Source organism: Semicossyphus pulcher, unplaced genomic scaffold (genome assembly GCF_022749685.1).
Source record: "Semicossyphus pulcher isolate SPU_LCO1_2020_fin unplaced genomic scaffold, fSemPul1.0.p SCAF_13, whole genome shotgun sequence".
NCBI classification, from domain to species: domain Eukaryota; kingdom Metazoa; phylum Chordata; class Actinopteri; order Labriformes; family Labridae; genus Semicossyphus; species Semicossyphus pulcher.
The window spans coordinates 21,601,855-21,658,172 of record NW_027211637.1 but is presented as its reverse complement, the minus strand read 5'-3'; the positions used below and the strand labels follow the sequence as shown (position 1 = coordinate 21,658,172).

At 40.6% G+C, this 56,318-nt stretch overlaps 3 protein-coding genes across 3 annotated transcripts; 2 read left to right on the top strand and 1 right to left on the bottom strand.

The window, feature by feature from the left end:
- Positions 1-1,357: 1,357 nt before the first annotated feature.
- Positions 1,358-12,432, top strand: LOC138589801 (rho-related GTP-binding protein Rho6-like). The gene is made up of 5 exons (XM_069660256.1): positions 1,358-1,579; positions 2,233-2,320; positions 9,607-9,716; positions 9,809-9,943; positions 10,065-12,432. Exons 1-5 carry the CDS (start codon positions 1,460-1,462, stop codon positions 10,308-10,310), a joined length of 699 nt encoding a protein of 232 aa, XP_069516357.1. The 5' UTR covers positions 1,358-1,459; the 3' UTR covers positions 10,311-12,432.
- Positions 12,433-23,167: 10,735 nt separating this feature from the next.
- On the top strand, positions 23,168-29,708 carry ddx23 (DEAD (Asp-Glu-Ala-Asp) box polypeptide 23). The gene is made up of 17 exons (XM_069660388.1): positions 23,168-23,246; positions 23,779-23,936; positions 24,054-24,173; positions 24,345-24,432; positions 24,522-24,587; positions 24,683-24,821; positions 24,912-25,045; positions 25,152-25,264; positions 25,380-25,523; positions 25,698-25,923; positions 26,080-26,225; positions 26,343-26,520; positions 26,816-27,058; positions 27,144-27,295; positions 27,389-27,497; positions 27,595-27,769; positions 27,868-29,708. Exons 2-17 carry the CDS (start codon positions 23,779-23,781, stop codon positions 28,089-28,091), a joined length of 2,415 nt encoding a protein of 804 aa, XP_069516489.1. The 5' UTR covers positions 23,168-23,246; the 3' UTR covers positions 28,092-29,708.
- Positions 29,709-29,734: 26 nt separating this feature from the next.
- On the bottom strand, positions 29,735-55,831 carry cacnb3a (calcium channel, voltage-dependent, beta 3a). The gene is made up of 14 exons (XM_069660389.1): positions 55,501-55,831; positions 54,611-54,703; positions 43,990-44,109; positions 41,493-41,615; positions 41,280-41,395; positions 41,124-41,203; positions 41,005-41,024; positions 39,389-39,466; positions 39,108-39,166; positions 38,908-39,008; positions 38,672-38,823; positions 38,490-38,585; positions 36,360-36,530; positions 29,735-32,866 (listed from the first exon to the last, which is right to left on the bottom strand). The coding sequence occupies exons 1-14, from the start codon at positions 55,579-55,581 to the stop codon at positions 32,423-32,425; spliced, it is 1,734 nt and encodes a 577-aa protein (XP_069516490.1). The 5' UTR covers positions 55,582-55,831; the 3' UTR covers positions 29,735-32,422.
- Positions 55,832-56,318: the final 487 nt, after the last annotated feature.

Sequence of the window (56,318 nt, the reverse complement as noted above, 5' to 3'; positions counted from 1 at the left end):
GTCTGTGACAGTCGAGCAGTTGTGTTCATTTATGTGCTGCACAACTTGCCATGCTCCACTTCCTCTCCAAATGGCTCACACCCTCCAATTCTGTCTCATAGCTCAGATTGATGAAGCCATCTGTCATTTTTGGGGGGGTTGGCAGCACTCAGCATGTGCTACAAGCTATGTGTTATAAAAACATATGTACACAGACTGTCATTCATATGTTGCATATTCCAAAAAATATTCAATGCGTCCTCACAAGGCTGTGTCATGCAGTGGATTGACGCATACTAAAAGAGACATTATATGAACCCAACATTTGCAGCATATTCTGCTCAGCTGGGTCTGTGTTTGATGTCCTTTGACCCTCATGCTGTCATTTTTAACCATTTTACCATTCAGCTTAGATGACATGTCGCTGAGGCTCTGACCTCTGACCTCCAACTGAGTTTCTGCTAGCACACACAACCGGCTGTACTACGGACACAAGTCAGATCTAGATGAGATGCTCTCCAGCCATGTGAATCAATGCAGGCTATATTATGCAAACACAAATAGAGAGGAACATAATGCTTATAACATTTTGTCAATCAGGTTGTCCTGTGAGGTTGAAAATATATCTACCTTTATACCTTCACAATGCTTGATTTGACCAACCAACAGTCTGAACCTCAAAATTATATAAAAAATGAATTATATAAAGAAATGTAAAATAAAAAGGGAAAGCAGCAAAACCTCTTATTTGGGAAGCTGGACACATGAAACGTTCGAGCGTTGAGAATAACAAAATAATTATCAAAATACTGAATTGCAAATCAATATTTGGTCGTTTGATTGCTTGATTAATCAACTAATCGTTGCAGCTGTACTGTAACTGTTGATTATTGTGTTATTTGTTTATCTACTGTTTTTTTAGTAGGGGTAACGTACAATACACTTTTATATCATGTACAGTTGCAAAAACTATCTTTAACGGTTGTGGGCTACCAGTAATGCTCAGGTTACACAGTGTGAAAAACTAACAAACAAAGAAAAATAAACAAACCAAAAAAAAATCGTATTTTTATAAACTCTAAAATGTAACTAAGCTGTCAAATAGCCAAATATTAATACATAAAAAATAACTTTGTTTCTAAGTTCAGTTCCTGAGTAAATGTCATTAGTTACATTTCACCTCTGGACATCAATATTTGTCGTAGTCCTGCAGCTCGCCATCCACCATTACCAACAGATAACAAGATGCGGTCTCGTGCACCGCCCTCCTCTTCCTTCTCCTCTCGCTCGCGCACTGCGCAGAGCTCATTGGTTGGCGCGACAATATAAAGTTCCGCAGTGATTCCCTCATTGACTACTGCTCTGCCTCACTCATCACTCACACGCTGACTGAGCAGCAACACAGCCGGGCTCAGAGAGGATTTACAAAACTTTATCGTCCTTTTCTCACTCCTGTTACTGTCCGCTTGTTTAATTCAGCATGAAGGAAAGGAGACTCACGCAGCCGTGTGTCGCGAGGTGTAAACTCGTGCTGGTCGGGGACGTCCAATGCGGTAAAACAGCGATGTTACAAGTCTTAGCCAAAGACTGCTACCCAGAGGTAAGAAGTTTATGTACAATTATAATTTGTAATGATGTTACTCTAATTTATTCTGAAAAATTCTAATGATTTAAATTAAAACTCGATTAATTTCCCCAAAGAGGAAAAATAAATATTACTTAAATGCTCACATATAAGTTTTTCCTGTCTATGTTATCAAATACTTATAAGTTTGAGAGCCATATAACGTTAATACACCAGTGGTAGCCTTCTTCATTTAAAATATATTTTCTTAGAGGCCTTACATGGTGACATATCAGCTCATAGTATTACTGTATTGAAATACAGTAATCGATATTAGGCTATACTATAAGCTATTTATTTCCAAGTGTAGGATTTACACATTGTACTTCACTAACACCAATGTAAGATTATTGCTGTGCAGTAATATGATGGAGCACTGCTGAACCTATGAACTGATTCATTTACAAAAGATATTGATTGTGTGATTCGTTTAGGAATAACACTGCTTCAGATATAGGAAGATTTTGTATTTAATCTTATATAACTATACTGAATACTTTTTACTGTTCACTCAGTGGGCTCGTCACTTGTAACATTTACCACTTATAGCTTGATTTAATTATTATATTTCCATGTAAATTTCAGTCACAAATGCTCTCTAAGCCCTCTCCTTTATTGTTGATTTCCAGACGTACGTTCCCACGGTGTTTGAGAACTACACGGCCTGTCTGGAGCTTGAAGACCAGCGTGTGGAGCTCAGCCTTTGGGACACATCAGGTAAGAATGACATATAATCTTTAAACCTACCCAAAGTGTAATAAAACTGACTGTTTCACAAAGGATGTGATCTCCTCTCCACCGATTTAAAATTCTTCCCAACCTTTCCCAGTCAATGTTTGCGTTTGAGCAACGGTTTCAGTTCAGTATTCATGAGTTCATCTGTGGAACTTGTTTACCCTCCCTACAACACAGCCAGCCCGGAGTCGGGTAACATCTGTAAATGTAGCTCCCTCTCACTCATTGTTTAACAAAAACAGGGTTGTTGCTGTTTACCCAAACGCCACTATCTGCCAATCCTGTTTTGATGCAGTTAAGCAGCTTTTCACTGCTGTGAAATCTGTTGAGAGATCTTCTTTGGTGGATCGTTGTAGGCAATTACAACCAGCCTGTCGGGATTATCCACTGGACAACTGGTGCCTCAAATCTACAGTTTCACATCAATTATTCAAAATATTTATTATTAGATAATACATACATTTGAGAAATACAACCTAGTGTAAGCAGCAATTCAAAATCCCTGAAGCTACAAAATTACCTATACAGTATGCTAACTACTCACTTCATGCTAGCTGAAATAAATATTTTAATTATTGATTAATCAACCAATTATTTGATTGATTCAATAATTTATTATCTTGTTTTTATATTACTAGACTAGCATTAGAAACCTTTAAGGCGTTATCAACAGGGGGAGACAGAGTGCCTCTGGACTATACAGCAAATCAAAGCGACTAAACGTGTGACGAAGCAAAAGGCTGCTAAGCTAAGGGTAGCTAGCTCCAACATCCAATCAGCATGGCTTCTAGTTTAACATAAAACACAGAAGTCTGGCATGACATGATTTTGTGGCCAACACCTAGCATGTCACATGACCGTGTGTGTTTATTTAGGATACAATAGCAGATTAAAAATGTTTCACTTCGGAGGCAGCTACCTTAGTTGTTAATAACAATGCCTCAATGTTGCTGGACCCTATATCAGATCAACGTTAGTGATTGGCCCGACCTAAATTAGGTTAGAGTAAAATCTGTCTGAAAGGGAGGCGGGATCAGGAAAATCTGCCAGAGAAAATAAAACATAAGCTTGCAGACTCATCTTGTTTTGAGGCTACAAGATGTCAGAATATGCTAGAAGATCATTTCTGAAAGCCGACTGTGATATAAAAATACATGTTTAAAATGTTTTACAGAGACATGAAACTGAGTAAAGCGGCCAATCAAAAAGCACATTTCATTACTGTTTAATGGACTAATTGGATCAATCAACTATATTGCAACTCTGCATAGAATGATCTTTATAATAAGCATAACATGCTTAGGGTCGAGCTGAAACAGCATTTCGAGAGTATCTAGCTTCTGTATCGTGACGTATTTCCGAGTGAAACAGGACGTGCACTTGGGACATATCATTAGAGGGATTTGATTTTATCGTTGAGAAGTGGCCGTAGACAGACGTACTCCACAGCGCAGTAGCTAGCTAACTGACCGAGCGTTCTTGGTGCTCTGCTGCTAAATGTTGCAGATTGATTGGTTGAAATTGGTTGGTTCTAGCCTATGTAAGCACACGGGATATATTTTTTTTAACAGGAAGAAAAAATGATCGGATTTTGATATAAGAATACGAAGAAATGGATTTTCTGTATTTTTTTTGGCCTATATTGTCAAATAGATGCACAAAATTACCGGGGATGTGATCTAAAAGGATTAAAATGACATTTTTCATTTCACCTCGACTTTAAGGAGTCTAGAAAGTTTCTTTGTGTTGTGTGCTTGTACACCTGAAAGAAAAGGCGGTTAGTGTATTTAGTCCGTAAACAGTAATTATGACAAGTTTGAATCAATCTTTTGGTCATGAAATGTCTCTGACCTTTGACCTCTAATTAGAAGAAGGCAAGCAATCAAGGATGACTAAAGAGATCAATATATTGTATCCCATAAAGTTGGTTTTAAAACTAAACGTTCACTTACTTTCCAGTAGAAGTATCACAAATTTGCCGGCTCCAGCTCCTTTAAGAGGATTTGATGCTTTTCTTAGTTTTCTATCTTTGTTAAGTGAATATTTTAAAGTTTTGTCTGTAGAACAAAACATGATATTTAAAGACGTCACTTTGATCTTTGAGGAGACTTAAGATCAACATTTTCCACAAATAATTTTATAAGCAAATAACTCATTGATTAATGGAGAAAATAATCTGCAAATTAATCTACAATAATTATAGTGCTACATAGTGACACCATCCCTTGGACATGAGGTGAACACTCATGTCGCTGTAATGATAATGTTCTGTGGGGCGTGTTTATAGGTTAAATGCAGCGGCCTGCTGACATAATGACCTTACATCTATAGAGATATAACTTAAACAGGATCAATATGAAAAGCCATCCGCTCTGGTATAGATTTATTTCATAACACTGCTGGCTGAGGCTTTGTGCTCGGAGGAAGTCGGGCAGTGCCAGTTGGCCTGCAGAGGGGCTGTTTCACAGGGGAGAGGGGGAAGCCTCGTCCATGCAGGGGGTGGAAGTCTCTGCAAGTGTGGGCAATTGTGTGTGTTACTATGTTTGCAGTGTGTGTGTGTGCGTGTGCACAGTCGCAGTGAACAGAAGGCACCAGAGAGGGATACTGAGCACAGAGATATGCATGACCTCCTCACTGCCTTATGGTGTGTGTGCCGCCTAAAAAAAAAAAGGTCTTATGTAACAGAAACCAGCAGTGAACTAATGTAGGTTTGTGTGTTTATCTCCCACGGAGTAAAAACTTTCTGGACAGTCACCCTTTCCAGAGGAAACATTGCATAAGACCTATTTACATTTGCAACACACACAAACAGACGGTTCCCGTCATTCTTTATGTTTGTTTCCAAGCTCTGTGTGTGTCATCTTCATTAAAACATTAAAGCTGCGGCTAACGATTATTTATTGTGATTAGTATGAACGTTTTCTTGATGAGTGGACTAATCCTTGTAAACAGTTCCTGAATTATCTAACATGTTGTTTGTCTGACCAGTAGTCTAAAACCCAAATATCTTCAGTTTATTATCACATAAGACATTATGAAAGATGAGAAGCTGAAACTGCAGAATATTTAGCTCTTTTGCTTGAAAATTACATGAAACTATTTTTGAATAACCTTTGGTGGTAGTGTTTCCTGAGCCTTTTCTGTATTTCTCATTATATAAAAAAAAAAAACACTATCATGTGCCTAAAGACTGTAAATTAACAAAATGTCTGTATCTCAAAACTACAATTAGAACATTAAAGTATTATCCATCTATGATCTTATATCAAGTTGAATATCAGAAATATGCACACTAATGCAGTTTAAAGATATAATCTGGAAGATTGCGGGAGCACACTTCCCAGATATCCAAACAGTGTTGCATGTGTGACGTCCACAGCTGGCTCCGGTTGTAACTCTTGATTTTCCTCGCTGACGGTCGCTTTCCTTTTCAGACTGTTTGCCTTCATCTGAGCGCAGAATTTGTTTCTTTTTCTTTGGATTTTCACTTATTTTTGAAGTTGTATCTGTTGTCATCGATCTTTTCTTTGTTTGTTCAGCCATAGTAGATTACTGTTTACTCGCAACACTTGCAGAAACCGGAAAAGCAGCCGCTTAGCTCCGCCTACCCTCTCTGGCAGACCAACCACTGCTTGCTGATGGAAAACGCGTCGCTAACGGGGCGCCGCTTGTAATGTTTTCTGCAAATGTCGCCACAGACGCCCAGTCCATAATCCTGTAAATGCAAAGGCTTTCATCAGCGGGCCATAGGCTCAATCACCATTGTATTGCCTCATGTGGTGATAGATACGGACTTAAGAGACATTTATTTAAATTGTCACTTTAAAAGAAAGATATTAAATATACACATTACACATGTTTTCTCTCATTTCACAATAATGACTGTCGTCAAACGCATGATTTGTCACATGATCCTATAATTGTTGTACTGGTAGAGACGCCCTAAATATGTCTGACCAGGTTCTCAGACTTTAAACGAATCAGAACAAATGTTGTCACAATGTTCCTTCACAAACTAAATGTAGTTGGTAGTCATTAATTAATTTTAAAAAAGATTGTTTTTTGGGCCTTTTATGTCGTTATTTATAGAGAGGACAGTGGATTGTGTTGGAAACAGGGGAAGAGAGAAGGGGGGGGTGACATGCGTCAAAGGGCAGAGGGTGGGAGTCGATCACGGCTGACACCCCTGGCGATCTAATTTAATAAAGGACAAACTGTTCATCCTAAACAACGTTGCTCCAGGTGTCTAACTCTGAGACATGTGAGAAGACGATAATGTTTGGCATCATGTGCACCACAAGATTTCTCACAAGTGTATGTTACATACTCGTATTGTTTTTGGAGGAAGTAAGTCCAACTTCTTCTTCTTGCTTTTTTTCTCTGAGTGAAAAGAGGGCCGTTTCAAGGCACAAACTAATATTTGCTCAACTGAAAAGGATTTTGTATGTTTGTGTTTGTGCGTCCAAGCAGGGGGCAGCTAATGTGTGGGAGGCGGTGGGTGCTAGAAGTTGTGTCCTCTTTCTTCTCTCTGCCTCCTCTTTCTCAAGCCTTACATCACCCTGGAAAGTTATGTGACGGCTGCTTTGATTCCCACTAAAATAAAATGTTATTGATAGAATGTAGTTGTGTAAGGAGCCTGGCTCTACTTTTCAGATTTAAGACGCAGATTCTGACACGATCAGTAAACCAGGAGGGCTTTGAATTGCTGAGCTTCTTGGTGGTGTATTATAGTTAAAATTATTTTCATAATCATCTCAGGAGACTGCCAATTTCATCAACACAACACGATTGTTGGTTAGTTCCGGTGGAGGTTTATTAGAAGTATCTATTCCTGATATAATTATACCCTCTTATATTTGCAAGGAAATCCTCTGATGCGGATTTGGCCCCTGAGGACAGGAGAAGGAAATTAAATCTTGGTGTTGCTGTGTGGGGAGTGATTAGATGGCAGAGGGAAGACAATGGAGAGCGGACATCCTGTCAGTCTGTTTTTAGCACAGGGGCCTTCCTGAGAGTTAAAAAAGAATGCTCTACATACAGCTGTGCTGTTTATGGAAAGGTGAGGAACAAATACGTTTCCTCACACCATGATTCACATTCTTATAAGTGAGGTGACGTATTTATGAGACAGCAGCCAGGATGGGCTGTCGGAGAGAGAGGTGATGAATTATTTTGAAAACATTAGAAAAGAAAAGTTATTGCAGGCTAATAAAGGTATTAACTCCAGAGACAGAAATGTGTGGGAATCTTAGAAAATATGCCTTCAATAATACTTAATATGTACAGATATATAAATGGACCCTTTAGCAACATTTGTGACATACTGATAAATTAATAAAAAAGAGTTAGGTTCATTCTTGTCTTTGCTCTGAGCTGTACAAACTCTCAATTTCAACATGTAGTTGCAACCTAAATTATATGAACTGTGCAAGATAAACAAATAATCATGATAATACTAAATATAATGGCAGAGGTGGAGACAGTAATAGAAATATAGACGGACTTCAAATTAGCATAAATTAAAGTTAGTTATTTTGCAAAGGTTTACTTGAAATGTTCAATAATTCATCCTTGCACAATTCTGTAAAATTATCCAACAAAATTTGGATTTTGGCAAAAAATCAAGACTTCAATAAGCCATTTAGCTTTTAGGGCGCGTTCCCGGTAAGTGCACGAGTGCTTAGTGCTGTCCCACTGTCAGATCAGCAAGTGTGCGAGGGCTCTGATGCGGACTTCTCAATGCCAAATTTCGGACTTTCCATGATTCCGCATATCTGCAGACTTCACGCAGACTTTCCTGTGGGACTTACCCAGGGTTCATAGCGAACTTGGTGACGTATACAAACATGATTGTCCAGCCCCCCACTTAATGTAAAGAGATGTTCGTACACTGAAGTAGTATTCAATAATATTTGACCAAAAAATAATAATAAATGTAAACAATGCGAGCATTGACGGTGACGGAAACCGCAAATACGTTTATCTGCAAGTTTAATATTCACCACTGATTAACATTAATGCCTTATTGACTTTTGATAGTTTGTTAAATAAAGCTTATCTTAAAATAGGCCTATGTAAACACTGTAAGACACACAAATACATCCTGCAGGTCGGCTTTTTTAATTATTAGATTTAATGGTCCATCTGGTTTCCAGGCAACGTGTGATGCCCTGATAGTGCATCCCATTCCTCATTTATATGCACTTCTCAAACCCTCACGCAGCGCACGCCTGACGCCATTAAAGTCTGTGAGTGTTCAGTGCTTAGGCTTTAGGGTAGAGTTTGGGATTGGGCCTAAGGATACAGTGGAGTGAATGGCCACTAGAGGGCGATGTAATTGCCATTCAAATGTTTGGTTTTGCTGTAATTCTTTAACCAATAACTCGTACTTTCCCCAGAAAGTGCCCATTCTAGTTCTACTTAACTTCTGTTTATAGGAAATCACTATGTAGTAAAAAAGCCTTTAACATTTTTAGATGTGGTGATTGACACCATTCTCATGAGCATCTGTTAATTGTAAGGCTATAGCCGCATACAGCTAGCAGCATGTTAGCATGCTTAGCTTAACTAAAAGACTGCTAAAAGCTAGCCTGGCTCTGTCCATCTGTAACAAAATCTCACCGCGTCTTTGTTCCATCCTTACAGAAAACCAAAGTGTAAAGAAGTTACTGGCTAAGAAATAGTCAGAAAATATAAAAATAGAGTAAAGTAAAGAAATAAAAATAAGCAATTGTTTCACAAAATGACTTCAAGAGGAGGATGTTGTTTATGCAGCCTACATGATAAAAATAAAATAGCCTAATTGTGCTTTATCTGCTGCTGAACATCCAAGCCAAACTAAATATTATGTAAAGATAAAGTCATGATGATGACTTGGCTTCACAGGACATCTGGTAGTTAATTTTAGCCTAAAATAAAGTTTGGTTAATAAAGTTTTGCTCTTGACTAATAATGGAAGGATGCCTTGCCTGTGATTCAGTGAGTTAGTTTGCTTTGCTGGAAAGATTCCCGTCAGTGGGAGGGCGTCGAGCTAATTGTTTGCTCTCTTATCAGTTTGGCAGAGGTGTGTGTGAGTGTTTGTGTTTGTACAGTGTGAAAGTGAGGAGGACAATTGTGTAAGGACATTATAAAAGAGTCAGCGGGATTTGGACTAAAGACAGAGATTGCTGACGAGGTGAAAACTTATCTAAAGATTCTTATTTCCGAAGATGTTTAAAGCCAAGTGAACCACCTTTCTGTTGCTATAACTGTATGTTGTTGTCCCTCAGGTTCTCCATACTACGACAACGTCAGACCCCTCTGCTACAGTGACTCAGACGCAGTGCTCTTATGTTTTGACATCAGCCGACCAGACATAGTAGACGGCGCGCTGAAGAAGGTATTAACACTATTTGCTGCACGACAGCCTGACAACACCACAATCTCACAACTTCATTTTACTCATTTGCTTCATGTTTTCTGTTCTTGCAGTGGAAAGCAGAGATCCAGGACTTCTGTCCCAGCACACGGATCCTACTAATAGGCTGCAAGACAGACCTGCGCACAGACGTATGCACCCGCATGGAGCTGTCCAATCAGAAACAGACACCCATCTCCCATGAACAGGTTTGTTCCAGCACTACTTTTTTTCTCTCCCTGTGTCTATTTAGGTTTCTGTTTCCTGTCTAGCTTTGGGACTTGTAGAAATGCCAGTATGTTTAGCTCACATTTTTCCTTCACATTCTAGGGTTCGTCCCTGGCAAAGCAGCTCGGAGCAGAGACCTACCTGGAGTGCTCAGCCTTCACATCAGAGAAAAGCATCCACAGCGTTTTCCGTACTGCGGCTCAGGCCTGCATGAACAAACTCCAGCCTGCCAACAAACCCAGCCCTGTCCGCCGCCTCTCCAAGAGACTCCTACACCTGCCAAGCAAGACGGAGCTCCTCTCCTCCACCTTCAGCAAGGACAAGTCCAAGAGCTGCTCCATCATGTGAATACTGCTGAGTTCATGCTGGAGGAAGAAAATACAATAAGAACGCAAGGACAAATTTACTGCAGACGGTTCAGCCGGGGTCCAGGGTGCGCAAGGGAAAGAGAACAACGATGTGGATTCTCTCTCCTTTGCAGCATCCTCCCCAAACTCCCCGTGGACCACCTCAAAGTTCTCTATAATTCTCCCTATAATCAACTCTGACACTGAACTTTTGATCACGACTTGTCACCAGCAAACAGTGCAGAGACAGATGTTTGATGTTAAATATTTCTGATCTGTTAAATCCACCTGTACAAAAGGGGCATAAGAGGCACTTTAAGGTATAGACTCCTCACTTAAAGGTCGCTGTGAGAGAAGAGAGGTCAATATTCATCCTTTCCTCAGGGGGGGAAAGTGGTCGTAAACATAACGTTTGACTGCATTACCCCGATGAGACCGATTTGAAATTCTTATAGCGGCGCCCCTTTCCCATCCATCTCTTTAACTGAATGTCTCCTTAAGGTCACGATACGAGCTGAGTGACGAGATGAAATGCAAAATCCGACGGTGACAGGAAAGTGGTATCCACAGAAATGCGGCTTGGTGGAATTCAAAACAGTGGCCCTTGAAGATATTATCCCTCGCTGACCCCTCGCAGTATTTCATTTGGAAATTAAAGCTGACAGTGGAGAAAAAAAGGGGGGGGGGGGAGAAAGGAGGGATTTGGCAAGCAGGAGCATTCATTTTGCAAAGGCAGTGGGAGGACGAACCCAGAGCGCATCTTAAAGCATCGCAATGTGACTCAGCACTCACATGAGCCACTAAAACTAGTCTAGGGTGGACACAAACGCCTGGGACATTCAAGACTGTCTTAGCATGTTTCTGACAGGTCCCTGTGTTATAAACCATAAGGCTTTGATTTGTTAGCTCACTGCTCTCTGCAACAGTAATATTTTCCTCCAAAAAAAGAAGTTCTATTTCCTTTTTTTAACACAATCTGAACTGGATAGATTTAATCTAATGTACCAAAAAGAATCACAGAATCTTTGTTTTTGAATCCTCTGCCTCAAAAATCTTCAATTCTGAACTTAGACTGTAAATGTGTCACCTTGCGTTAGGCCCCAGGTGCTGAATTAAGCTCAACTTTTTTTATTTGTTAACAGTTATTTAAGATGCACCTGTTGCCATTTCCAGCTTGGCTAGCTGCATTAACACCAAATGTCCCGGGGAGCATAGGTGGGAAGGTTGGATTGAATCACACAAACAGGCTGGTCCTGTGTGGAGAGAGATTTTTTTCTTCCTCTTTTTATGCATTAAAATATCTTATTTTATTTTTTTGCAACTTCCCAGAAAAGTATTCTCAACATTTTCCATTTCTTAAATAGCGTTTATCTTTTTCTGGATGTTTCTACTTGCCTGTGGATGTCTTTGGTGTTTTTTTGTAGCTGTTGTTCTTATATTCTCTTGAGTCTTCTGGCGTTAGCGGCTGTTGACAGCTCAGCTAATAGAGGACGTGATGATTAGTGGGTCTGCACCGAGGAGCCCCGAGTCCTCTGGATGTACACAACACTGGAATTTAACGGGTTGCCTAGCAACAGTGTGAGCCGGGCCTGAGGTTCACGCCTCACGAAGAGCGAGGGGAGGGATGGCTCTCGGAGAGGACGCCTCACCTTTTTATTTGTAGCATGAGAGGGAAGCCACCGCTAAGGTGACGGGCTGGACGTTTCAGGGAGCAGCGGACTGCTCGTGATCTCTGCGTGGTTTTAAAGACCCCGCGCTGGCAGCAGCCACGAGTGGGTTGTTGGAAACAGCATCTAAACATGCCTTTGTAGCTCTGCTTCAGTCATTATTTCTCACTTCTCATTCCTGTCTGGTGCATTGTGCTTTCCTAAACGAGCTTCTTTTGGTTCAATAAGCAGCCGTCATTTCAAAGTTTCTCTCTTGCTCGTTTCCTTGACAGACAGACTTTGTTTTTTGTACATATCTTCCCCCATAAAACTGTTTATTATAACGAATGTTACTGAAGCAAAACACAATGCCTGTGTCAAGTTGCCTTTGATGGCTTAAATTATGGAGTGAATTCTGTATTTGTTATTGTCATACTCTACTTTCTTTAAACCTTTTATTTAAATAAATATGTTTGAAAATCATTAACAAGTCAGTGTTTAATTCAGTGTTGAATCCATCAAAATTAGACCGCTGATGGATGAATTGAAGAAATTCTAAAGAGTATAAAAAAAAGTATTGGACAGTTACATAGTTATTGCACAATCTCTGGGAGGACAGCTTGGTCAATACTCTTTATGATCATGTACATCATTTAGCTTTATTCACCTCTAACAAGCAGCCCATTTCACGATGAGTAGTTGCAGGAGCCATATCAAATTAGAACAAAGGATTATTTGGGTAATTTGATCAAATTCAAGGCTCCTCGAGACAAAGAGACTGATATCTCTGCAGCACATTGTATATTTTGTCTTAAAAAGACTGATAACATACACGTATTTCCCGGCTCAAGGGCACAATAGTTCACACAGTGATTCTACTGTATGTTTTAATGAAAGGCTAACTGATTTAACTGTGTATTCTGGTGGTTATTTATGGTAGATCTTTAAAGTAAAACAAATAGCACCAGCTTAATAGTGTAAAATGAGCTACAGCAACATTTTGCTTTAATTTAAAGACCTATTTTGTGCAGCCCATATAAGGCGAGTGTAGACAACAATTAGGCGATGGCTGCAGCTCCACAGTATGGTGTCACAACAAGCCTGTGGATGTTATACCACTGAAGCGTGACTACAGCCTTAAGGGATAAACCCCCACCCCAAACATACACAAACATACACATGTCCATTGCCACATGCATACAACATGTCACATACATGATAAGTTTTGAAAACTTGCCACTTTCTGTTTTTTTTCAAGAAGATGATTTGTTGTTATGAGCATGTCGTCCTATTTAAACAGCCTGGGACTTGTTAATGCCATTTAGACATAACTTAAGGTCACCAGAACCTCTACAAGCTAGGCAAACAAGTGATTTATTAAACCTTGAGAATCAATAATTGAATATAATTAATAGTTTCAATCCAAAACAAAAAACTGAATAAACTCCCAGTTCAACCAACTACGACAGTAAAAACCTTCTTTATCATTAATGCATACTTTAACTCAAGTAAATGACCTGAAAACTGACTCAGCGAGATTCAACATTATTTGTGGTTAACATTTACTTAGAGGTATAGGCCAATGTGCTTTTTTGAAATGTAATTTAAGCTCTAAACAGTATAATTTTCAGCAATATTTCGATCAAGTTCCATGAAGTGTTGACCAGTCTCACCTCTTTAAATTGTCCATCTGAACTGGTTAACTAAGGTTAGCTTAGCAGCAAGCTAAACTTAGATTTGTTTCTTTACTATTTAAGTTTCCTAACAGTATGTAAGAGTTACACCTAAGATACAGTGTTGAAACTATGTCTGTCTGGTTCGTGCGGTGCAGCCTCTAATGTAGTGATGTTAATCGACATTTTAGCCAACCCACGTTGGGTCTGTTACCTATTTCAGTCAGCTAACAGTATGTAACAGTTGTACCCTGAATTAACTAAGCTTTTTAGGAAACAACTATGCTCTCCCTATAATTTGTTGTAACCTGTATTTTAGTAATCGACATGTTAGCCTTGCAACAAGCTAATGTTAGTTCTGTCAGTTAGCCTAGCTAGTTCAGTAGCACTACAGTTGCACCCTGATATACCTGAGCGTAGCTATTTTTAGAAAAGTCTATTCTCCTGGTATTAAGTAATAAGAATGTTAGCCTAGCAACAAGCTAACATTAGACCTGTCAGTTAGCTTAATCAGTTAGCTGACCTTACTTAAGAGTTACATAGGCTATGTGAGGTAGGCCAACTGATTGCAGATATTAAATTACAATCTATCTAGTTAATCTGTTTTAACCCATAATTTAGCCATGTTAATCTTAATTTAGTTAACCCTTGAGTAATGGACTGTCTAATTGGAACGGGCAGCAGAATAACCCACATGGTGCTTACTGTAGTTCTTTCTGTTCTAAAAAATGTAGTCTCCAATACGACTGCTTCCTTTGCAGTTTCTTTTTCCTTATGTAACCAGCCATCCTCCCTGACCTCCATTACTATGTTTGCTTAGTCTTTCACTCGTCTGATATCGGCTCTTATCAGGATCTCCTTGGCTACGTCCTGCTGTCACACTAAGCGCACTGATGACACGACGTGGATGAAGTAGCTGAATGTTTGCCATTCCTGAACTATCACACACAGGATACAGCAGGGACTCACGACCGCCTTATCTGTTACCTTTGCACAATATAAATGACATGACAAGGAAATTGTGGGAATATTCTCTGCAGCACTGGTCTCAGGTAAATTTAATCTCTTGTCTGCTCCAACATTGATTTTCTACAGATGGAAATGGACAAGTGGTTGGATGTTTTTTTTGGATAAACAGGGCTCCCTGCCTGTCTGTCTATGACCCAGCTCTCTCTTATCTTTTCCTACAGTTTCCCTGTCTCCCTGCCTGTCTCTCTCACACAGATACATACACTCATTTATCAAAAAATTGGCTCATGTACACAACATGTCTCTGTAAATCAGATACAACTCTGACAAAGGCATATTGAGGCTGTCATCCATGGCAGGTTGCTCCGAGGCATGATTATAATGCATGCCCAGAGTGGATGTGGAGTCCAAGCTGTGTGGTGGTGCTATGACAAAGAACGCACATTTTTGGATGAAGCTTTCTAGCTTATTTTGTGCTGCTGACTTTGTATAAAAGGACATTTACAAAATGCTTGAATTGTCTTTCTTGAAGAGAGTTTAACGAGAAGATTGATAGCATGACTCATGTCTGTATTTGAATAGGAAGTTAAAGCCGGTAGCTGTTTAGCTAAGCGTGAAGAAAAAAAGTCTTAACCAAGAACAGGGCAAGGTTAGCTGTTTCCCCTAAGCTAAGCTAAACAGCTGCTGGCTGTATTACTGAATTACATCAAACTCTAAGACAGAAAAATAAATGTGAATTTCTAAAATGTTCAACATTTTCCTTTAAGTAGCTTTTTGGCATTATGAACTGCACTATAATGGCTATTGTATCTTTATTTTTGATAGCCAAAAATGTCAAACTACACTTAGCTATTCCTTTAAATCAAGTTCACTGAACTTCCCTCTATATGTTACATTAACACTGAATTGGTAACAGGAGGCTGCGTTTAGCAATAAGATGGACTGTTCTTTTTGTTGCTTTAGTTTTTTCATTAGACTTTATTTAACTATGTCTTTGTTTTTATAATCTTTGTATTTTTTTCCCCTTTTAAGTAGGTATGGTATAAAAAAAATCACACAAAGGAAACGGGTCCACTGCACTACTGATAACATTTCTTCCCTGTCCAGAAAAATTTCAGAAATCAGTCCATACTTGAAAATAGATTTGTAAAGGCCTACAGTGACACATGTGCGGCCCTGACATATCTGATGTAAACTAATGAACAGGTCAGCAGCAAGTGATCTGTATAGTCTCGACATTTTCCCTTCCTTCCTGGATGGATAGGTGCCTGCAGCGGAGACGGTGGTGAGCCTGTTGAGGATCAGGATCAGGATGCAGAGGGATGATTTAGGGAAGAGTGCAGCCATCCGAAACCCTCTCGGGAAGTCTGACAAAATGGTTGCAGTACGGTGTGGCTCATTACCACATAAGCACATCATCTATCAGACATGGCAGCGCACAGACAACACATTAAAAACACACACATGATGCAGTCTCACACATTCACATAATCAACCTATCAGACCTCTGCAGCACCGCAGCAGCAGAGAGGGAAGCAAAGGGGCTGGTGTGAGGAGGGGGGGTTGCAGAGATATGCTGCCTGGTTACTGATGAGCTATCTGCAGACTGACATATAGGTTACATTCCCCTATAAGCCTGCGCACAGTGAGCTTTGCCACAGCTGCTCTAAAAGAGTCATAGCTCCTGTCTCTGGAAAGAAAATTGGGTTGTATGTCAAAGGCTCAGCTGGGTCAGGAGCGACATTCTCCAGTGTCCCATATTGCCATCTGCCTCTCTTTAGTTCAGTCCAGCAGACATGGCCACTAAAATGTCTTTCAATGTATTGTTTTTGCATAATTCCTACTGTATGTCTTTAGAATACACTTACTTGTTTGACATAATGGAAAAAAATTGCATCCTTGAAGAGAGATAGATGATCTCCGGCCAGGAAAATCAAATGCTGCTATCAAAAGGATAATGCTATGTATTCAGTTGCTAATCATATAAACATAAGGAATATGTAAGAGGTCCTTATTTAAAGGTAAAACAGCATGAGATAACCCATTAGCTACCTTGCTAAAAGCAAATGTTAGCATTCAACCTAGTACTTGTTAACAGTAGCCTATTGTTTGATAGTAGGGACTTTTAGCTTCGACGGCCGAGGGACGGCTACAGCGTCCATGAAACCTTACAACAGGTTGATGTAGGGGTAGAAATCGAATGTCACTAAGCAACGATTAGTAACAACGGCTACTTCTGCTTGTTGCAATGGTAAATGGACTGTACTCATATACACGCTTTTTCTAGTCTTTGCAACCACTCAAAGCTGGTTTTACACTACATATCACATTCACCCATTCACACACTGATGGCAGAGGCTGCTATGTGTGCCAAGTGCCCAACTGTCAATCAGATATCACATTCATACCCGTTGGCTATGCCACCGGGAGCAATTTGGGGTTCAGATAGGGGTAAGAGCACTTGTCATATGCTTTATATAAAAAAAAGGTATAATTACTGCTTACACTCTAACGTTGTACTGACTACGGCAAACCAGTCTTTCTCCTGCAGTAGACAGCTGGGTGCACAACGTGGAACTTTTTTTTTCCCGAATGCCATAGCCGTCCCTTCAACTGTCGTTGCTTAAAGTCTCTATTGTGATACATATGGATAGGAAAGGCGCACATTCCTAGTTAAAGTTAATGTTAGCTAGTAAGCCTAAGTGGTTGAATGCTAACGTTAGCTGTTGTCATGGTTTTAGCTGTTTTACCTAGAAATTTGGCACAATGTCCCTCTCTGTTTTCACTATTGTGTGACTTTAGTTGCTGTGCAATAAAGAAGCGGTGAACTGATGATTCCTAAAGTTTATTCGACTTCTAACTGGAACATTGCAATACGACATTAAAGCAGCATTGGAGCTTTCCATCCTGAGGAAAGCGGCCAAAGCAAAATGGCCACTTTTTGAATTACCACACTCAACTCTTGCAATAGCACTGGAAACAAGGGGAACCAGCTAGCCTGCCTCTGTTGGAGGGTAAAAAATCCCCCGACTAGCTCCTCAAGAATAAACACATTATGTCTCCTTTGTTTAATCCCATGTACAAGTGTGAAAAACTCATATTGAGCATAGCAATGGTTGAGCTTCAGAAGTGCTTGTAGGCAGACTTGGTTACCCTAAAGAGAGCTAGCTAGTTTTTTTTCCCACTGTTTGTTATGCTAAGCTAATATGACCAGCTGCTAGCTGTAGTCCTATTTTTACTGAACAGATACAAGAGTGGTATTAATCTTCTCGTCTTACGCTTGGCAAAAAAAACATACAGCATATTTCCCAAAATGTGAAGCTATTCCTTTAAACAGCATAATTAATTGTTATTGTATTTTCAAATTAAAATAATGTAGATTTTTTTCAATTTCTCTGTCATCTCTTTTCTATAACAGACTAAAAACCAGACCAAAAACAAAGCTCTGGCCGTACCAGACTAAATGAAGTGAAGTTTTTTTCTATAAATCCGTCCCTCTCTGTCTGATTGCTCAGTCCAAAGCTGTTCTGATGTGACAGGTTCAGGCTCTGTAGCCTGTGTACGTCTGTGTGCTTTGGGCCATACTCAATGAGGCAAACAGATATCACCAGACAGCATACCCACAGCCTTTCTGTAGCCTCCAACCACAGGGACTGATTTACATTCATATTTAGCATCTTAAACAGAATTAGCATACAGTGCATACCATCCTGAAAATAAATATAAGGCTTCATCTCTGACTGTTAGAAAATGTATCTATATATTACTGCTTGTCTCATTTCTTTGTTACTCTCAAGCCAATGCAGACCAATTATCTGTTCATGTGTGTCTGTGAGTACTGTATTTGCAACTTAAGGCATCCATGCGTGCTGATGTACATGTGAATTGGTGTATGAATGTGTGTCAGTGTGTGCTGTGTATACTAAACAGTTTATCTCGTCTGCTGTGCATATTGTCTCGTTCCCAAGTGCAGCGAGGTGAGCCAGGTTCACGCACACCGCAGCTCAAGCTCAGGTCTGCTGGAATGATAAGACCCCTTGTGTCCCTGCGAGAGAGAATAGCCTCCCCCTGGTGCATCTGATCCCTCACACCTCCTCATCCACTGTATGATGACATCCCCAGAAACCTCCATTTACACACACTGTTCACCTTCCTCAAATCTAACCCCCTCTTCATGCCCACGTGCCCTGTATGGCACACCCTGAGGGCATGTCAAGAGCCTGTGCTCTTCTAGCGCTTTAATTAGGCAACCACGCCTGGCATCGGGGGAATATGGGGGGAAGGGAGCCAAGACTGGGGCACATGAGTTGCTTGGGATGGGGGTCGACAGTTGTTAGGAGTTGGGGGAGAGGGTTAGCCTACTGTTGGAGATGTGATGTGTACATCTGGATAACAGCAGTCACATCTGTGCCAACCAATCGAGCGACCCCAGCTTAAGTCTGTTTCTAGGGCTTGAAAACGAGTAAATATTTGCAGAGCAATCATATCCATGTTCTATCTTTAAATCGAAAGTGTTTTGAGGGCAACAGTTGACTTTTTATCGATCTCTTTGCTTGCACAAAGCCTATCTTTAACTGTAATCACTAGTCAGCTGTCAGTGATCACAATTAGGTAATCATCACCATTACACAACGCTGGCTGAAAGCAGGTCAGACCTTCCAGACCTAAAGGATCATTAACTGGCAACGACGCAAACAAAAAAGTAGAGTCATTGGCATTTGTGGTGAAAGAAAAGTAGATCAGGGTACTTTTTTTAAAATTCTTTCATTTGCCTGTTTTTAGAATTAAACATTGTCAATTGCTTTTTATGCTAAATATTTCCCTCAGGCACATAAATAAAAGATAAATATGAAAGTACTTGAATTGAGTTCTGTGGGGGGAAATTTGGTCCGCATTTATGTAGTGTTTTGCCATTTCCTGCCTTTTGTTACTGTAGCAAAATATTGACTGTGGACCAAAAAATAACATATACAGGCTGAGTAATGATAATAATCTTATTTCGGAGATCCAACTGGTGAACCAAATAATCACAATGCATGACTCTCAAGAGCATAACTCTCTTTTTGCAGATTTATTTCTGCCCCTATGGCTGCTAACTTAGGGGCTCGCTGATGTTCCATATCTGACCACAGTTTTACATGGTTAATTGTGGGGCGCTGTGGTGTTCCTGTGAGCAGAGATCCAACGCCAAGATCCGAGTCAGCTGGTCAAGATGGTGCTATCGAAGCAGTGGCATTCAGATGAAAGAAAATGCTGAAAAAGATGGTCGAATGACTATTTTGTCACATGTTTAACTTTTTTTTTTTTTTACAATAGATTTTATTGATTTTTATCGAAACCTAAAAATAAACAGCATACAAGTGCTCTCTGTATTTACAAAGATGTCAAAACAGGAAGAAAAATAAACCATCCAAACCAAAATGACTTCAGGTAGCTCAGGACTATCCTCACCCCAAAAGATAAAAAAAAAAGATACAAGTACACAAGAAGATAACAGGGTGGATGATGTTAATAAAAATAAATAAGTAAGCGAAATAAAAACAGATAAACAATAAATTTAAATTTAAAATACCCAAATAAATTAAATAAAGCCATCAATACAACAAAATTATATATACAATTAAATATTCAGGTAAAACCAAAGCAAAAGCAGAGAAGGGGAGATCCAGGGACTGGCAGTAACATATAATAACACAAGTCATCCAGTGGAAGTATTCCAGTCTAAAGCATATCTCCCTTTATTTACAGTGTTCCGGAGGGGCGGGGGTAAGTACCTCAAAAAGGCCGACTATGTTCCCTCAAACAAACTATCATCCCCTTTCATTCGTGCAGTAAGTCTTTCTAAGGGTAAAACTTTATACGTTTCTTGGTACCATTGTGTGACAGTTGGAGGTTTGTCACTTATCCACTGCTTTAAAATACATCTCCTAGCCAGAAACAGAAGTTTGTCACAAAGTTTGAAATCTGTTCTACTCAGAGATAGTGTTTTGGAAGGCAAGCTTAATATGAAGAGGCCAGAACATGTTTAACTTTTTAACTTTGTAAATGTTTAAAGTGTCAGTCAAATTTCCATGCTTGATGACAAAGTTGGACAATACAGCTGTTTGTTTTCCAAAGATATTTTATCATCTCTGCAAATTAATAAAATAACTGTTGAGCAGAAATGACTGTTAAGAGGCAAGTAGACGCTTTCCTACACCTCTGCTCTAGAGGCAAGTAGACACTTCCCTACACCACTTCTCTAGAGGCAAGTAGACACTTCCCTACACCACTTCTCTAGAGGCAAGTAGACACTTTCCTACACCACTTCTCTAGAGGCAAGTAGACACTTTCCTACACCTCTGCTTGAGCGGCAAGTAGACACTTCCCTACACCTCTGCTTGAGAGGCAAGTAGACACTTCCCTACACCTCTGCTTGAGCGGCAAGTAGACACTACCCTACACCACTTCTCTAGAGGCAAGTAGACACTTTCCTACACCACTTCTCTAGAGGCAAGTAGACACTTTGCTACACCTCTGCTTGAGAGGCAAGTAGACACTTCCCTACACCTCTGCTTGAGAGGCAAGTAGACACTTCCCTACACCTCTGCTCTAGAGGCAAGTAGACACTTTCCTACACCACTTCTCTAGAGGCAAGTAGACACTTTCCTACACCACTTCTCTAGAGGCAAGTAGACACTTTGCTACACCTCTGCTTGAGAGGCAAGTAGACACTTCCCTACACCTCTGCTTGAGAGGCAAGTAGACACTACCCTACACCACTTCTCTAGAGGCAAGTAGACACTTTCCTACACCACTTCTCTAGAGGCAAATAGACACTTTCCTACACCTCTGTTTGAGAGGCAAGTAGTTTCATTTCGATTTTGGCAACTTCTAGTTACTCCAGACCTGCCATTCTGCATAACCATCAGTTGTCTGCACAATATTTTCCCATCCACTCATCAACTGACTGAACTACCTGCATCATTACTACATTAATGCTAGTATGTATGCACTAATTTGTGAGACACTTCTTGCAGACTGCCTGTAATGCCTATGTGGTCCAGTCTCAGCTCTGTTCTGGTTGCATTGACTCAAGAAGACATTTTTACACATCACATGATACGCACAGATGTAAATACAAAGATCAATAAAGGCTGAATTACATTTAGCTGCATTATTTTCAGGCCCTTAGCATTGTGCATGTTGACTTAATGGCACACTGTGGGGACAATCAAATAAAACAGAACCATTGTTAATGTAATTAGTGACACCTGTGCTCTTCCTCCTATGAGTCAAATGTCTCCTGTGGAAAAGTTCAACGAGAGTAACCCTGATACAGATTCCTTTACTTTAAAGAACATAATAGGTCCTTGCACATTAGTAGTCACTGTATGAGACATTCATTCATTTCATGTGCAGCTTTCATCCTCAGGCTTAATCAAACTTGTTTAGAAGTCATGAATAAAAGCTTATCAGGGCAAACAGAAATATGCTAATGATCTCAGTATATGAGATACAACCCTGACTTTGAGTGTGCATGCGCTCTATTGTTTTCTTCAACTGTATCTTTCCCCTTTGTGAGTATTTTTTTTCACCATCAACTTTGATCTGTTCCTTCTGAAACTGTTTCACCTTCAGAAGAGCTCCATAAATCTCTCTTGATCTCCCGGTGGATAAAAAGGCAGGTCCAGAATATGAATCAGCATCTAGCCAATCCGAACTGTAGTCAAGCACAGCAGCATCTAAAATGTCTTTTATCTGTCTGCAAGAGCCTGAACACAGACATTCACACCAGAGGATGGTTAAGATTACAGGGGAAAATATAGCATTGTCTCTGCACTAGTAGCACTTCTTGAATGTTAATCTGCTGCAGAGGATAGTGTGTTTTTAAGTGGTACTTAGCAGACCCACCTATTTTACCATGGCAGCAGGATAGTCAGTGGCAAACGATAGACCGATAAATATGGCTTGCAGACCTGTTAATTAATTTTCGTTCTTTCTTTTTTAATTTTACAATTCCTATGTTGTTTTTAAGTTTTCTCATTTCTGTAAAGCTTCCAGATAAGTAATAATAATAATTTCCTTCTTATTATGACAGATAGATGAACTAGAGCTTAAGACGTAGACTTAATGTATAAAAAAAACATTATAAAGCATGACTTGACTTCATCCATATTTAACACAGTATGTATTATAAGCTGTAAAATGCCCCAAAGCACTGATTTAGTGCAATGACCACCGAAAACACGAAGAATAAGCTGTGTAAACCGACGGTTATTTTGTTGCTTTTTGAAAGTAGTCTTTAAATCTACCATGTAGTCATTAATAACGGTAAAATGTAACAGAAGGCTATTAAAAATCAGTATCGTGCTTACTTGGAACACGGTTGCCACCTTGTGCCCAAAACGGACAACAGATAGTCAGACTGAATACGTTATTTTTTGGGTCAGGCATAAAGGTGTTCATGTACCAAACAATCGGGGTCCATGACAAAATATATCCGCTTTGCTGGTAAGTGTAGTTTTATAAGCCGTCTACTCCACTCTGTATGGAACGCTCTGTACTCCAACTCCCACAAACCCTTGCATGCTTCAGCTCGTGTCGGGCGTTATGGCGTCTTCTTGAAGCGCAAGTAAATCGTAACAGTTTTGTTGACAACTGATTAAGGTGAGCGTAAAGTGTTGCAACTTCACATTATATAGCTGTGAACTATAATTTGTAAACGTTTGGCTTCAATGTTTGCTCAGTTTTGCATGTTTGGGCATTTTTTCAAGACAAATAGACCTTTTGCTAAGTTGTTAGCTAACGTAAGGAGCTAGCTTGTTCACACTTCTCAATACATTCATTCTACAGAGGTTGAGTTACTTAACTTTCTCTCCTTATTCGCGTCCTTTCTGACAAGATATGCTTCCTTACCAGGGATATCTGATTTGCAGCTTTTACCGTAACTTATGTTTTATATTGTGCTTTATGTATAAGAGCTGCCATACATCTGTCCGTAACCGCGGAGTCATAAGCTATTATGATTGGGCCGACCTACGATGCCATGGTCTATCGTTAAAGGCTGTCAGTTAACTTGGGGGGCTTTCTACTAATCGTATCAACGTGTTTTAAAAGCCTATACACAATTGGCTTTTACAATAAGTAAAAGTTTCAAGTTAACTACATAACTACTCACACACACTCTTTGTGTTTGCAGATGGCAGCCGACTCCGCCGACAAGAAGGAAGCTGAATCCTCAGGGACCAAAGACAGAGAGAGGAAACGCAGCCGATCAAGAGAGCGGAATCGTAAAGCCTCACCTTTACGCAAACGCCATCATTCCCGAGAAAGAAATCGCTCTAAATCTGCAGAACGGTAACTAGAATGCAAGGTCACTGTATTTAATAATAAGTGTTCCATACGGTTGGTTGTCTGATGTTACAGAAAGATTAAAAAATTAAACATTGTATCTGATGTGTTTTATAATGCCAGTGACAGACGCCTGAAAGACAAGGACAGAGACAAGGAACGAGACAGAGATAAGGACAGAGAGAGGGGCCGTAAGGACAGAGACAGCCATCGACGTGATAAAGATCGCAGCAAGAGGTCCAGGTACGTGAATACCGAAGCACACAGCTCTGTGAGATGGAGAAGGATCACATGATGTCATAACAGTTATTATTGTCACTTGTTTCCAACTTGTAAACAACATTCACGCCAACGTCCAAGTTTTTGTTGCTGTTGAGGTTGATTACACCTGTTTTAATTTACATCTCTTTATAGAAGTCTCTCGCCCAAGTCGAAGGAAGCCAAGTTGAAGAGAGAGAAGGATATAAAGACAGAAGAGGAGGATGAAAAAAAGAAAGAGAAGGTCAGAATCTGGTCTGGGTGAAACTTCAATAGGATGATCTTTTTTTTAAGTTGTTTTTTGAATCTTTGATCTTTGTTGATTCCTTTCAGGTCCAACCTTTGTCTTTGGAAGAGCTTCTGGCCAAGAAGAAGGCAGAGGAGGAAGCAGAGGCAAAGGTGAGAACTTTCCTGAAGTCCACATTGTTTCTTCTTTTCAGAAACTTGAAAAAAATATTCTTTATTTTACTTGTTTTTCTTTTTGTCCTTTTCAGCCTAAGTTCCTCTCCAAGGCCGAGCGAGAAGCTGAGGCTCTGAAACGGAGGGAGCAACAGACGGAAGAGAGGAGGAGGCTGTTGGAAGATGAGAGGAAGAAGAGGAGGATGTTCCAGGACATGGGGAGAAAAATGCTGGGTGTGTTATCAGCATGTGGTTCATTCAGTTTTATATTACAGCATGTATTTGTAGAAGTGTGATGCTGATAAATGAAAATGTGCGTTGCAGAGGATCCCCAGGAAAGGGAGAGACGAGAGCGAAGAGAGAGAATGGAGCGAGAGAACAACGGGAATGAAGACGACGATGGACGACAAAAGCTCAGAGAGGAGAAGGATAAAAGCAAAGAGCTACACGCCATTAAGGTTAGTCTTGAGAAAATGAAATATAAACATTCTAAAACATAGTAATGCATTAAAATCCAACTCTTACATAATGTGATTTGCTACATTAAATGTCTGATATTTGCAGGAGCGTTACCTGGGAGGGCTCAAGAAACGCAGAAGAACTCGTCACCTGAATGACAGGAAGTTTGTGTTTGAGTGGGATGCTTCTGAAGACACTTCAGTCGACTACAACCCCATGTGAGTCAACATAAACGCTTTGTATCTCTAGAACATGTAGCTATTGAATCAAAGCAGGTCTTAGTTTTGATGTGTGCCTGTCTTAACAGTATGATGTTTCCGATCTGTCCCCCAGTTACAAAGAAAAGCATCATGTGCAGCTTTACGGACGAGGCTTCATCGCTGGCATCGACTTGAAGCAGCAGAAAAGAGAGCAGTCACGCTTTTACGGTGATCTGATGGAAAAGAGGCGAACGCTGGAAGAGAAGGAGCAGGAAGAGTGAGTAAAACAGAGACATGGTCGCCTTAGTTTGTGGTTTTCAAAAACAACCTCAAGTTATTAACTACATGCAAAAATTAAAGCTGACTGGAGGAAGGGTCAGAATAATTACAGTCCCCTCGTCAGCTGTTCAATCTCACCATAATCAAATCATTTCTTCCCTGCTCCTCTCAGGACAAGGCTGAAGAAGATGCGTAAGAAGGAAGCCAAGCAGCGCTGGGACGACAGGCACTGGTCCCAGAAGAAGCTGGACGAGATGACCGACAGGGACTGGAGAATCTTCAGAGAGGACTACAGCATCACCACCAAGGGAGGAAAGATCCCGAACCCCATCAGGAACTGGAAGGAGTATTCCCTGCCCGCTCACATCCTGGAAGTCATCGACAAATGTGGCTACAAGGTCAGCTCACTGAGACTCCATGTTGAAGCTGTCATGTCAAGTTTAGTAAAAGGCTTCAATCGTTAAAATACAGTTACTTTTTCTTTGTTTCTACGGACTGATATAATCGTTTGTACATTTAAGCACCAACAGTAACTTTTTTCTTTTAAAATCCAGGATCCCACGCCTATTCAGAGGCAGGCCATTCCTATTGGTTTGCAGAACCGTGACATCATTGGTGTGGCTGAGACGGGTAGCGGTAAAACAGCTGCTTTCCTGATTCCACTGCTTGTATGGATCACCACCCTGCCTAAAATTGACAGGTAACACAGACAAAGCCTCAAGTAATCTCAAATAAACCCACAAATTTTGTCCCAATCTGTTTTCCATCGGCCAGCAGCACATTTTATTTACTACTCTTTGATTGGCTGTTTGTGCAGGATTGAAGACTCAGACCAGGGTCCTTATGCTGTGATCCTGGCCCCGACTCGTGAGTTGGCGCAGCAGATTGAAGAGGAGACCATAAAGTTTGGTAAACCGCTCGGCATCCGCACGGTGGCTGTGATTGGAGGAATCTCCAGAGAGGACCAGGGCTTCCGTCTCAGGATGGGCTGTGAGGTAAGACATGAAGTGAAACTGCTGAAAGTCCGTAAATACAAGGAGAGAGAAACGGGCAAAAAAGGCAGAAAGGGTTTAATTATTTTCCGGACGAGAAGAATTAAGTCGGTAAAAGCTCTTTGCTGTTGTCTCCTCAGCTTATCAGACCTTAGTAGTTAAAAGAAAAACATCATTTTATATACTGTTAAGAAACATCCTTTGTACTGCAGCCCTTTCCAGTACATACATAAGGTGGCATTGCTGCATATGCAAAACAAACACACTCACCAACTGTTTGTTTTCCCCATCATAACAGATTGTAATCGCCACCCCCGGTCGTCTGATCGACGTGCTTGAGAACCGGTACCTGGTCCTGGGCCGCTGCACATACGTGGTCCTTGATGAGGCCGATCGTATGATTGACATGGGCTTCGAGCCCGACGTCCAGAAGATTCTGGAGTACATCCCAGTGACCAATCAGAAACCAGACACAGAGGAGGCTGAGGACCCCGAGAAGATGATGATGAACTTTGAGTCTGGAAAACATAAATACAGACAAGTATGTTTATCTGTCAGAAGTTTGCACACTTCAGTTTATAAACAAGACTGTGCTCTCACTGTAAATGTTTTTGTGCACCTTGCAGACGGTCATGTTCACAGCTACGATGCCTCCAGCTGTGGAGAGACTGGCCAGGAGCTACCTGAGGCGTCCTGCTGTGGTGTACATCGGGTCTGCCGGCAAACCTCACGAGAGAGTCGAACAGAAGGTCCTGCTTATGTCAGAGGGAGAGAAGAGGTGAGACACACAAACGTGGCTGTTAACTTCCAACATCCTGTTTATATATGTTGGTGTCATGCTGAGTGTTTTTTTTTCTTTTCTGTAATGCAGGAAGAAGCTGCTGGAGGTGTTGTCACATGGCTTCGAGCCTCCGATCATCATCTTCGTCAACCAGAAGAAGGGTTGCGACGTGTTGGCTAAGTCTCTGGAGAAGATGGGGGTAAGTTACTGTGAACTAGAGCAGTGGTTCTTTATAACATGACAAGACTGCATACATCAAATACAAAATTGAACTTTAATTGTTTCTGCTCCTGCAGTACAATGCTTGCACGCTTCACGGTGGCAAAGGCCAGGAACAGAGAGAGTTTGCGCTCTCCAACCTCAAAGCTGGAGCCAAAGATATCCTGGTGGCCACAGACGTTGCTGGTCGAGGTATCGATATCCAGGACGTGTCCATGGTTCTTAACTACGACATGGCGAAGAACATTGAAGGTACGATTTCTTTCATCACTTTCAACTTATTTTTTGTGGGGGAAAAAAGAGTATTCAAAGCCTCGTGTCATTGTGTTCTCCTTCTCCTCGTCCTGCAGACTACATCCATCGTATCGGTCGTACTGGCCGTGCTGGTAAGAGCGGTGTTGCCATGACTTTCCTCACTAAAGAGGACTCTGCTGTGTTCTACGACCTGAAGCAGGCCATCTTGGAGAGCCCGGTCTCCACCTGCCCGCCAGAGCTGGCCAACCACCCCGACGCTCAGCACAAACCTGGAACCATCCTGACCAAGAAGAGACGCGAGGAGACCATCTTTGCCTGATTAACTCCTCGACACACAAATATTTCAGACTGTTTTATCAAGTTGAATCTCTGCAGACGGGCATTTCTCTGTTTTACACACAGAATTCGGTGTCCAATTTATACACATCTCATTTATTTTGATCCGTTTGCACCCTGCTTCTGATTCTTATGTGTTTTTGTCTTTTCAACCCGTCTGTTGGTAGAAACGAACAGATTCTCTGGTGCATAACATCTTCACTGCACAAGTTTGGGGATATTAAGACTCAGTTTAAAGTTGTGTAAATGTGGACTCGGTGGAAGAGACGTTTGTTTTTGCTTCAGGATGTGCTCTGTATAAATACTTCTCCTCAGTTATAAAATGTGATAAATACCAGCCAGGAGTGTAGATGAGTAGTAAGTGCTTTGTTTTATACACTTTCCCAATAATTAGATTTTCCTGACTGTTTTCGAGACCAGTGTCACAAGTGAAGTCCACACACGCTTGCTTTATTGTAATTCATTGTTTTAAATATAAACATTTGTATGAAGTGAATACAGCAAATTTGAGTGATGACGTTTCATAACCGTCTTAATATGTTTGTCAAAGACTTTCTGTAGCAAAGTCCAAAACAATGAGGGTGTGCTCAATAGGAAAACCTTAGGTAACAATTCAGGTTTAAAATAGGGATGCACGATATTGGATTTTTTGCCGATATCCGATATGCCGATATTTTACAACTCATTTAGCCGATTACCGATACCGATATTTTTTTCCTGCACACCTAATTGCAGATATCATCAACTCTCTTCTGTATTGGAATTAGCATAAAGTATAATGGTGATACTCTTATCACATTTGTCACAACGGTTGGGGTGACGGGTCTTGAGATGGTTGATCAAGTTTGTAGTGTTGAAAGACTTTGCCTTGGCTCCTCCTCGCGTCACCGAAGCTGAGCAGTCATTGCAAATAGCAGTTTTGCTCTATTTCGGACACTTTGAAAAACTTCCACACCACGGACATTTTGGCTTCTAACTCTCTCATGCTGCAGGTAGACGCACGTGACGTCATCACGCTGTGCCGCGCAGGTCTTCTTCGCGCCGGGGACATTGCGCCGAGGTCGGGCATTTAATCAAGTATGCAGCAGCCCATTATTTTATTGGTTAATTATATCGGCGGATATTGGCGTGTTGGCCGATATCCGGTAGTTCATTTTTAAGCCAATATCGGCCGATAATATCGTGCATCCCTAGTTTAAAATTTTGATTGTAGGAGCAGTAATGTGGATATCAATCCATCCATCCATTGTCCTGTTCAGGGTGGCAGGGTAATGTGGCTACATTGATTTAAAATCCTTTATTTGCTTGTGATCAAGTTTAACATTATTCAGAACAGAGACTCCAAAAATTCAAAAGTGTAAACGTGATAACTGAAATTACAAAACACTGTACCTGTTATCCATGCACTGTATGTTTCAATCAGCATCTATGAACATTCATACCTGATACTATGCCTTCGGGAGCAATGTGGGGTTCAGTGTCTTGCCCAAAGAAACTTCGACACGTGACCGTAGCAGTCAGGGATCGAACCCTCAACCTTTTGATTGAGAGACGACCGGTTCTACCGCTGAGCCACAGCCGCCCCTCATGATGTAACCGATGTAACACAAAAAACGAGCCACACAATTAAAAGTACATAAAATGTCATGTTTATTTTGTTTTAATCATATTTGACTTAGCATTGTAAATCTATTTTCAAATAGAAAGCATTCTATACAGCATCAGGCAGGAAATGTCTCACTTTTTACACATTTGCTGTCTCTTTTGATAAATAGAGGGAAGAGGCGTGTTGGGTCACGCTAGCACGCTGTGGTAGTCTGGTGGATACACGGTTATATTTAGTGCAGTTATTGCATTACAAAGCAACCATCCCAAAAAAAAGTAGTGCAATTTTTTTGTTTTTTAATTCTCTACTCACACAAAAAAGAGGAAGTCCAGATGGTCTAAGGCGTTTAAAGTTTTTCAATGTTCGGCTTAGTATTGCATACAGAATAAGACAGAGGAAACTAAATTATAACTCTTGTAAAAATTGTGCTTCATAAATTGAAAAACCTCAACTGCTTTATCAGTTGCTAAATTGGTCCGCTTTGAAAATCATACTCTGCCAAAATATAATGAAAATAGCTAATTGGTGAACTAAGACATGCAGGGCGTTAATAATTCACTCATTCCTTTTTTGTTACAAATTAAAAAATCTTGATCAGGGGCTGAAAAGATTTTTTAGCAGGTGACTTTTAAAAGTGCGTCAACGAGTGTCCAAACCAATACTGTGGAAAAAATGTCCCCATTCTAAATGGATAAATAAAGTGATCTTTAGTAATAGTGTGGTTAGTGGTGTGAGGAGTGAGTAGCCCCAAAGACATGACTATCACTACAATACAACGAGGAGAATCAGAATTGATGCATTACTAAAATACTTAACCGTAAAAAGAAACAATCAGATTTTCATGCAACACTTGCATAGATTTTTTTTCTTTTGTTTTTTATCTCAATCATGCTGATTTTTTTTTTCTCTTCAAAATATACAGAACACTAGATAGGGAGATACCTGTGAGACATGGAAGCAGTAAACTCCTAAAAACTTGTTAACGGTTATCGATACTCCGTCGGCATCGCGTCCAAACTCAAATCATCGGCTCACGGACTAATAATGGTGCAGGAACAGAATGAATGAATCGTGTCAACGGGTGCTACGAGTCCTTCTTCAGGAGCACGACACATTCGTTTTGGTGGAGCGCGATGAGTGTGTACACCTGAGGATCTGCCTTAACTGTAAACCTGCAGTACACCACTGTTAATGCAATGTTTGGCAAAGACGTACGAAGGGGGGAGATTATAAACCGTGGATGCTACAATCAATAACGTGCTACAATCGAAATTACAGGGTGATCGGTTGGGGTGGGGGGGTTTGGAGACACCGGGTGGTGCTTGGAGGTGCAAAAGGCATGCGAGCTTACATTCTCTGAAGCCTGGATCTGAAGAGGAGCTGCAGCTGTGCAGCATGTGCTTGATATATATGTGAATGATTCGATGTAAACAAGCAGTTTGGCAAATAATTCATCCTTTTCAAGATAACATTCCCTTTCTCAGTTGTGTTTACATTCTGTGTGCCCGTTTTTATTTTTATTTTAGAGGTGATTGTGCAACAGCAGAGACAAGCGAAGCCCAGAACACACTGTACAGTACTGCAGCTTTGTACTGACATATAGAGCCCGACCAATATAGGCTGATACTGATATTTACCGATATAGCAGCCGATATTTTTGCACTGGAACGCAAATAGATATGTTCTTGGTGGATTGTTTCCCGTTTGTTGCAGCGATATGATAAAGTGAAGGGCTGCTTTCTAAAACAAATCACTATTATATAAAACAAACTAACAAACTATAGCGTCTGATCGCACTCTGCTGGACAAACCATGTGATGACATTTCTTATTAACCCAAAGCATTGTTTTCTACTTTATATGTTCTGTAAAGAAGTTGTACTACAGAGCCTATTTATGTATTTGTAAAAGGCCAAGATCGGACGATAATATCGGCCTTCTCATATATCAGTCGGGCTCTACTTAACTTCATAAACATTCAGAGATGCAGTCTGACTGTGTCTGTCTCCCCTGCCACTCGCCGTCTCAGAGTACAAACTGACTGATGGATGGCGAACATTTTCTCTGAAACAACAAACAAGTCCATATCATCAAAATCAAACAAATATAGTAGCAATGAAACAAAACCAGGTGCCCATTCAGTATTTACATTGTAATCAAATGCATCACTATTTCCCATAAATGGATTCAACAGTAGACATTCCTACGTTAGTTTATCAGTTAAGATCATTCAGTTCCTGTTCTGACGTTAATGTGCAAATAGTCTTAAAATAATTATACTCATACATGCAATAGTAAAGATAGTTAAAAGTCTTTTAAGGAAGTTTAAGGCCAGTATATGAGACATCCTACAATAGAGAGACTTTAGGCAAAGCAGTTTGAGTTTCGTACAGCTGGTAGCCTGAAACCTTTCCAGTAGCCCTGTTGACTTCTATCTGACTGACATGACCCTGGAGAGGTCGTTTAATACCTCGGTTTAGATATCTGCGACTTTAGAAGTGTGTGACTGAAAATACTTTAAAAATACTTTTAAATAAAGTTGTCTACTTTATAAACTGGGCAGCTGTTTCTGTTTATGTCTGATTAAAGTCTGGAGCAGATTTTGGGGCAATATTTTGATCTCTAAAGTGTGAACATACGACATCGGTTGGAGGGCTGGGGGTGATCTCCGTGCTGATCTGGAGGCCGGGGGAGGAGGGCTCTTCTTCCTCAGTAGGTGTCTCGGGGCCAGGGGCGGCTGCGCTGGCGGTTGTTCCTCTGGTTGTGACCTTGCTGAGCTTCGCGTTGGAGCAGCCTGTCCTGTGACTCGTGCCCGTTGGCACTGTGGGCGCTGCCTGTGTGCCCGCGGTGAGGGGGGTACATGTCCCTGTATGTGCGAGCATGGACGGGGGAGGCATACTCATCCTCCTCCTCTTCCTCCTCCTCCTCTTCTTCTTCTTCTTCTTCTTCTTCCTCCTCCTCCTCGTCCTCCTCACCCCCCCTGTGGCACGGGCTCCCCCTCCGGCCGCGAGACAGGGAGTCGCTGGCCTCGTCAGAAGGCATAAGACTGTCCTGCTCCAAGGGGGAGTGGGCCTCCTCGCCTGCCTCCTCCTCCTCCTCGTCACCCTCCAGGCCGACCGCCTCGCGAGGCTGCGGCTGGTTCTTGTTCTGGTTCTGGAGGATTTGAGTTGTCAAGGAGGAAGTAAAACAGAGAGAGTGAAAGGAACGCTCTGGAAACAAGGACGACTTCTCAAAGAAGCTTCACACTTTGTGGTAACTTACTTTCTAAACGCACAGACAGTTTTCATATAGAGCAAACACACAGAACAAAAAAATGCAAACACGACATCAAGAAGGACTTTGAAGGGAAATCTATCATAACACGACACTCACATGCTCGTGAGTGCATTAAAACAGTTGCTGATATTCTTCTTCCTGTGCACACTGGCAGCACAGAAATCCCTTTCTTATAGTGTTTGCAGTGTATGACACGCGTGAAGTCCACAAATGTCCTTATGTGATTCAAAGTTCAGCTGAAGCTGTTACAAGATTACAGCAGACTTTAGTAGTAAAATGAGGTGTGTGTCTTACAGGCTGTTTGTTAAGAATGAGCTGCAGTGTAGTAATGTGCACACATGCATTTCATTCTTTCATTCATTCTTACAATATTTACAGTGACACTGGTTAAGAAAGGAATCTCTTTACACCCAGTACAACTGAAAGAACAATGACAGCAACACCTTTCAACCTACATACGAGCATGTCAGTGTTGTTTGAGAAGGTAACACTCATGGTGCTAATTTAGCAGCCTGCTGGTTACATAATACATATCAGATCTGACAATTAGCACATGTAAGAGATAATACCACACAATAGGAATCACGCCTTCCTTTAATTTTATTATCAATGTTTTGAAACATTGATAATAAAAAGGTGCTGATTGTAGAATCTGATTTATAGCTTGAAAATGCTGCTAATTGGCATCATAAATGCTGTGTTTTTTTTAGCTGTGCTAATAAATGTTTTGTCAACAATTTAAAATCCGTTTGCCTGTGATTCCATATCTGTAAGGTAGGTACAGTACATCTAGTTAATGATAAGCTATTGTGATATTTGATCCATTTTATATACAGTACTATACTGACATAAATGAGATAAGATTGTGGTGGTGTTTGATGACACATTTGAATAACTTGTTCATCCAGCTATTATTGTTGAGACATTTTACTACTTAAAGTGGTAATCTCGAAGATCTCAGTTTCGTTCTCTTTGGCAGCACTGATGGTGATAAACGGTAATTGTGGGAGCACACTCCCCAGATATCCAGACAGTGTTGCAGGTGTGACGTCCACTGTTGGCTCCGTTGTAATCTCTATTTACAGATTCTACATAGTAGAATCCGTACGCAGGGACGTGGACTTCCGGGAAGGCAAGTGTTTTGGTTACGTTTGAACTACATTTATAGTCCAAGTAATATTGACCAATCACGTATCAGCAGGCTGCGGAATGTAATCCGTCGTGCTGTCATCCCGGCTCCCATCAGTGTGATCTGACGACGATTTAGCTTCTTATTAATATCTATAAACAGACATCTGCTTGTAAGTTCAGCGGCTTGATCTAAAATTTAACTTGAGATTAATTCCCTTGATGCTGTGACTTCCTCGAATGCATCAGATCGATCCGACCTCCGTTCAACAAACCAGCATTTTAAACGTTTTCTTCTCCTATTGATGACAGACCTGACAAAGCTTGAATTTTTACTTCTTACTAATCTGCATCATGATGTTGAAATTTTTGGCAAAGGTAAGACCCGTTAATACCAAGAAAATCACAAGAAAACGGTTTCTCTTTCTGTAACAATGTAGCACGTGGAAAAGGCTCCGGTTGTAACTCGCTGACAGTCGCTTTCCTTTTTAGACTGTTTGCCTTCATCTGAGCTTCGAATGTGTTTCTTTTTCTTTGGAGTTTCACTTATTTTTGAAGTTGTTTCTGTAGTCAACGATCTTCAACACTTGCAGAGACCGGAAAAACAGCCGCTTTACATTGAGTTAGATCCGCCTACCCTCTCTGGCAGACCAACCACTGCTGGGTGATGGAAAACGCGTCACTAACTGGGCGCTGCATGTGATTTTTTCCGCACAGACACCCAGCCCATAATAATACTATATACTGCAAAGGCTTTCATCAGTGGGCCATAGGCTCAATCACCATTGTGTTACCTCATTCAGCGATAGATAGTGACTTAACAGACATCTTTGAGATTATCACTTTAATGGAAATGTCTACCTGAAGGAGGCGCTAGAGGAAATGAATTCTGTGGCGACTGTGAATGTTGCTGACAATCAATTAATCTGCTCATCATTACAGCTGTAGGAGGCGTACAGCTTATATCTGCAGAGGAGGTCAATAGAGAAGTATTTATATGTTTATATTTACAAAGAGTACGGTCCAGACCTGCTCTTTCTGTAAAGTGTCTTGAGATAACTTTGGTTATAATTTGGCGCTATACAAATAAAATTTGATTTGATTTGTCTTGTCTCCATTTATGTTGTTCAAAGCCACTAAAAGAGCAACAAAAGGAGCCAAAACTGAAGGTTCACTTTCCAAAGAAATTATTTTAAAATAAACGTTTCAAAAAATATGGAAAACTGTGACAGTTTTATTCTAAAGAGTCACAATAAGCTGCATGTAAGTACCAGGATGAACCAGAACCAGAGACAGAACAACATGTAAAGTATGTAGGGGGGTGATGAGTCTTATCAAAGTCCTTTTTGGTTACGTGCTGACAGTGTTTCGTCTGTGTGTTTACAGATTAATACTACAGACACCCAACAAAAGAAATGTCAGTGGAACAGTTGAATGGATGATCAGGAGGTTACTCTTGGACATGAAATGTTAATATACAGATGTTTTAGTTTACTGTTGGGTGAAATATGCATTAAAATCAGGTGAATACATTATTTAGACACCGATCGTGTCTTTAATTTGAGTCGTTATTCAAGACAGCTTTGTGTGCTGCTGTGAGAGGGGGGCGATACATTCACAAAGCATGCTCAGAATAAACTGACAATAGATGGTCAGATTTTGACATTTCATTCATTTTCAAACATGACATTTATAGTGGTGGTATGAAAGTAAAGCCGCTTTGTGAATTTTTTTTCCCAGAAAGCTTGCGGAGCAGTGATTCACCTGAGACCGTCAACGTAAGGAAAAGGAGGCAGGATGCAATGAAAGAAAAACATCTTTTCTGTGGTGAGATCTGAATGAATAAAGTGCTCTTCATTCACTGTCTCAGCCGCTGTGTCGTGTTCAGGTGTAGAGAGGTGTGTGAGGGGGGGATTGTTGGGGTTTAGAGTGCAAATATACAGCATATATATTTTTATATAAACCCTACTACTCACCGAGTTTTGTAAGCGATCATTCAATTAATTCCTGTGTTTCAGAAAACTGCAAAAATGTTAAGCATGAATGAGTGAGAGGACAGACAAGACAACTGGAAACAAACAAAAACAAAAGGAGTGAGAATCTGAGATGGGAAGAGCCGGTAAAAGACAGTGACAACATACAACATGTTCAAAACAGGATTCCTACTTAAGAGTCTGAAGACAAGATAAAAACTGTATTTCCATGCTCTCTTGTGTTTTTAAAGGGACGAGGACAGACTCACCTGTAGGCTAGAGATGGCAGAAGGCGGGGTCATCAGACTCTGCTCCAATAAGGGGTTAAGTGGGGTGTTGCCTGGGAGGTGAGTGGCACGCCAGTAGACCTCCAGATATTCAGCCAAATGCTCACATGCGTCTTCCAGCTGGTTCTCATCCAAAATGACATCAAACATATCCTGCAAGTCAAAAAACAACAAACAACAACAACAAGCATGAAATCAATTAATATTTAATATGTGTGTAGAAAAAGGACAATAATATCAAACACTATCTGACCAGCTGGACAGGGTGATATCATTGGTCTCCCTGAGCCTCCAGCGGATATACAGTCTGTGTGTGTGTATATACTGCATATACATCTCATCTACCTCCTTAAAAGGAACTCTGACGCAGCTCATAAATCTCAGCTCATAGCTCCAGTTTTTGTTGACAATGTCTGAAAGGACACAATTTTACTGTAATGTGGTGTTGAACTGGGCTGCATGAGAGGTGTCCTCTCCCTTCTTTGAGCAATTATTCCCTTCCCTTACTGACAGTCAAATACAACATGAGTCGACTTCAGTGCAGAGCTGTTGTGGCCACCGACTGCTGTTCAAACACCTTGTTTCTATGATTAGAAAAAGACTAGTAGTCCGAATGCTATAGAGAAAAAAAAATTAAGTGGTTGATTGATTAGTTGACTTCGATCTAAGTGTGAATAGCATCATGCTAACATGCCGCCCTCCCTAGTGGAGAGTGTGTTTTTATTTTTATTTATTTTATTAAAAAAAACCTCATATTAACAAAATGACTTATTTAAATATGTAATATATATATGTATTTATACAAAAAATATATACATTAATTAATGTTCATTGGAAATGTGGGAAACAAGCGTTAGGCTACTCGTCTCTGCTTTAGGGGCGCTTTTTCCAGCGCCCCTAAAGCAGAGACGAGTAGCTAATCAGGGACTGTTGCTGGGGCAAGATACGTGCATATCAACGTGAATTTGGCCAATCAGCATCGTAGAAAATAATCCCCGAAAGCCGATTCTGAAATCGCCATTCGGTTAGTCTCGGTGGTTGAAGTCTGATCAGTCTATGAGTGATGGAAATGACAATGATGGACGCTGACACCGCAAACAACTCTGTACGCTCTCTTCTTCAAAATCTGTTCGAGAGGAGAAGTTTAAGAGAAAAATTACGGATTAAAGAAACTGGACCGGATCAGCCAGATATTAAAATTAACCAACAAGGGAATGAAAAAGGTAAAACCTACACCAGAGGATTTTCTTGCAACTGGTACACCAGAAAGGCTTGGCTAGCTGGATGTAGCCATGTAAATGCACTATTTTGCTTCCCGTGTTTACTTTTTTAAATTGTCGTAGTGGGATGGTTGTTAAAAACTCAGAATGGCACAGCACAGCCCCACCTAGAATATTTTTCACCAGCCGCCACTGGTCGCTGGGGAGGGCTGGAGCCTATCCCGGCTATCATTGGGCGAGAGACGGGGTACACAGGGCTGACACATAGAGACAGACAACCTTTTACGCTCACATTCACAACTATAGGCAATTTTGTAGTCACCGATTAACCTAACGAGCATGTCTTTGGACTGTGGGAGGAAGCTAGAGTACCCGGAGTGACATGCAAACTCAACACAGAAAGGCCCACTACGTCCAAACCGGGGTTCAAACTAGGAACCTTTTAGCTGTGAGGCGACAGCGCTAACCACTGTACAGCCCAAGGTACAGGTACAGCTCTTTAAATCTTCAATCTATAAGTATTGGAGAACTGTAAATTTGACCTGATGGCGGTGCTAGCCAAAAGGTCAGGGGATAAAATGGCAGTCCATCCAATTGTTGTTGAGTTATTTTAATAAAGAATAAAATGGTCAACCTTGTGGTGGTGTTAGAGAAAAAGTCAGGGCATCAGCAAAGTCTGAGGGGTTTATCCTTTGGGCCTCATGAGTGTCTGAATAACATCAATATTAGGTATCTAACAGTTACAAAGATATTTCAGTCCAGACCAAAATGGTCACAGACATTGCATCCCTAGATAAAATGCATCACCACCAAATGTTCTGCTGGTAAATTTGACCTGTTCATATAAAATATTAGAGCATAAGAAAGGAATGAACCCGCTTCCTCCACTCACAGGGGGGCACTGAGAGAGTTTGTCTGCAGCCATCATCTGCACGTTCAGGTGCTTGCTCTGAGACTTCCCTCTGGATTTGACCAGCCTCTGGAGCACCTGGAGTCAGGAAGGGAAAGATAAGCATGAAGGTCATGTTGCAGCCTGTATCCAACATTTATGAGTGAGGCAACCTGCCGACGTACCTTTGGTGAGGAAACTTTAACATAGACAATGATGGGTGCGAGGGAGGTTTTGGCTAGCTGTGCGGGATGGTTGATGGTGTCTGCGTCCAGGATCACCAGCTGCAGGGTTTTGGCGAGCTCAAATATCCTCTCGATCTCACTCTGAACCTCCGCTGCACAGAAAAGACACACTCAAGTTTAAACTCAGTTCTTTTTTTCTATACCAAAATATTTCTTGCTAACTTCAGCTTGTTTACCTAAACTGGAGCGGGTGTTGGATCTCTCCATGATGGGTCTTTTGTTGAGGACAGATCTCTTGGCCAGGGACAGGTCGGCAGTTACACGTGTGATTGAGATTCTGCAAACACAGAGAGGAAACGTTTCTGATCAGATTTATCAAAGGCCTTTCTTTTAACAGCTACAGAGATTCATTATGTAATCTGACCATTTTACCGACCTTCCCTCAAATCTGTGTTTCAGGAAGTCAAAAAGAGCTTTCTGCATCATATCCGTCACCTGGATGGGAACATGAAAGGAAACAAAGATGTCAAATGTATCCATAAATACCTGAATAAGAAGCAGACTCGGGTGCTTAGTGGCAACACACTTTCAATAAAGTTTCTTTCTGATTTAAACACACGCATGCAGCAGTGCAGAAAACAGTGTAAACAGAGAAAGGAGTGCAGTGTGAGCTGCTGCTTTCTCTGTCTGCTGCAGGTGAAACAGGGAGAGGCTGACCTCGTAGCCCTTCAACGATGGTCCCACGAGAACCACCGGCCTCATAGAGGGCACCACGTCGTAGGGAGGGACGTGTTCCTGGCAGAAACAGGGGATGACAAGGGGAGAGGAAGGAGAGGGACAGGGGTAAGTAATTTTGGGTGCTAGTTTGTCTGTAGTGAAAAGCAAAAACACATCATCAGCACTTTTGCAGCAAATTAAAATAAGAGACTTAAACAAGCTTACAGAGCTGCAACTGTTTTTAAGTGCATGGATTTGATGACATTGATATTGCTTTTGAGTGTTTTCCAGCTGTATGTGATCCAGGGTTATTATAGTTAAAACTAAGACCATAAAACTAGCAGTGAAAAAATAATTTCGTTAACAACTAAAAATACAAAAAATAAAACTAAATAAAAACTACAATGAACAGTGCAACACAAACTAAAACTAAATAGTCGGGATGCACCGATACCAGTATCGGGTATCGGGTGGTATCGGAGCTTAAGTACTCGTACTCATAAAACTACGACGAGTACCGCACGCGAATACCACTTTACTTGATCAGCCTCCCGTTAGTGAAGCAGGTAGGCGGAGAAGGAGCAATGTCACCTTTCAGAAAAAGGCTTAGACCTCACACACAGCTTTTATACTGAAACCCACTGAATGTGTTATAGGTTACACAAAAGTAAAATGTGTGGCAGTGTCATGTCTGTTTGTTCAGTAAAACAAAGTTGAATGTTTAAAATGAGTGCAACGGTTTCATTACACTTTGTTACAGTCAGGAAGTGAGGAACACCTGATGAAAATGAATAATGTTTTTAAAGCCATTATGAGAACTGTAATGAGTCCTCATATCAGTACTCGGTATCGGCAAGTACCCAAATGTAAGTACTTGTACTTGGTCTGGAAAAAAGTGGTATTGGTGCATCCCTGCTAAATAGAATTGCAGGTAAAATCAGCTTCGTTTTGGTTGCGCATTCTGTTTGACGACAGACACTGGCCTATTAAAAAGAACCTAGAATACAATGACACAGTAACACGCTTCTTTAAATCAAGGCTTTCCTCATAATACCTGAAAAACTAACACTAACACTAAAACCAAATAAAAACTAAAACTAGTCAATTTCTTAAAATAAAAATACTAATGAACTCGTAAAACTAAACTGAAACTCAACTGAAATGAAAAACCAAACAGAAAGACTAAATAAAATAAAATGTCAAAACTATAATAACTCTGACGTGATCATGATTCTTAGTACTTTAATTAAACACCTGACTTGACCCAAACAAGTGAAAGAACATTAACAAAGTAGTCAATGATAAATTCAATTAATCGATTCCCACTATAAGAAAATTTGATTTTTAGCTCCTGGACAATCAGCACACAGCCTCCTACATACACAATCCACTGTCACACCGCTCTCACTTTTAAGTCATTTTAAGATAAAGTAATAGAAAGGTATTACAACAAGGTATTAAAAGATAATGTTAATATGTTTAAGACCGTGTAGCATTTTTTAAGGATCTGAATTTAATGCTTTTCAACTTTTCAAGACTTGCATAAACCGATAATGTCCCTTAAAGTTCAGAGTATTATGAGCATGCTGTGGCGTCATAAAGTGCCAAAAACCTACCTGTTTTTGCTTCTGTTTAGCTTGTGAAAACAAGAAAATAACAATCAATGAAAGAAAAGGCAGAGGGCACAATTGGTATTTTTTCCCAGCATTAATAACAACAGATTTGCAGTACTTACATTCCCCTGCAGATGGCGGCGTGGTCCTCCAGCCCCCAGTCACCATGTCTCCTAAACTAGAGGAGTTACCCCCTGTTTTCCTGCAACAGCACACTTGATTATCTAACCTATATTACTGAAACGAGCCCTCAGAGAACTTTGCTACTATGAACTGACCTTTGTTTCTGCTCCTGTTTGAGTCTCATGGCCTCCAGTCGTAGCGGGCTGGGGATGAACGTGATGTCTGCTCCCTCTTTCACTAACCGTCCGATCCACCAGTCATTGTTATACTTCTGTAACGTTCAAAGAAACAACAGAAAAGTGTCACGTCTGCTCTGTTTCAATGTAAAGGAGGGGGCTCATCACGACGGACAAAGGATAATCACTCACTTCTTTGATGTGCAGGAAGTCTTTGGCATCGAAATTGACTGCAGCTCCTTGGACGGGACAGTCCTCATCCAGAGCTCCACAGTAGCTCACATTGGTCTTTACTGCAAACGCTACAGGTTTGGACTGTGGCAACGATAAATGCAACAGTGACAAAAGGACAATGAGACAATTGTCAGTGATAGGTAGGGGGCTGTGTGCGTCAGTAACAAAACAGAAAAATGCCTTAAATCTGCTGTCTGGTGTGATGCACTATCAAAAAGGTGAAGAACCCCTAACTAGGTAAAAAAGTAACTGCCAAGATGAAAAAAGTGGATACAGGCGATAAAATGTGAAGCATCTGGAGACGAACTGGGAAAACTGTGAGACAAACTCTAGATGTTGAAGCTATTCTAGGCCTGGTTTGATGTTTGTGGCCATTCAGGTGGATCATTTCAGTTGGACAATGACACAAAATGACTATATCGAGCTGTCACTATACTTTTGCCTCTCTGGTATACACACTGGTAGCACCCTTAAATAAAAATTTGACATACATTTTTAGCGACTTACAGGATTTAAGTTAGCTTTTCAGGCCTTGGGAGCATATTGTGGGGCTGAATGTTCTCACCTACGCTCGGCATAGTACAGAGCACAAAGAGACATCATCATGAGGTTTAAGACTATGCTAAGTTGAGGTTACCATTTATGTTCTTTGACCAGCTTAAGCTAATAATAGCTGAGAGGTAGCATTAAATACTCTACTTTTCAGTCAATGAGCCAACACAGCCTGGTAATGAAGGAATTCTTTGCACCCAAGATTTTGGTAGCTTAAATGTTGTCATTTAAAATTAATGCTACATAACGTTAGCTGTAATCGTTGACCGGCAGACAGCTGTAACCTCAAGCTGTTTAAAATTTCAGGATGACTGGTTCATGACTAAAGAAAATAAAAAGTTAAAGATCTTGGCTTGACGTGGGGCCTATACTAGGAAGCCAATTCAACATACCCAGGGTCTCTTTTCCTGATCTGGCTTCACTTAACCTGACACAGAATATCACGCTGAGCGGTCACACGACGCTGGTTTGACAAATCAACCCAGGGTTTCTATGAGCACGTTCACATTAAAGGGGCGTTGTTTGGAGCAAATGACTAATCTAAACACGGGCAAGTCTGCCATCAGCTGATCGGCATATGTTACAAACTCAGAGCAAACTATGATCTTAGAAAGATATGAAGAATTTACACAGAATCCAAACTAGAATCACACTCAGCTGCAGCTGCTGAATGCAGGAAGGACAAATAGTAAAAAAAAAACGCATAATGTGTCAATGCATAAATTTAATAATATAACTGCTCCATCATCAACACTTGTGTTTACAATAGATTCATACGATGCATAGATTAATTTTTGTTGCGTTACTGACAGATTTAGACGTATTCTTTCAGCCTCAGTCCCATCAAGCTATGGAGCAAATAAAAATAAATATAAAAGCACAATTTAAAGCAGCACTAAGGCTTACTTTCATATCATTTACGTACAAAAGTACTTCAGGCTTCATTGTTTTTATCAGTCTCTGTTGTAGATGTATATCAGTAAAGCATGATGAATATCTCTCATGAATATATTTCATATAAAAAAATCAGACGGTAAAGCTGAAGTGTTTGACCTGTCTCTCTTTCTCCCTCCTCCCTTTCGCTTTCTGCTCACAGAGACCTGATTGGTCAGTAGGTGGTGATGAGTTCAGGTTGATCTCATATCTGGAAGATAATCTGCTCCGGAGCAGGTTAGGTGTTCAGCATAAGTTACCACGGTGATCTACCCAGGTAAGACGTGAACCGCCTTTGTAGTACTGAAAACTCTGCGTTAACCCTGAAGTTACCTCGATAACAGCAAATCCTGCTTCGTAGTGTACCCCCCTGGGATCTTTGGGTATAGATCGGACTTGCTTTACTTGTATAACTGAGTTGCAAAACAAATTCCCACGTCTGGTTTTCACTTTACTAGATGAAAGCTAAAAGCAGTCATTTAAAATTAGACGTACGGTAGATTTAACACTAAACTTTGACTGAATTTGTTATTCTTCACAAACTGGCAGGTACACAAGGGGAGGGGTCAGTGTAAAGCACACCCTGGTTTATCTTTAACAAGTCTGTCAGTGATGCTGTGATTTAAACATGGAAGTGTTCAGCGTGTCTGGAGGACAGACAGGCGTGCACAGGATACATTACAAGCTGTTTTTTCACTGCTGCTGTTTGACATGAACACAAACATGAAGCAGGAGGAGTTCAGTGAGCTCCGTGCACCCAGTTTGTTTTGTTAATAATGAATATTGATAAAACAAAATGAGTTTTCTTTCAGCCTCTGGTGGATCTGATGATGTGTGGTTGGTAACAAATATAATAATATTCTTCTGGGACAGTCGAGTCCCACTCATGGCTCCAAGGCTCCCCTTTTACATGTTATAAAACTGTTACAACTCTACAGTTTGCAGCAGAGTAAATCCCTGTGTGTCGTACCTTAGCTCTGTCGAGCTGCAGCTGTGCCTGGCGCTCGGCTTCACGCCGATACGCCTCGCGGTCCTCCTCCGCTGACAGGTCGGAATCCGACGGTCTACTGGTGTACGAATCAGCTGACCCCTGTCAGGAGAGAGTCAGAGATGGACTTGCATCATTTCATTTCATACTGTACAATGTGATCATCTCTCAAAGCCGGGATGAGAGGAATGTTATCATGAGGTTAGACATGTAGATGTGCTGTTTCTGCTTGTACTCCTGCTTTCATCTGTCTTTCTGTTCCGCAGTCTTTGTGTGCAGGTGTGCATGCAAATACGTGTCTGTATTCATGAACACATTCATGTGTGAGCCTGTGTGGATCTACAACACAATGCTTTCCTCTCCCACACCAGCCATCCTCTGGTACACCAAATATAGCACAAAGGAGGCAACTGCTTCCTCTTCTCTCCTGCTTGGCCCCAATCCATTCCATCATCCCCCACAGTGCAGCACATATACATCCTTTATTCCCCTGTTTATTCTCCAAGGACATCTCCTCATTAGCAAAATATATGCAAGCTATCATTTTTCATTGTAAGCTCTTTGAGGACACATTCCAGGGATGGTGAGCACATTACGCTGAAAGCGAGCGATAAAGCAAACAAAGAGGCATTTTACACAAAGTGAAAGGGTGAGAGTGGCTCGATAGGTGCTGCTGCGGGCTTTAAATAAGCGTGTGATTATTTTCTAAAATACCTTAAATGTCCGTCTACTGCCGAGCCAAACAATTAGTTGTTTAAATGCTCAGCAAGTCAGCTCTCCTGAAGCAATAACTGCAAAGTTTTGCTGCTTTATTTGTCCTATAAAATGTAAAATGTTCTGGACTGCTGACGGAATATATTCAACAGAAAATTGACTTTTATCTTTCATTCTTTTCTTAGATTTATAGCCAAAAGGAAAAAATTGAGGACACAATCGGCAGGTTAACCGATAATGAAACGTTTTTTAGTTGCAGTTAAAATGATGATTTTACCAACTCGAACAGAAACTATGATGCTGATTACTCCAGAGAAAAAGAGGAAGAATAAGCTGGTGTTCTAGATGCAGATTGGGTACAGTGTGTCTGTGTGTGTGTGTGTGTGTGTGTGTGTGTGTGTGTATCCTATATTTGGCATCTATTTGGCTCCTCTGAAGGAACTCAGTCCTGAATCTGTCACTAACGACAACCGCTGCAGCAGAAAACAAACCCCAGAGAGGAAAGGTGACACGGGAGACGAAAGGGAATAAAAGAAGTGACGAATGAGACAGAGAGGAAAGAACTTTGAGTTTTCACAATTACATCCATATATACATTTATACACACAGACGAGCAAGCATGCTCTTGCAAAACAGCAAGAGACCAAAAGAAACAGCACATAACACAGTTTTCACTATGGTTTCCCTCTCCTCCAGAGTGCAGCGACTTAGTCGTGGTCATCCATCTTGCCAACATATACAAACGAATCCTCTGGAGGACCAATTAGCAGCAGCACAACAAAAGGAAATTCAGGCTCAAAATATTTTTTAAAAGTGCCCAGACAAAAAAAAACAAACAAGCACCACCTTTGCTTTCTCTGCACTTCACAACACATACACATAATCCAAGATAAATTCATCTACAGTACCGCTTCAAGTCCCAGAGAAACGGCAAGCGAACACCTCTCCTCGTTTATTTTTGTTGTGTGTGTGTGTGTGAGTGTGTATGTGTCTATGTTAGATAACTAGATCTGATTCCTAGCACTCACAAGCTCTGCAAGGCAACACTGCACCAGCGCCAGAGCAGCACCGAGAGAGAAAAGGAGGGTGAGGAAGACCGGGAAAGATGTAAAGAGAAGACAGAGGCAGAGGTTGGGGGGGTTTGAATATCGTTGACAAGATATACTGAAAAGAGAAGGATGTTTACGAGGACGGAGAGTGACTGAGGAACGGTTGCAGAGACGGGAGAGGTATAAACGATTTATACGACAAGATAAAGCGAGGCTATCTCGAGGGGAAGATGAGATTAGAACATAATAAAATGCTATGAAGGAGTGGAGTGAGACCTAGATATCTATCCACGATCGCAGATAGAAGAAAAGAGGGGGAAACACAGCAGGAGGGAGGGAGGGAGGCGATGGGGAGGTGGGGGAAAGGGGAGCGTGACCATGAGAGACAGAGACACACAGATAGAGACGGTCAGAGAAAGAGAGGCATACCTGGCTGATTAGGAAGACGGCGCTAGAGCCTGATAAAGACATGAATTTTGCTCACTGTATCGGCTTCCCTGTCTTCACTGGGAACGCAGTCAAACACACACAGACATAAAAGTGGTATAAATATGGTGGTGGGCGCAGGGGAAAGGCGTTATGTCAGAGAGCTGCTAAATGATGTTAGAACACAGAGCGCTGCCTGGGCTGTGATTGCTGGTTAATGTTTGGACATGAGGCTGTGGACCTTTGCTGCACACGCTCTGTCCTAGCCACCTGTCCCCCCCTCTACACACACAAACACACACATTAAAAACAAGTGTTGTAACCGAAAACAAAACGGTGTGTTTTGCAGGTGAAGCTACGCTGCATTGCAGAGTGTAACAACGTGAGCACATCTTTATTGTCTGGTCTGAGGATGGTTTTTTATTGTACTTTTTTAGCAGCTACTGAACCAGTCTGGGCGCTAAATTTAACTCTGTTCCTTCCTATTCTGCTTCTGTGATTATTCTTCACACACTGCAACACTGATGGCCTCAAATCCACAGGGAGGGGGCAACAAGGAAGTGTGTCATCCAGCTAGTGAAGTCCTCAAGAGGGCTAAGTCATGCTACAGTCGAGGGACAGAACGCCAGGGGATTCATTTGATCAGTATTGTACTGATGCATTGTTAAGTGGTTGAAAAAGGGGTTCTCATTTCTTATGAGCATGACATGAAGCAATTTTCTCACTAGTGGCTCTTGTAATGTATGTTAATTAACTGGTTTGTCATAGTGATTATGCTAACGTGTAACTTTAAGGCAACAACTGTGGAGACAAATGAAAACAAAGCCAATTAATGTTCATTTAAAAGCAATAAATAATTAAATATATGAACACTCCAATTGATTCTATTTGATTTAGGGGTCTTTTAACACAAGCATTAACACTAGACAACAAATACATCTGTTATTATGTATTCTGATGTAGTTCAATCTGCTTGATATTTGCGTCATTTGTTGACAGTACAACAAACACTGACTATATTAAATGCTTGTAAAGTTCCAGTGGGCGCACATCCACCAGACATCAAAGCAATATTACTATATTTGCAGCCGTGTCTGTGTCCAACTGATGAATACAAGTAAGACAGTCCAATATCAAATCTAATTTTAGCTCTGTTTTTGGTCTCCACCACCTCCTGAGAACATTTTGGAGCTCAGTATTCTTAGCTGCTAAACGCTCCAATGTGTTCACCAGCCAGTCGCCAACTTTGTCTCTCTGCTGTTTGGTGCTGAGCAGGTTGTGTACAGTGGGTGTACTGGGGCTGTTTCTGCCAAAAACAGCAGCCTGTGTTGGCCAAAAATGATCCCGCTGAGAGCAGTGAGAGTGAACCATAACAGTAAAGTTGGTGGAAAAACCAAAACAGTGAGTTGAAAAAGCCAGAAACCCTCGATAAAGCTGCAGAGTTAAGTGATTATCTGTGGGCTCATCACTATGAGTGATTTCTTTCACATCACGCATATTACTTTGTTAATATACATAAATATGAACATATTGAATAAAAGCCCATTTAAGTTAAATCGGTTTTCTATCAATGTTTGTAAACACCTCAAAATCTAAAGTAATCCAATACACCAGCTAAGCAAGAAGATTTGCTTTTATGTTGCCTGTAATGTACAGGCTTTTTTCTGAGCTGTCATAGAGGTGGTCATTCAATCATATTTCAGCATCAAAGTCATAATTGGTGGCGGGGCTGTACTGAGCTGCATTATATTCAGAGGTGTTTCTAATACTCTGGCCCCCTCATGTATGTAAATAGGGACGACAAAAAATTAGAGACACATCTTCAACATAATTTAGTTAACAGCACCTTTAACTACAGCCTCAGTGATAAACATCATTGAATTTACACACTTCTGACTCTCAACAAAACAAAAGTCAACAAAAACTAAACTTCATAAAAGCAGAATTCATGGCTGTTATATTGAACTGCATTAGATTGTACAGGTGTACCTAATGAAGTGGCCGGTGAGTGTAGAACTAAAACTCTTCAGTTATATATATGTACTGTTAGTTCCACATTTTTGAAGTAAAAAAAAGCTAAAATGAGCTGATGTTTACCGTTTTTCCTTTACTTCCAAACGACTTATTTAGGTTGACATGTTGTCATTTGTTTGCTTGGGTTAGGGTTAGACAGTCATCAAGCTGACATAGAGACACGTTTCATGTTTTATGTCTTTTAATTTCAAGTGCAGACTGCTCGTCTTTCTACTGAAAGTAAAGGCCAGAACAATTCCAAAGAAGTGGAAATACTCACTGTCAAACTCTGTAAATCTCTACACTACTCCCTTCTGTACAGGCACTCAACAAAAGGTAATTGAAATTTGACATTTAAAGATTTCATTTTATGAAAAAGAAAACAAAGAGCTAGATAGATCAGATCGGACCCTGTGTAGGTGCAGCTTGAATTGAAACTAAACGGTGCATTGTCGCTTAGGAAAGTTTTGGGGAATGTCAGGTGCAGCCACCACAATGCTGACGACAGAAAGGTGTGAGGAGCGGAGGTTTTCAGAAGATTTTCAACAATCTGATAAACAGATCTGCTAAAGCACAATTGATTAAAAACACAAAAACACAAAACACACAAACGATTGTTAAGCAGGTATAGAACATCTTAACTGATGCTGCTGGGAATGTACGTTTTGCAGGTATGGGCTACTGCAGGTATGAGGTCGCCTGGTTCCTTCAATAAAAGCCAAAGAAATTGTTCGATTTCATTTGAATAATTGTAGATAAGCACTGTGGTGTCCAAAAGTGTATGATACTGACAAGTCTATCTTTACATATGAACAATACTTTTGCAATCGCCCAAATTAAAAAGCCAATGAAAGTGTCAGGAGACTTCAATATTACCACATAGTTTTAAACTTGCTGTGTTTAGTGTGATGGCATTTAATGTCCCAGACAAACTCTATAGTCTCATTCAGACACTTGCTAGTAACTGCCTAGTTTAAAATACGCAAAAGCTTTAAAATTCAAGAGTTGTGTTTTTACCTACAAATAGGGGCAGAACCATCTGTCAAAATCTGTTAAGCTTGAGTTACCTGCAGACCTTCTTTCAGGCATCTTACTTAAAGCTCCTGTGAGGAACTTTCTGTTTGTGTCGATTTGGCGCCCCCTGTGGACAAAGCTGTACCTCTTATCTCTTTGCTGATTTTCTCCTGTACATGCTTAAGTGGTAAAAAATCTCATCCTGCTTTCTTTAACAGTCATATGTATCGCTCACTTGAAATTTCTGGCAAATGTAACAAAGGCAGCGTTCCCGTCAGCAGTTTCAGGCATCAAAAATTGCTGATGGTCTGGTTTGCTTTTGTAGGTTATACAGAGTAATCAGAATTAATTTCAGTCTGTTTCATAACCAATGAAAAACTCCTCACAGGAGCTTTAAACTCCACTGACTTCAAGCGCAGTGTGCAAAAATGCCAACTCCTTTCCATGTTTCAGGACTTGTTTCTGCAGCACTATATTTGGCCATTAACCAAAGTATTAGACTAAAAAGAAAGTATGACCTGATGAGAGCACTGATTGAACAATTACAGAACCACCAAAGTTATTATTAGTCATTCCCTGGGGAATCATAAATGTCTGCACAAAATTTTACGACATAGTTGTTGAGATATTTCAGTCGGGACCAAACCCCCTCATTGCCATCCCACTAACATCCCACAACATTACCACGGCTGAAAACAATGGGTACCTGGATAGCAGGAAAAACGTGATGTAATGATCTACTGCACCCCTTTAGAAATGTTGGTAGAGATGTTAAGTTACATGATTAAGTATGTAATCAATTAACAGTAGGAATTGATTAAAAACACTTTGGGTTCCGTTGAAATGGTGTCAAAATGCAGGGAACGCTAACGCTAAAAATCTGCTAACAATCTGCTAAAAAATCACATTCCTCTGTCTTTACTTGCAGGAAGGAGATTCTGCACAAGAGCAGAATGTATTATTCAGGATGCTGAAACACCTTTCCCTCAGAGCGAAAAATAAAGAAAACTGCAAGCTCCAGCGATTTGGAAATCCAGGAGCCAAATATCCAATTTCAAAAAGTGTTCGATTAACTGTGCGGCGATAATTCAACGTCAGCAAGTTACACACATGCACAGAGCCGGCTGATACACAAAGCAATAAATCACTGTGTGGTTACATCAATATCAAAGTCAACACGGGGCATACTGTATGTTGAACTGATCAATCACGAGGCTCTGCGAGGAGCGGCGAAGAGTGCACATGAGATGACGCTAATCAAAAAGTAAAGCAGGAGAGAAACAAAAGCGTTTGTTGACGACAGGAGGCAAGGTGAAAGAGGAAGACAAAGGAAAACAGAGAGAGGAGCGGCAACAATGCCATTGAAACGCTACAAAGAGATGTGTGGGCAGACGGCAGGAGAGGAAGAAGAAGCTGACTGTCGGGAGTCGTTTGTACTTACTCAGTTAATGTGGTGATGCTGTTGCTGACGGTCCCTCCCTCTCTATATACTACATGCTGTAAAATGCACACACACTGCACTGTGTCCCGTCCCCTAACCAGGGACGACCTGCACTGGAGCAGACACCGGCAACACCTTCTTTTCTATTCTTACCCCACCTCATCCCATCCCAACACACACACACACACACACACACACACACAACAACCACGCAGCTTTTGCGTCACTTCAAACCACCTCTCTAGATTTACATCACATTCCTGTTAATTTAAGATCAATTCAACATGCACCAGGAGAGAGGAAACACAGAAGAAACTGCTGTTCTTATCACACACACAGCTGCAGCTTTCCACTCCTGCCTCACAGCCTCCTGTCCTACATATAGCACATACATCCACACTTATGGCAGCATACTGCTTATTGTATCCTGCTGCAGAAATGAGTCATACTCCACTGCTCCTCCATAGACACCCCACCCCTATCACAGACAAGAAACTATCTGCTCTGTGTGTGAAATTCACTCCTTCTGCATAAAACACTTTGTCATATCTGCTATGGAGGTGATGCCTGTTGTGCGTGTGGTGAGAAGGTAATGATTGAAAAGAAGCTAAAGGTGCAGCTTGTGTGAACAATGAACCCACACATCACATCGCCTGAGGCCTTCAAAATGAGCATCATGAATATTTTAAGCCGTGCAATATTCTCGGGAATCTGGAAATTGTCATTAAGCCCCCTGATCAGGATAACTAATGTCCCCCTCTTGGAGAAGATGTCTGCTCAGCCCTTTTTCTCCCCTCACTAACGTCTCTCCGTTAAGAGTTACGCTGCTCCACGGTCGCTCGCGCCAGCGATACTACGCATGAAACAGAGGTCTTACTGTTTGAATGTCATGTTTGCGATGAGATTCAACTGGAAAGAAAGGAGTAGAACGCCTGCAGTCGTTTTAAGCTCATGATTGAATTTTAAAGTGGATTTCCATTTCATTTCATCTACTGTCTTTTCAGCTACATTTGATTTAAAGCTACATTAGTTGAGCAGAGAACTGTTTGGATAATTGATCAAGTGTTTTAGTCATTTCTCAAGTATTCAAATAATCAGATGTAATGGTTTTCTGCTTGTTTGTATCACATATTACAGTAAATTGATGAAGCGTCTTTTAATACAAGCAACGTAAGGACGTCTTGTGTCCTATATGTTTTTTTTATTACATTTTGGTGCTTCAGAAACAGAAATCAAGAAAATAATTATAATGGCAGATAAAAAATATGGACACAATCTGTTACTAAACTCTAAAAATATAATTTCACTGAGGTCATGTTTTCAATATGCACCAGTTTTAAATGTTGGATACAATAAGTTTGATCATATGTATCTCTTTAGTTACACCTGGTGTACATACTCTGTATTATATTGCTTTTTTATATCTTATTATACTTAAGTTCACTGACAGCAGGAGTACTACTGTTAAATAGCTTTTTACTTATTGTTATTCTACTTCTGTGTTCATTGTTTTGCACCTAAACACCAAGTCAGATTCCTTGTATGTGTAAACCTACTTGGCAATTAACTTGATTCTGATTGTGATGTAGGGATAGGACATATGTGAGAGAGGAATCCCTGTCCACTTTTAGCTATATATGTGCTTTATCACACTTTTTCCTTGGACTTTCGACACAAAGCTTCGATTAGATTTTATGTAGAGACTTTTGTACAAAACGAGCGGTTCTAAGAGTGGCAAACAAGTTAACAGCGCTCAAACTCCAGCTGCACATGCAGCTACGAGTGCAGCAGGGAAGCTGGCATTGTTTGCAGCTAACAACCCTCAGCTAATGAAAAAAAACTCAAACTTACTTTACTGTCATATATAAAAAAAACAGCAAATCCTCACAATTGAAAAGTTGAAACAAAGAAATAATATATTAGTTTTACTATTCATTTGAACCTTGAATGGTATTTATATTTAATAGACAGGATTTAACATTAATGACTCAAAAAGGAATCAAAAACACAATGCACTGTATTACCGCTTACAAGGGGTTGATTTATGTAAGTTGTGGCTCATTAAATATTTCAAAAATATACATGCATTTAAAGATTAAACAATTAGTTGAGTTATTTAATGATTGAAAAACATCTCGGTAACTATTCTGATGAATGATTTATCATTTAGGTATTTTTATGAAAAGCAACATCAGCTCAGGCTCCAGCTTCCCCAACATCTGTTACTTTCTGTTTCTCTCTGTGTAGTATAATACTGAACTGAATATCTTTTGGATACCAGCTGTTTGGGAACTCGAGCCAGGCATTTTTCACTATTTGCTGACGATGAAAAATGCAAAAAGCGTTATGTTACAGTCTCACAAATGTCAGCTATACAGTAAAACTGTATCTATCTGATGTCTGCCAACATTATCCACGATAAGCTGCTGGTAATACCAGACCAGGTAAGGCTGGAGGAGCATCTGAGTGCTGAACCACTTTAAACAGTCTCACTTTAAATTACACAAAAAATGTTTTCTCTAGAAATCAACTTATTGGTTGAAGTTGAGGCTCTGGTTTATTAAGACTATAGGGCTTCAACTGACAATACTGTCCATTATCCATTTATCTGCTGATTACTTTTTCCATTAATCAATGGATTGAAAGATCTACAACAGTCGCACACAGTGAAAAAAGTTCAAATTTTTCTTTATGTCCACTTTGAAGTTTCATTGATATTTGTGCAACCAAAAGTCCAAAACCCATCGCCTGATCAATTACTATCATATACAACAAAAAGTGTTTAATGTTTAACTTGAAAAGTTACCCAACATGATTAATTAAATATGAAAATAATTAATATTTCTTCTGACAATCAACGTTTTTGATGGACCAACTCCCTCATGCTCTCAGTAAAGTTATTCAATGTGTGTGCGTGTTTTAATTCCACCTCGGGGAACAATTAAGTCTAATTCTATTCTTATCCATTCTATCCCATTCACCTCTAATCGTTTCAGCTGTAGATTAATTAATCAGGACTACTCGAGATATATTCTACAGACAGTGTTACAGCCTGTAGGAGTTTCTGTCATTAGTACAGGCTCCTTTTATTATTCAAATCTCTCCTGGTTCCCAGCTCTCCCTCCTTGATGTATTGAGACTTCAGAACCTCTGGGATCTGGCGGTTTGGGATGAGCTGTAGCCCGGTGAAACCTCTTGACTCCTCACAACCTAATTTCTATCAGGGGATCAAGTTGTCCCCTCTGCTGGACTCTCTGTGAAACTACAACCAGCTCTGCTTTACATTAACACCCAAATCAAATCAAATTCACCTTAAGAAACAAGTATATTAAAGTGATTATTACACCATCAAATCAGCTGATGCAGATGATTCACACACAGCCACGCATTGAGAGCCTGTGGGGAATCTGGAACTCAGAAATCTCTCTTCTTTTTTTCAGCTACAGATCGTCTTAAGTAACACCAAATCTCCATCTGCATCTGCTGCACGTGCTTGACCTGAAAACATTAATTAAAAAATCTGGGCTGTGCTGGGATTTTGATGTAACGCACTGCTACTTTCAAGCATTTTGCTGCTCTCTGCTGGGCAAAACAACAACTGAAACAATGAGAAGCAGCTATGTGGCTGAAGATGCAGGGCAGAATCAATCATGTGTTGGATACAAGGATGAAAAACACAGCATAAGGAAGGTTTTTGGAACTTTTTTCTGTCAATAGCTTATGCTTCAAAAATAATAAAAGTGCTGCACAAATACCAGCAAAACAATCGAGAAACATCCGTTATACCCTTACAGCTTTAATCAGACTACAGAGCCCAACATGGCCAACATTATCAGTGTGATTATCAGCCCTGTGATCCTGATAACAGGAAGGAAAGATCCAGCATAGAATTCATGCGTGAGTAAGGAGAGAGAGACGCCAAAAAATGCCTCAAAGGGCTTCTTACCTGCCGCTTGATGAAGCTGGATGTTGTGTCAGAAGATGTGCTGCCATCTGAGCGTTTGAAGCGGCTCTTGCGTTTAGGCAACTTCCTGGGCAGCTGTGATGAAAGAGTAATTACAGGAGATGATGATAAGATAACATAGATAGATAGATAGAAAGAAGGGGCTTTTGTTTGTAATTTTAACAATATATATGCATACATTTAGATAAAACTGGTAAAAGCTGCTTTGCACCAGAGCGACAAGTGCAAGTGCCAGTATCACAAATATTTCATGACTGAATAAATCTATAGCTGCACATACCGGTCTGTGTAAATCAGGAGGCAGATTTCCCCAGGCCTCTTGTAACAGAGTCAATTAATAAGAAACCTGTATGTTGCAGTGTGTGTGTGTGGGTGTGCGCGCGTGTGTGCGCGTGCTGCCAGGCCCTGTAGATTCAGGCTACAGGTGAGTCAGAGTCATGGTCTATTTATGTACGTACGTACGTTTCTTTACACCTATAAAATTCAGCATACGGGTCCAGTTATGAGCCTGTTTTTTCTCCTGCACTGGTGTAGATGAAGCAGGAAATGCGATTTAAATCTATGATCAAATATAAGGACAGAATCCATGAAATGCGCGATCTGAAACAGCAACATGTAAGGAAACCTGTTTGGGTATCTGAGAGGCATAATAAGCGTACATGATCGGTCCAAGTGTCTTTTTTTACCGATCAAGCATCAGTCTGCAATTTCACTGAAGGCGGAGGTTAAAAAACAGAAAGTATGCCAAAACGCGACGCCTCAATTTCAACAACAAGTAGCAGTAAGAAGACATTAGCTAACCGTTTTTCTCCACCGCACTTTACCCGGAGATGATAACAGCTAGTAGTTTGAATAAAGGTGTGTGGATTTACCTGGAAATAGTGCGATTGAGAGCCTGTTTCCACAGCAGACAGTGGGTCTACGGGCGATTTGGACATTTTGACTTGCACCATCTATTGAGAGCGCAGGGAGGCGGGATGCACACAGACATGGGTTACTGGAGGAAACAAGGGACACAAAATACATCTAGCTATATGCAGTAAAAGACAGCGGGGGAAGCGGCATGCGGGAGCGAAAATGTAAAGGGGGAAACGCGATAATTAATGTCCGAGCTCAGCTGATACTGAGACTAGTTTATGCTCCTGAATAAAATAAATGATATATCGAGGGGAAAATGTAAGGTAAAGCGGGGCAGGAAAAATACTGGAGCTAAAATAAACCGGACTGAAGCGTCATCGCTCGAGCAACCCGTTGAGGTCCGTACTAACTGAATGTCTCTGCCGGGGGTGTCAAGGTTGGCTTAGTTGGCATAAAAATCAATTAATACTCAGATATACGAATACAATTTTACTTTTCTTTTATTAAGAGGCGTGTTGCTTCAAACAAACACCTTATTAACTTTTGTCTTTGGATAATATAGGTTTGTTAGTCGAGATTTACAACAGAAAACCACAGTCAAATATATGTGGAATCTTCAAAGAGCGGATTTTTTAATTTATGAGATGGGGGTGATTATTCCAAACGTTACATTAAAAACAGCTTTACATAACGTACAACATACATTACTTAACTACTGTACTTAAGTATCAATTTTCTACTTAACAAGAGTATTTCCAGTAAATATTACTGCTACTCCACCACATATCAGAGGCAACTTTAGTACTTTACTCCAATACATTTATTTTGACAA

Bases quoted from the DNA above. Each gene is read 5' to 3' on its own strand.
- LOC138589801 (XM_069660256.1), top strand. From the start codon at position 1,460: ATGAAGGAAAGGAGACTCACGCAGCCGTGTGTCGCGAGGTGTAAACTC. The intron at 1,580-2,232 runs GTAAGAAGTTTA...GTTGATTTCCAG, and splicing joins CCAAAGACTGCTACCCAGAG to ACGTACGTTCCCACGGTGTT. The intron at 9,944-10,064 runs GTTTGTTCCAGC...TTCACATTCTAG, and splicing joins CACCCATCTCCCATGAACAG to GGTTCGTCCCTGGCAAAGCA.
- ddx23 (XM_069660388.1), top strand. From the start codon at position 23,779: ATGGCAGCCGACTCCGCCGACAAGAAGGAAGCTGAATCCTCAGGGACC. The intron at 24,174-24,344 runs GTACGTGAATAC...ATCTCTTTATAG, and splicing joins GATCGCAGCAAGAGGTCCAG to AAGTCTCTCGCCCAAGTCGA. The intron at 26,226-26,342 runs GTAACACAGACA...CTGTTTGTGCAG, and splicing joins ACCCTGCCTAAAATTGACAG to GATTGAAGACTCAGACCAGG.
- cacnb3a (XM_069660389.1), bottom strand. From the start codon at position 55,581: ATGGTGCAAGTCAAAATGTCCAAATCGCCCGTAGACCCACTGTCTGCT. The intron at 41,025-41,123 runs GTAAGTACTGCA...TGTTTTCACAAG, and splicing joins GCCGCCATCTGCAGGGGAAT to CTAAACAGAAGCAAAAACAG. The intron at 39,467-41,004 runs GTAGGTTTTTGG...TGTTTCTGCCAG, and splicing joins CTAAACAGAAGCAAAAACAG to GAACACGTCCCTCCCTACGA.